The sequence below is a fragment of the Cherax quadricarinatus genome, chromosome 23 (assembly GCF_038502225.1).
Source record: "Cherax quadricarinatus isolate ZL_2023a chromosome 23, ASM3850222v1, whole genome shotgun sequence".
NCBI classification, from domain to species: Eukaryota; Metazoa; Arthropoda; class Malacostraca; order Decapoda; family Parastacidae; genus Cherax; species Cherax quadricarinatus.
The window spans coordinates 8,293,712-8,347,535 of NC_091314.1; the positions used below are offsets into that span (position 1 = coordinate 8,293,712).

The following is a 53,824-nucleotide window of genomic DNA, read 5'->3' on the forward strand; positions in this document are numbered from 1 at the left end:
TTAAACCAGCAAATAATAGAGCCTACTAGACTGGAGAATACACTAGACCTCATCTTCACTAACAATGATGATCTGATAAGAAATGTCACCATATCAAAAACAATATACTCAGATAACAACATAATTGAGGTTCAGACATGTATGCGTGGAGCCCCAGACCGACAAAATGAGACTAGTCACGAGGGAGCATTCACCAAATTCAACTTCAATAACAAAAACATAAAGTGGGACCAAGTAAACCAAGTCCTAACCGATATAAGCTGGGAAGATATACTAAGCAACACAGACCCAAACTTATGCCTAGAACAGATTAACTCGGTGGCACTCGATGTATGCACAAGGCTTATTCCTCTAAAAAAAAGGAGGAGTAGATGTAAAATAGAAAGAGACAGGCGCTCCCTTTACAGGCGACGGAAAAGAATAACAGAGCGGCTAAAAGAGGTCAATATATCTGAAATGCGCAGGGAGACACTGGTCAGAGAAATAGCAAGCATCGAACTTAAGCTAAAAGAATCCTTTAGGAGTCAGGAATCGCGGGAAGAACTAAAAGCCATAAATGAAATCGAAAGAAACCCAAAGTATTTCTTCTCCTATGCCAAATCAAAATCGAGAACAACGTCCAGTATTGGGCCCCTACTTAAACAAGATGGGTCCTACACAGATGACAGCAAGGAAATGAGTGAGCTACTCAAGTCCCAATATGACTCAGTTTTTAGCAAGCCGCTAACCAGACTGAGAGTCGAAGATCAAAATGAATTTTTTATGAGAGAGCCACAAAATTTGATTAACACAAGCCTATCCGATGTTATCCTGACGCCAAATGACTTCGAACAGGCGATAAATGACATGCCCATGCACTCTGCCCCAGGGCCAGACTCATGGAACTCTGTGTTCATCAAGAACTGCAAGAAGCCCCTATCACGAGCCTTTTCCATCCTATGGAGAGGGAGCATGGACACGGGGGTCGTCCCTCAGTTACTAAAAACAACAGACATAGCCCCACTCCACAAAGGGGGCAGTAAAGCAACAGCAAAGAACTACACACCAATAGCACTAACATCCCATATCATAAAAATCTTTGAAAGGGTCCTAAGAAGCAAGATCACCACCCATCTAGAAACCCATCAGTTACACAACCCAGGGCAACATGGGTTTAGAACAGGTCGCTCCTGTCTGTCTCAACTACTGGATCACTACGACAAGGTCCTAAATGCACTAGAAGACAAAAAGAATGCAGATGTAATATATACAGACTTTGCAAAAGCCTTCGACAAGTGTGACCATGGCGTAATAGCGCACAAAATGCGCGCTAAAGGAATAACAGGAAAAGTCGGTCGATGGATCTATAATTTCCTCACTAACAGAACACAGAGAGTAGTCGTCAACAGAGTAAAGTCCGAGGCAGCTACGGTGAAAAGCTCTGTTCCACAAGGCACAGTACTCGCTCCCATCTTGTTCCTCATCCTCATATCCGACATAGACAAGGATGTCAGCCACAGCACCGTGTCTTCCTTTGCAGATGACACCCGAATCTGCATGACAGTGTCTTCCATTGCAGACACTGCAAGGCTCCAGGCGGACATCAACCAAATCTTTCAGTGGGCTGCAGAAAACAATATGAAGTTCAACGATGAGAAATTTCAATTACTCAGATATGGTAAACATGAGGAAATTAAATCTTCATCAGAGTACAAAACGAATTCTGGCCACAAAATAGAGCGAAACACCAACGTCAAAGACCTGGGAGTGATTATGTCGGAGGATCTCACCTTCAAGGACCATAACATTGTATCAATCGCATCTGCTAGAAAAATGACAGGATGGATAATGAGAACCTTCAAAACTAGGGAGGCCAAGCCCATGATGACACTCTTCAGGTCACTTGTTCTATCTAGGCTGGAATATTGCTGCACTCTAACAGCACCTTTCAAGGCAGGTGAAATTGCCGACCTAGAAAATGTACAGAGAACTTTCACGGCGCGCATAACGGAGATAAAACACCTCAATTACTGGGAGCGCTTGAGGTTTCTAAACCTGTATTCCATGGAACGCAGGAGGGAGAGATACATGATTATATACACCTGGAAAATCCTAGAGGGACTAGTACCGAACTTGCACACGAAAATCACTCACTACGAAAGCAAAAGACTTGGCAGACGATGCACCATCCCCCCAATGAAAAGCAGGGGTGTCACTAGCACGTTAAGAGACCATAGAATAAGTGTCAGGGGCCCGAGACTGTTCAACTGCCTCCCAGCACACATAAGGGGGATTACCAACAGACCCCTGGCAGTCTTCAAGCTGGCACTGGACAAGCACCTAAAGTCAGTTCCTGATCAGCCGGGCTGTGGCTCGTACGTTGGTTTGCGTGCAGCCAGCAGCAACAGCCTGGTTGATCAGGCGCTGATCCACCAGGAGGCCTGGTCACAGACCGGGCCGCGGGGGCGTTGACCCCCGAAACTCTCTCCAGGTAAACTCCAGGTAACGTGAAGCAGGTGGAGGCGGATGGTACCACTATGACCCCGCCTCCACCTGCTTCACGTCACCTCACTACAGTATATAAGCCACGTCTACGGCCCTATGCTGTACATTCTACCAGATTGATGGACTGAACACATCGACTCCAGGTTGAGGGACTGATTACCTCATTCTCCTCCTCTCCTTACGCCTTCCTCTTTGTATTGGACTGATGAAGCCACTGTGTGGCGAAACGTTTCCTGAATAAAGTTTCCCATATGCTGCATAAGTGTCTCAATCTTCAACAACAGGCTATCTTATGTCTTGCTCTGGCATGAGAGAGTAACTCTATATACAACCAGAAATGAAAGACAAATACATCAAACTTGATGATTAACACAGACAAGTATGTGAAAAAGATACTGCGAATGTCAGGACATTTATCAAAGATACGTTTCGGCCACCAGTGGCTTCTTCAGTCCAGTGAGGTGGGGCGCACTAATGAAAACAATACACAGGAATTAAGGACTAGCAAGTCTATTGACCGAGGGTAGGCAGGTTGTAGGCAAGTTGTAGATGTCCTCTTTACTAAGATACCATGGTGATGCTGCGTCAGCAGACAGCTAGTGGATCAACTATGCGTGATCAGCTGTGTAGCTGATTACACGCCAAGGCTGAGGGACTGACCACCTCAGACTTCCTTGTCTTTTCTTAAAGGCTGAGGGATTGACCACCTCAAACTCCCTTGTTTTTTCTTAAAGGCTGAGAGACTGCTAACTTCATATCTGAATCTCCGCTACTTCAGTTGTCTCTGTATTTTTAACTGATGAAGCCTGCTGAGCAGGCGAAACGTCTCGTTAATAAAGATGCTAAATTGTTGCACACATGTCTTACTCATCTCAGTTAGATTATGTATATCGCCCAGACCAACCAACTAACCATGAAGGAAACATAGCAGGGCGATAAAAAAGGGAAACATCGTGACTGATGCTCAAGGCAGAGGTTGAGCGAGACGTGCACATTCCACCAGTGTCAATGCAGAAGTTTTTGCTATATAATATAATTCTTTATTTTAAATTACTCTACAAACAAATCGCACAATAATCTGAAGGTCTGTGGGACGCGCAGTACGTGAGTCAGGTAGACGCCGGCCGGTACACGAGCAGAATAAGACACCTGATTGCCTGAGTCAACAAGTCTTCACTCAGTTATCTTATTGTGCGACAGAATAAGAACAGAAGACAAAAAAAGCACAATACCGTGACTGGAACAATACACAAATAACCCACACATAGGAGATGGATTAGATTTTGCCACCAAAGTGGCTAGTTTATTGTGCACCGCATATCCATCCTGTGACCGGTAGCGCGAGAGCATGTGGATACACAAAAGGCCCAGGAACTAGGCCCCAAAGGGTTAACATGAATACATATGGATTATATCTACATATCTATAGTTCACTTATTTGTTACAAGCAAATTTAGGAAATTTGCTTAGTATATCTGGTATCTTATTTTCATTAATAAGATATCTTGACATTTCACATAGGTTATTATACTGTCTGTCTCTGTATTTCTCAATAAGTGGACAATTAAGCACATAGTGTTCAAGAGTGACCATATTAGCCTGATCACAATTTACATTTAGTTTGATCAACTGCCAGAAGTACTTGTAACCAAGCCTAAGCCTGGCCACTACAACATCAGTCAGTCTGTTCACATTGCAAGTTGCTCCATAAACATACTTATCTACGTTCATGTTATCATAGTGGGTTATAGATCTACTCAGGCTTCTAACTGCATTCCTATAACAATCATTTTCATTATCTACTTCTCTCCTAATATTATTCCTAATGCTAGACACAGTTATACCAAAGTTATATTCTACGTTCTCCTTCTGGGTACTTTTCTTGGCTAACATATCAACTTTATCATGAAGGAGTAATCCAATGTGTGATGGGATCCATAGTAATTGTACATTAATTCCTTTGTCCCTAATTTTTGAGTATCTATACCTGGCTTCCCCAATGAGCATGTTGTTGGAGTCATTATATGAGCCAAGAGCCTTCAATGATGACATAGAATCAGTAATGATAAAAGAGTGAAGCTCAGTGTCATAAATTAGACTTAGCGCCATTAGGATTGCAAAAAATTCAGTTTGCAATGTAGACGCCAAGTTGTTAATTCTTGTGCCTAGTTCAACAAGTTTATTATGGTTCTTAACTAGGGAGGTGGCAACAAGAGCAGATGCAGCCCTGCCAGAAGACTCCTGTTTAGATCCATCAGTGTACATTACTTGTGATAAATTATTAATACCAGCTAGGAGAGAAATTTCTTCTTGAGTATTTGCTTTAACAAGTGATTTAAGGAAGGGATTACTAGCAATGAGTTTCTTGGGAGGGACTTGCAGGTATGTGATATTAAATGAACACATCTTCCACGGAGGGGTGAAATGCTCTCGTTGCCTACAGTGATACAGTTCATGCAGGTTATAAAAGTTAATGCAATTGGACGTTTTCACACACATAGGAGAAGGAAGCTTATGACGACGTTTCGGTCCGGCTTAGACCAATGACTAGTCTTTCTATGCGTGAGTTACTTGTGTACAAGAAACAAGATTGCAGAGGTCACAGTGGGTCTGTATCAGAGTCCACGGGGTTTAGTTGAATTATAGAAAATATATTACAATCATTTCATATTTTACAATGTCTTCGAACACAATGCAATAAGGAGTTGTAATCGCAAAAATAAAATATAACATGTAACCCAGTGATCACGTCTTTGCTGGCGTCCAGGGTGTGGGTGGTGAGCAGGGCGCACCAACCACAATGTTACACCAGGGTGTTTATACTTGACTTTAGAGTAATATAAGAGGACTATGGTGTTCCGTTCAGTCATTTCTTTTCCATCGTAACGCTGGGTAATAGAGATATCAGCAGATTTCACCAGGTTGTGCCTGGTGTTACACTGCGTGTCCTGTCCTCTCTCACCAGGCACTGAGAATTATCATCACTTACTGAAATGTAGCGCCGAATTTACTATTACAAGGGAGTCTTGAGACTGTGTTCTCCTACAAGGGAGTCTTGAGATTGTTGTGTTCTCCTACAAGAGAGTCTTGAGATTGTGGTGTTCTCCTACAAGGGAGTCTTGAGATTGTTGTGTTCTCCTACAAGGGAGTCTTGAGATTGTTGTGTTCTCCTACAAGGGAGTCTTGAGATTGTTGTGTTCTCCTACAAGGGAGTCTTGAGACTGTTGTGTTCTTCTACAAGGGAGTCTTGAGACTGTTGTGTTCTTCTACAAGGGAGTCTTGAGACTGTTGTGTTCTCCTACAAGGGAGTCTTGAGACTGTTGTGTTCTCCTACAAGGGAGTCTTGAGACTGTTGTGTTCTCCTACAAGGGAGTCTTGAGATTGTTGTGTTCTCCTACAAGGGAGTATTGAGACTGTGTTCTCCTACAAGGGAGTCTTGAGATTGTTGTGTTCTCCTACAAGGGAGTCTTGAGACTGTTGTGTTCTCCTACAAGGGAGTCTTGAGACTGTTGTGTTCTCCTACAAGGGAGTCTTGAGACTGTTGTGTTCTCCTACAAGGGAGTCTTGAGACTTGTGTTCTCCTACAAGGGAGTCTTGAGACTTGTGTTCTCCTACAAGGGAGTCTTGAGACTGTTGTGTTCTCCTACAAGGGAGTCTTGAGACTGTTGTGTTCTCCTACAAGGAAGTCTTGGGACTGTTGTGTTCTAAGATGAGGTCGTACGACCACTCAACCAGCTGGTCTTACCAAGTGGGGCCATTTAAGCCATATACATTATCTTAATAGCAAACATCGAACTTAACCTAAAGGAATCTTATAGGAGTCAGGAATCGCGGGAAAAACTAAAAGCCATAAATGAAATCGAAAGAAACCCAAAGTATTTCTTCTCCTATGCCAAATCAAAGTCGAGAACTACGTCCAGTATTGGGCCCCTACTTAAACAAGATGGGTCCTACACAGATGACAGCAAGGAAATGAGTGAGCTACTCAAGTCCCAATATGACTCAGTTTTTAGCAAGCCGCTAACCAGACTGAGAGTCGAAGATCAAAATGAATTTTTTATGAGAGAGCAACAGAATTTGGTTAACACAAGCCTATCTGATGTTATCCTGACGCCAAATGACTTCGAACAGGCGATAAATGACATGCCCATGCACTCTGCCCCAGGGCCAGACTCATGGAACTCCGCGTTCATCAAGAACTGCAAGAAGCCCCTATCACGAGCCTTTACCATCCTATGGAGAGGGAGCATGGACACGGGGGTCGTCCCACAGTTACTAAAAACAACAGACATAGCCCTACTCCATAAAGGGGGCAGTAAAGCAATAGCAAAGAACTACAGACCGATAGCACTAACATCCCATATCATAAAAATCTTTGAAAGGGTCCTAAGAAGCAAGATCACCACCCATCTAGAAACCCATCAGTTACACAACCCAGGGCAACATGGGTTTAGAACAGGTCGCTCCTGCCTGTCTCAACTATTGGATCACTACGACAAGGTCCTAGATGCACTAGAAGACAAAAAGAATGCAGATGTAATATATACAGACTTTGCAAAAGCCTTCGACAAGTTTGACCATGGCGTAATAGCGCACAAAATGCGTGCTAAAGGAATAACAGGAAAAGTTGGTAGATGGATCTATAATTTCCTCACAAACAGAACACAAAGAGTAGTAGTCAACAGAGTAAAGTCCGAGGCAGCTACGGTGAAAAGCTCTGTTCCACAAGGCACAGTACTCGCTCCCATCTTGTTCCTCATCCTCATATCTGACATAGACAAGGATGTCAGCCACAGCACCACGTCTTCCTTTGCAGATGACACCCGAATCTGCATTACAGTATCTTCCATTGCAGACACTGCAAGGCTCCAGGCGAACATCAACCAAATCTTTCAGTGGGCTGCACAAAACAATATGAAGTTCAACAATGAGAAATTTCAATTACTCAGATATGGTAAACACGAGGAAATTAAAACTTCATCAGAGTACAAAACAAATTCTGGCCACAAAATAGAGCGAAACACCAACGTCAAAGACCTGGGAGTGATCATGTCGGAGGATCTCACCTTCAAGGACCATAACATTGTATCAATCGCAGCTGCTAGAAAAATGACAGGATGGATAATGAGAACCTTCAAAACTAGGGATGCCAAGCCCATGATGACACTCTTCAGGTCACTTGTTCTATCTAGGCTGGAATATTGCTGCACACTAACAGCACCTTTCAAGGCAGGTGAAATTGCTGACCTAGAAAATGTACAGAGAACCTTCACGGCGCGCATAACGGAGATAAAACACCTCAATTACTGGGAGCGCTTGAGGTTCCTAAACCTGTATTCCCTGGAACGCAGGAGGGAGAGATACATGATTATATACACCTGGAAAATCCTAGAGGGACTAGTACCGGACTTGCACACGAAAATCACTCACAACGAAAGCAAAAGACTTGGCAGACGATGCAACATCCCCCCAATGAAAAGCAGGGGTGTCACTAGCACGTTAAGAGACCATACAATAAGTGTCAGGGGCCCGAGACTGTTCAACTGCCTCCCAGCATACATAAGGGGGATTACCAACAGACCCCTGGCAGTCTTCAAGCTGGCACTGGACAAGCACCTAAAGTCGGTTCCTGACCAACCGGGCTGTGGCTCGTACGTTGGTTTGCGTGCAGCCAGCAGCAACAGCCTGGTTGATCAGGCTCTGATCCACCAGGAGGCCTGGTTACAGACCAGGCCGCGGGGGCGTTGACCCCCGGAACTCTCTCCAGGTAAACTCCAGGTAATATACTTAGGAATTTTATGCTTAGAATTACACACCTTTTTATGAATTTATGATCCAAATTCCTTACCATCTGAGAGGCGAGCGATAAAACTCACATTTGAGCGAAACAATGTGACGTAAAGGCTCGTATTACCCTGTGTTTCTTTATTACCATTATGTTTCGGCTCTGAGCGGTTGAGTTGGTTTGCAAACTCCACCTGCTAGTTCAGTCTATCTTGCAATGGGTGTTACTGCTATATCCATGCAATCGTTGCAACATGTGTTAATGATGATAGCTGTTGAGTTGAGTGTGCAACCACTCTACTTTACCAAGTGTAGATTCGTCGATTCAAGGGTGATAAGGCAGATAAGGTGAGTAATTTTTTCTGATAGTGTATCAGGGGCGTCGACACCAGGATCTACACCACTTCTCAGTAAGCAGTTTGTGTACCGTCTGTGATGCAACACCTCACATCTCCTCCACAGGTACCTTCATACTTACACAGGTGCCTTCATACCTACACAGGTATCTTCATTCCTGCACAGGTCCGTATTTGCACAGGCTTCTCCCTTCCTGCACGAGGTGTTGCCTCTTCCTCTGAAAACTGGTCCAACTGCTGTACTGATGGGACACTGGTCCAACTGCTGTATTGGTGGGACACTGGTCCAACTGCTGTACTGGTGGGACACTGGTCCAACTGCTGTATTGGTGGTACACTGGTCCAACTGCTGTACTGGTGGGACACTGGTCCAACTGTTGTACTGGTGGGACACTGGTCCAACTGCTGTACTGATGGGAAACTGGTCCAACTGCTGTATTGGTGGGACACTGGTCCAACTGCTGTACTGGTGGGACACTGGTCCAACTGCTGTACTGGTGGAATTTCCATCTTGGTGTGTCAACACAAGGTGTGGAGCAGTGTCTGGGCCCTCTGCAAGGACGGCGCATCCGTACTGATGTGAAGCCTGTGGATCCATGGTGTTTGGGTTTGCTGGGAGCAATCCATAGCCTGAACACTGGCCAGCCTCAGCTTGCGTAATTCTCGGTGTGGTTGAGGCGCCGTCTCGAGTTTGGTGTGTATGTGAAGTGGACAGGTGGGAGAGTTATCTGGATGACGGTGGTCTCTAGTACGTTATGTGTGTTTCATAAGTGCTCCACACTCACCATGAGTGATGATGCTAGTCTAATGTGCTTCATAAGTGCTCCACACTCACCATGAGTGATGTCGCTGGTCTAGAGTGCTTCATAAGTGCTCCACACTCACCATGGGTGATGATGCTAGTCTAATGTGCTTCATAAGTGCTCCACACTCACCATGGGTGATGATGCTAGTCTAATGTGCTTCATAAGTGCTCCACACTCACCATGAGTGATGTCGCTGGTCTAGAGTGCTTCATAAGTGCTCCACACTCACCATGGGTGATGATGCTAGTCTAATGTGCTTCATAAGTGCTCCACACTCACCATGAGTGATGTCGCTGGTCTAGAGTGCTTCATAAGTGCTCCACACTCACCATGGGTGATGATGCTAGTCTAATGTGCTTCATAAGTGCTCCACACTCACCATGGGTGATGATGCTAGTCTAATGTGCTTCATAAGTGCTCCACACTCACCATGGGTGATGATGCTAGTCTAATGTGCTTCATAAGTGCTCCACACTCACCATGAGTGATGATGCTAGTCTAATGTGCTTCATAAGTGCTCCACACTCACCATGAGTGATGATGCTAGTCTAATGTGCTTCATAAGTGCTCCACACTCACCATGGGTGATGTTGCTGGTCTAGAGTGCTTCTCGAGTGACAAAATTACGAAAAATTTATACACGAAAGTGGAATGTAAATATTTATATTTAAGTTGCGGTATTTATGAAATTGATTAAAAATTAGTTGATACGTTATGTGGGGAATTATCCAGATGTTGTGAACAATTACATTGTGATAGTGGGCGCTCAGGTACCGAGGTGGGTTGTACCTGCTGCCCACACGCACTCAGATATTGTGGTGGGTTGTACCTGCTGCCCACACGCACTCAGATATTGTGGTGGGTTGTACCTGCTGCACCCGCGCACGCACGGCTGCCCCGTGTACTTCTCGTGTGTGACAGTCCATGACTCGCACCACTGTACAACACACTTCTTTGATGGTAGGACTCGGTAACTGACTCACAGGAGTCCGTCAACTAGTTTACATTGACTGGTCGATTCAGTTTTCAAGGACTCTCGTATTTTCCTTCCTGGAGTATACCTGGAGAGGGTTCCGGGGGTCAACACCGCCACGGCCCGGTCTGTGACCAGGCCTCGTGGTGGATCAGGGCCTGATCAACCAGGCTGTTACTGTTGGCCGCACGCAACCACAGCCCGGCTGGTCCGGCACTGACTTTAGGCGCCTGTCCAGTGCTGCTTGCTTGAAGCAGTCAGAGATCTATTGGTAATCCCTCTTATGTATGCTGGGAGCAGGTGAAAAGTCTTGGGCCCCTGACACATATTGTGTTGTCTCTTATCGTGCTAATGGCACTCCTGCATTTCATTGGGGGGATGTTGCATCGTCTGCCGAGTCTTTTGCTTTCATAGGGAGTGATTTTCGTGTGTAAGTTTGGTACTAATCCCTCTAGGATTTTCCTAGTGTATATAATCATGTATCTTTCCCGCCTGCATTCTAGGGAGTACAGGTTGAGGAACTTCAAACGGTCCCAGTAATTGAGGTGCTTTATCTCCGTTATGCGCGCCGTGAAGGTTCTCTGTACATTTTCTAGATCGGCAATTTCACCTGCCTTGAAAGGTGCTGTTAGTGTGCAGCAATATTCCAGCCTAGATAGAACAAGTGACCTGAAGAGTGTCATCATGGGCTTGGCATCCCTAATTCTGAAGGTTCTCATTATCCATCCCGTCATTTTTCTAGCAGATGCGACTGATACAATGTTATGGTATTTGAAGGTGAGATCTTCTGATATGATCACTCTCAGGTCTTCCACTAACTTCTACAAATAAATAACAAACTATATTTTTCAGACTACAAATACCTCTTACAAAAATACCCAACATACATTTAAAAAAAAAAGTTGGTTGTGTAGAGCATTTCGGACTAAAACTAGAATTTATATAGCTTGGCGCTATGTGTAGTTGCATAACTGAAGTTAGATTACATAAATGCTAGTGTAAGGTGTCTGTAGATAAGATGTTGCAATGATGTCTTGACTTTAAATTTGTCATGGGCAACAGACAACCAGTTTAGTTCCTGGGGGAGCTTCATGTAGGTCATTGATGTAGATGAGAGATAACAGAGGTCCCAGGACTCTGCCCTCTGGCACTCCTCTCTTGATAAGTATTGTCATTAGTGTCCATCGTTGAGGTAGGACTTTACGTCAGTGAGAGGCCGGCCTCTCGTTCAACAAGGTTTTAGTTTCAGCAGCAGGATGTAGTGCTCTCCTATACCAAAAAAATTCTTGGATCAGTAAAGAGGCTCACTGGATATTCTTGATTTCCCATTCATGCATAGACTGACTTGATCATTTTTATGATTGCATCATTCGTACTTCATAGTGCCTTGGAGGACTAAAAAAATATTATGTTGAATTATGAAAGACTACATTTCTTTATGCATTGTGTTTCAAATTTCAGTGCTAATATTAGCACTGAAGACGAAACATTCTGCAAGAGTGCTAATATTAGCACTGAAGACGAAACATTCTGCAAGAGTGCTAATATTAGCAATGTAGACGAAACATTCTGCAATAGTGCTAATATTAGCACTGTAGACAAAACATTCTGCAAGAGTGCTAATATTAGCACTGTAGACGAAACATTCTGCAAGAGTGCTAATATTAGCACTGTAGACGAAACATTCTGCAAGAGCGCTAATATTAGCACTGTATACGAAACATTCTGCAAGAGTGCTAATATTAGCACTGTAGACGAAACATTCTGCAAGAGTGCTAATATTAGCACTGTAGACGAAACATTCTGCAAGAGTGCTAATATTAGCACTGTAGACAAAACATTCTGCAAGAGTGCTAATATTAGCACTGTAGACAAAACATTCTGCAAGAGTGCTAATATTAGCACTGTAGACGAAACATTCTGCAAGAGTGCTAATATTAGCACTGAAGACGAAACATTCTGCAAGAGTGCTAATATTAGCACTGAAGACGAAACGTTCCGGAAGAGTGCTAATATTAGCACTGAAGACGAAACGTTCCGGAAGAGTGCTAATATTAGCACTGAAGACGAAACGTTCCGGAAGAGTGCTAATATTAGCACTGAAGACGAAACGTTCTGGAAGAGTGCTAATATTAGCACTGTAGACGAAACGTTCTGGAAGAGTGCTAATATTAGCACTGTAGACGAAACGTTCTGGAAGAGTGCTAATATTAGCACTGTAGACGAAACATTCTGCAAGAGTGCTAATATTAGCACTGTAGACGAAACGTTCTGCAAGAGTGCTAATATTAGCACTGTAGACGAAACATTCTGCAAGAGTGCTAATATTAGCACTGTAGACGAAACATTCTGCAAGAGTGCTAATATTAGCACTGTAGACGAAACATTCTGCAAGAGTGCTAATATTAGCACTGTAGATGAAACGTTCTGCAAGAGTGCTAATATTAGCACTGTAGGCGAAACATTCTGCAAGAGTGCTAATATTAGCACTGTAGATGAAACGTTCTGCAAGAGTGCTAATATTAGCACTGTAGGCGAAACATTCTGCAAGAGTGCTAATATTAGCACTGTAGATGAAACATTCTGCAAGAGTGCTAATATTAGCAATGTAGACGAAACATTCTGCAAGAGCGCTAATATTAGCACTGTATACGAAACATTCTGCAAGAGTGCTAATATTAGCACTGTAGACGAAACATTCTGCAAGAGTGCTAATATTAGCACTGTAGACAAAACATTCTGCAAGAGTGCTAATATTAGCACTGTAGACGAAACATTCTGCAAGAGCGCTAATATTAGCACTGTATACGAAACATTCTGCAAGAGTGCTAATATTAGCACTGTAGACGAAACATTCTGCAAGAGTGCTAATATTAGCACTGTAGATAAAACGTTCTGCAAGAGTGCTAATATTAGCACTGTAGACGAAACATTCTGCAAGAGTGCTAATATTAGCACTGTAGACGAAACGTTCTGGAAGAGTGCTAATATTAGCACTGTAGACGAAACGTTCTGGAAGAGTGCTAATATTAGCACTGTAGACGAAACGTTCTGCAAGAGTGCTAATATTAGCACTGTAGACGAAACATTCTGCAAGAGTGCTAATATTAGCACTGTAGACGAAACATTATGCAAGAGTGCTAATATTAGCACTGTAGACGAAACATTCTGCAAGAGTGCTAATATTAGCACTGTAGACGAAACATTCTGCAAGAGTACTAATATTAGCACTGTAGACGAAACATTCTGCAAGAGTGCTAATATTAGCACTGTAGACGAAACATTCTGCAAGAGTGCTAATATTAGCACTGTAGATGAAACATTCTGCAAGAGTGCTAATATTAGCACTGTAGAAACATTCTGAAACGTGAAACATTCTGCAAGAGTGCTAATATTAGCACTGTAGACGAAACATTCTGCAAGAGTGCTAATATTAGCACTGTAGATGAAACATTCTGCAAGAGTGCTAATATTAGCACTGTAGATGAAACATTCTGCAGGAGTGCTAATATTAGCACTGTAGATGAAACATTCTGCAAGAGTGCTAATATTAGCACTGTAGACGAAACATTCTGCAAGAGTGCTAATATTAGCACTGTAGACGAAACATTCTGCAAGAGTGCTAATATTAGCACTGTAGACGAAACATTCTGCAAGAGTGCTAATATTAGCACTGTAGACAAAACATTCTGCAAGAGTGCTAATATTAGCACTGTAGACGAAACATTCTGCAAGAGTGCTAATATTAGCACTGTAGACGAAACATTCTGCAAGAGTGCTAATATTAGCACTTAGAGTTGTCTGATGCTTTACTTACAATACAAAATAATAATTATTAGATAATATTGTGATAGTAATTGTAATTATAAAAGGAATAAAAAAATTAAATATTATACTAGACAATACAGAAGAAAAATAGGAAGATACAAAATAAACAAGATAATTAACGCAAGAATGAGCGATCGATTGACTGAAATATACAAGTATACATACTGCTTGAAATATACAAGTACACATACTGCTTGAAATATACAAGTATACATACTGCTTGAAATATACAAGTACACATACTGCTTGAAATATACAAGTATACATACTGCTTGAAATATACAAGTATACATACTGCTTGAAATATACAAGTATACATACTGCTTGAAATATACAAGTACACATACTGCTTGAAATATACAAGTATACATACTGCTTGAAATATACAAGTATACATACTGCTTGAAATATACAAGTATACATACTGCTTGAAATATACAAGTACACATACTGCTTGAAAAATACAAGTATACATACTGCTTGAAATATACAAGTATACATACTGCTTGAAATATACAAGTATACATACTGCTTGAAATATACAAGTACACATACTGCTTGAAATATACAAGTATACATACTGCTTGAAATATACAAGTATACATACTGCTTGAAATATACAAGTATACATACTGCTTGAAATATACAAGTATACATACTGCTTGAAATATACAAGTATACATACTGCTTGAAATATACAAGTATACATACTGCTTGAAATATACAAGTATACATACCTCTTGATCTATACAAGCATACATACTGCTTGAAGTATACACTAGGAATTTTTATTGACCTAAGAAAAGCTTTTGACACAGTAGACCACGACATCCTACTCCACAAACTTGACCATTACGGTATAAGAGGCCATGCGCTTGCATATTTCAAATCTTACCTTACTAATAGGTATCAGTATGTCACCATTAAAGACACAGCATCAACAACACGGCCACTTGATACTGGAGTCCCGCAGGGAAGTGTCCTTGGTCCCCTGCTCTTCCTCATATACATCAATGACCTTCCAAACGTATCCCAACACCTGAAACCCATTCTCTTTGCTGACGACACGACTTATGTCATCTCTCACCCTAATCTTGCCACCCTCAACACCATTGTTAATGAGGAGCTGATCAAAATATCGACTTGGATGACAGCCAATGAACTTACGCTTAACACTGACAAAACCTACTATATTATGTTTGGTAGCAGAGCAGGACATGCACAAATTAACATTAAGATCGACAACACTCTAATAATGAGGGCAAATTCCTAGGCCTATACCTTGACAACAACCTGAATTTCAGCACCCATATCCAACACATAACCAAAAAAGTATCCAAAACGGCTGGGATCCTCTCCAAGATACGATACTACGTGCCGCAAACTGCCCTTCTCACACTATACCACTCACTTATTTATCCATTCCTCACCTATGCTATTTGTGCTTGGGGATCAACTGCAGCAACACACATAAAGCCAATAATAACCCAACAAAAAGCTGCAGTAAGAATAATCACTAAATCCCATCCCTGGCAACACATCCCCCCACTCTTCATAGATCTAAATCCCTGTTCAGTACATCCACACTTACTACTGTGCAATCTACATCTACAGGACCTTAAACTCCAATATCAACCTTGACCTAAAACGCTTTCTTGATAGTTGTGACAGAACCCACAGGCATAACACCAGACACAAACATCTCTACGACATTCCCCGTGTCTGACTAAACCTTTACAAAAATTCAATGTATGTCAAAGGCCCTAAAATCTGGAACACCCTACCTGAGAACTCTAGAACTGCAGACACATTCATCACCTTCAAAACTTCCATTAGAAAACATCTTATCTCCCTGATACACCCTGTCAACTAACTTCACGAATACCACCTGGTGGTTCACACTTACATTCACTCACCCATTTGACCATAAACAGAAATATTAATCTCAATCTTAAAATAATGAATCCTGTGATACTCCAATACTGAAACTATGTATTGTGCCAAAACAAAAGCATTCACATTGCTAAACTCACAAACTAGTATTTAGTCACTTAGCCATAATACCAACTTACCTCATAATTTGTAATATTTTAAAATTAAGAATTAAACTAAGTCTGCCCGAAATGCCTAGCCATGCTAGGTGTTCTAGTGGTACACTCTGTAATTATTATTTAACTACATGTAAACCACACAATAACCAAATTCTGTAAACTCAGCATTGTAATACTTATAGAGAATAAACTTTGAATTGAATTGAATTGAATTAAATTTAATTGAATATACAAGTATACATACTGCTAGAAATATACAAGTATACATACTGCTTGAAATATACAAGTATACATACTGCTTGAAATATACAAGTATACATACTGTTTGAAATATACAAGTATACATACTGCTTGAAATATACATGTATACACACTGCTTGAAATATACAAGTATACAAACTGCTTGAAATATACAAGTACACATACTGCTTGAAATATACAAGTGCACATACTGCTTGAAATATACAAGTATACATACTGCTTGAAATATACAAATATACATACTGCTTGAAATATACAAGTATACATACTGTTTGAAATATACAAGTATACATACTGCTTGAAATATACAAGTATACATACTGTTTGAAATATACAAGTATACATACTGCTTGAAATATACAAGTATACATACTGCTTGAAATATACAAGTATACATACTGTTTGAAATATACAAGTATACATACTGCTTGAAATATACAAGTATACATACTGCTTGAAATATACAAGTATACATACTGCTTGAAATATACATGTATACACACTGCTTGAAATATACAAGTATACAAACTGCTTGAAATATACAAGTACACATACTGCTTGAAATATACAAGTATACATACTGCTTGAAATATACATGTATACATACTGCTTGAAATATACAAGTATACATACTGCTTGAAATATACAAGTATACATACTGCTTGAAATATACAAGTACACATACTGCTTGAAATATACAAGTATACATACTGCTTGAAATATACAAGTACACATACTGCTTGAAATATACAAGTATACATACTGCTTGAAATATACATGTATACACACTGCTTGAAATATACAAGTACACATACTGCTTGAAATATACAAGTATACATACTGCTTGATATATACAAGTATACATACTGCTTGATATATACAAGTATACATACTGCTTGAAATATACAAGTATACATACGAAAAGTATTACCAAGGGAAATTTTTTTTAAGACGGACTCGCGTGAGGAAACAGACATGGTAATAGTAACAACAATAATAATAATGATAATAATAACAACAATAACAAGAACAAGAAGAAGAAGAAGAAGAAGAACAACAATAATAATAATAATAATAATAATAATAATAATAATAATAATAATAATAATAATAATAATAATAATAATAATAATAATAATAATAATTCTATCTCAGCATGATGCAATGTTGGTAAACAGATGAGTGATATTTTGCTGTACAGGCAGGAACCTCGTAGGCAGGAACCTCGTAGGCAGGAACCTCGTAGTTAGGAACCTCGTAGGCAGGAACCTCGTAGTTATGAACCTCGTAGTTAGGAACCTCGTAGGCAGGAACCTCGTAGGCAGCAACCTCGTAGGCAGCAACCTCGTAGTTAGGAACCTCGTAGGCAGGAACCTCGTAGGCAGGAACCTCGTAGGCAGCAACCTCGTAGTTAGGAACCTCGTAGGCAGGAACCTCGTAGTTAGGAACCTCGTAGGCAGGAACCTCGTAGTTAGGAACCTCGTAGGCAGGAACCTCGTAGTTAGGAACCTCGTAGGCAGGAACCTCGTAGGCAGGAACCTCGTAGTCAGGAACCTCGTAGTTAGGAACCTCGTAGGCAGGAACCTCGTAGTTAGGAACCTCGTAGGCAGGAACCTCGTAGGCAGGAACCTCGTAGTTAGGAACCTCGTAGGCAGGAACCTCGTAGTTAGGAACCTCGTAGTTAGGAACCTCGTAGTTAGGAACCTCGTAGTTAGGAACCTCGTAGTTAGGAACCTCGTAGGCAGGAACCTCGTAGTTAGGAACCTCGTAGGCAGGAACCTCGTAGGCAGGAACCTCGTAGGCAGGAACCTCGTAGTTAGGAACCTCGTAGGCAGGAACCTCGTAGTTAGGAACCTCGTAGGCAGGAACCTCGTAGGCAGGAACCTCGTAGTTAGGAACCTCGTAGGCAGGAACCTCGTAGTTAGGAACCTCGTAGTTAGGAACCTCGTAGTTAGGAACCTCGTAGTTAGGAACCTCGTAGGCAGGAACCTCGTAGTTAGGAACCTCGTAGGCAGGAACCTCGTAGGCAGGAACCTCGTAGTTAGGAACCTCGTAGGCAGGAACCTCGTAGTTAGGAACCTCGTAGGCAGGAACCTCGTAGTTAGGAACCTCGTAGGCAGGAACCTCGTAGGCAGGAACCTCGTAGGCAGGAACCTCGTAGGCAGGAACCTCGTAGTTAGGAACCTCGTAGGCAGGAACCTCGTAGTTAGGAACCTCGTAGGCAGGAACCTCGTAGTTAGGAACCTCGTAGGCAGGAACCTCGTAGTTAGGAACCTCATAGGCAGGAACCTCGTAGTTAGGAACCTCATAGGCAGGAACCTCGTAGTTAGGAACCTCGTAGGCAGGAACCTCGTAGTCAGGAACCTCGTAGGCAGGAACCTCGTAGTCAGGAACCTCGTAGTCAGGAACCTCGTAGTCAGGAACCTCGTAGTCAGGAACCTCGTAGTCAGGAACCTCGTAGTCAGGAACCTCGTAGTCAGGAACCTCGTAGTCAGGAACCTCGTAGTCAGGAACCTCGTAGGCAGGAACCTCGTAGGCAGGAACCTCGTAGGCAGGAACCTCGTAGGCAGTGTGGAAAATTGCATTTACTTGGACGTATCATTATATACATAACAGTAAATGATCAAAGATAATTATTATTTATCAGTTAGACAAGTAGGAATTTGGGACACCTAGGTCGCAAAAAATGTCCCCCCTCGATACCTACCACTGTCTTATCCACAAGTTGCTCTGGACCTATTGATTACAAATGAAAAATACATCACCAGGAATGCTGGTAAATATATAAATTTGTGGACTGTATATTAAAAATAATAAATGATTATAGATACACATATATACATATTTATACAACAGAAGGAGAATATATCTTAATCATAACACTCACCAATTTGACTGGAGATTAATGTGTCATGTACAGGACCTCCCCCTTTTGCCTACATTTATGAAGAATTTACTGGCCAGAAATTAAACATAATTTAGACAGCTTATCTGAGGTTCCTGGAGTTGTCCTGTCCTGTCGCCTGATTCTCAAATTATGCAGGAATGCACATCCAACAATTTCGCCTCCTATTTGAGAGATGTCAGCCAATTTTAACCTCTAGAGCACGAAAAATTCCTCCCATTATTCACAACGTGTTATTCAATTCAAACAAAATGGCGACTGACTCCCCCAGCCGCAGGTTTCCCATTTTCGATAACATACTTTTTTTAAAAATACAATATAAGGCATCTATTTACCTATAAATTACCATATTTCCGGAAAATATATACAGTATTTTCCACACTGCGGCCGGCCGGAGTTCGTTGCTAAATGACTCAAATTGCTCATTTGACAATGGTGGAGGACCTGGGTACATATAGGATCTGGCATCCACACGGCGACATATTACACAAGATTTAATCACCCTTTTTACACTTTGCCGTCCTTGTGGAATCCAGAAAGTTTCCCTAATACAATTTAAGGTATCTTGTACCCCACCATGCATTACATTTTTATGGGCATTTAGAACAATTAAATTTGTTAGATGATGAGTTTTGGGCAGTAAGATAGGGTGTTTAGCATAATCACCCAATTCAGCATTTTGTAACCTACCTCTGCACCTAATTACATTGTTCTCTAAATACAGCCCCAATTTCTCTATTATAGAACATTTCACAATTTTTCTTTCCATCATCAATTTAATCTCACTTCCATAGATTTCCTCCTGTACCCTCTTTATCCAATATTCAAGAGGATGTGAAAACTTATATGAGATATTCATCTTGTTTAGAAATTTAAACACCAACTTAGTTACATTGATTAGTTTGGGTAAAGAAGAATACCTATTTATATCAATGGCTAAGGAAGGACAAACTATTGGAGCGGTGGTCACAGTAATTTCAATAGGAGCAAAATACGCCTTTTGTACAGGCCAGTTAGCTTAATTTACCAACCAACTCGGTCCTTTAAACCATGATACAGCATTTACAAATTTAGCATAAGATAAACCTCGAGACAAGAAATCAGCTGGATTCTCCTCACCAGGTATATGATTAAATGTTAACATATGCTGACCCAAACTATTATACTTCTCTTGTATCTGATTAATTTCAGCGACTCTGTTTTGTACGTACACAATTTTACTGTTTCCATTATGAATCCATTGTAAGGATACCTCATTATCAGACCAAATTACAGAGTCGCTAATATTTATCTCCTGCAACTTATTTCTTATATAATTAGCTAATTTGACACCTACATAAATGGCTGTTAATTCCAACTGAGGCAAGGTGCGTGATTTAATTGGAGACACTTTAGCCTTAGTCAGGAACCTCGTAGTCAGGAACCTCGTAGTCATGGAGAACATTTACGATTTTACTGCAGCGAATCAAGTTAATCCTGCTACTTTGTGTGTGTGTTTTTAAAAGTACTTGTTTGTATATTTGTGTTTTTAATCATTGCTATAACAGTCTTGCTCAGAACTTCGTTTTTTATATAATGGCCACTCAAAAAATTCCATGACGGGCGACGAGGCTCCTCTTTTATGTTAATAGTTATCTTATCTGGTTATCTTGTGTGGCACGTGTCAGTAATAACTGGAGAATAACTGCTGAGAGATAAATCCGTAATCAATTTCAAGGGATCATCGGCTCCCTCCAGCCCCCCTGGTCTCTTCCCGAAATTTCCCTCCCCCCCCGACTCCACTCCCTTCATAACTCCACTGAAATTTGAATAGTGTTTCATGAGCTAAATGAAGTGACTTAAAATCATTTATTATAGACAAAAACTGTGTATAACTGGAGAATCAGGATGTTAGTTAGGGATCTGGTTAATAGATGGCGCTGACATACAAGCTGGTCCGTGATGTAAACACGACCACAAGAGTACAGTCCTGGACTCATTTTGCTCACCTCTGACCTTTTGACCTGCATCCACTGGATGGTTCTAGGACTGCTAGCAGCCACTGAATGGTTGTAAGGTGGCTACCACCCACTAGATGGTTGTTGGGTGACTACCACCCTCTGGATGGTTGTAGGGCGACTACCACAAACTGGATGGTTGTTGGGTGACTACCACAAACTGGATGGTTGTAGGGCGACTACCACCCTCTGGATGGTTGTAGGGCGATTACCACAAACTGGATGGTTGTAGGGCGACTACCACCCTCTGGATGGTTGTAGGGCGACTACCACAAACTGGATGGTTGTAGGGCGACTACCACCCTCTGGATGGTTGTAGGGCGACTACCACAAATTGGATAGTTGTAGCTGTACTCGCCTGTTTGTAGTTTCAGGGTCGAGTCATTACACAGATGCCACTACACACATAATGGCTACATTACTCCGGATAATACCACAACGACTTACCCACCTCACAGTTATTCGAACACCATCTATATACAATTCTTATAATGGATGAAATGTATAATTTCTTTTTAGCAATGTATTGTGTGAATTTTGTATTTTGAATAATGTATGTTAATTTTGTTTTGCAGCTGAGAATGTCAACATGAGAATACATTGTAGAGAGATGATGCGAGGATGAAGAAGCAAGTTACCTGGTGACGCTGTTGATTACAGGTGACACACAGGTGGTCTAGGTGACCCACAGGTGGTCCAGGTGGCACGCAGGTGAGGGCAGGTGTCGCACAGGTGGTCCGGGTGACACACAGGTGGTCCGGGTGACACACAGATAGTCTAGGTGACACACAGGTGGTCCGGGTGACACACAGGTGGTCCGGGTGACACACAGGTGAGGGCAGGTGGCACACAGATGGTCCGAGTAATACAGCAATCAGATATAAAGCAGTAGACACATTATAGAGACCTTTATAGCCCATCGCAGCGCAAAGTTACTGTCACATTGCAACTTAAAGTTACGTAAGAGTTACATTACTAACAAACATGATTAAGAGTTACCTCACGAAGTTACTCCATATTCAAAGTTACGTCACAAAGTTATCTCACTAAGTTATTTCACAAACAAAGTTACGCCAAAGTTACTAAGTCACTCCACAATCAAAGTTGCGTCACACGTTACCTCACTAAGTTACTCCACAATGAAAGTTGCGTCACAGTTACCTCACTAAGTTACTCCACAATCAAAGTTACGTCACAAAGTTACCTCATTAAGTTACTCCATAAACAAAGTTACGCCACAGTCACCTTACTAAGTTACCTCACAATCAAAGTTGCGTCACACAGTTACCTCACTAAGTTACCCCACAATCAAAGTTGCGTCACACAGTTACCTCACTAAGTTACCCCACAATCAAAGTTGCGTCACACAGTTACCTCACTAAGTTACCCCACAATCAAAGTTGCGTCACACAGTTACGTCACAGTTACAGCTGAGTCAGAAGCAACGCAGCTGGGTCCTCCGTCCGCTGGCTGTCTCTTGGAACAACTGTACTCTGCCGTGAGCGAAGATGGGCGGCAAAGGTAGCAAGAAACTAGTGCCTAACAGACCTCCAGCCCGGAGGGCCCCATCAGGGCCAACACCCACCAGGATGGTCCCTCAACCAGCCACCAGGATGGTCCCTCAACCAGCCACCAGGATGGTCCCTCAACCAGTCACCAAGAAGGTGCCTCAACAACCAGCCACCAGGATGGTCGCTCCTGACGGTGGCTGGGGCTGGATGGTCGTCTTTGGGTCCTGTCTCACTCTGGTCAGCATACCTCTCTTACCAGTATTCTATAATTACCGTTGAAACACCATTCTCAACGGATTACCTATATTATTCTACGGGGGGCGGACGAAGAGGCTCTTGATCCAATGAACGTAGCTCACCCTTCTTCGAGTCCGACCTGAATACCTCCCATTTCCGGAGATACTCCATAACACCTACGGGTTTAGCTTCCCTCCCTGATTAAAACACAATGAAATTATCTTTTGGTTGGAATTTAGGTCATCACCAGTTGACTGGATCAAGAGCCTTTCACGGGCATCAAGGTACTCCTTTCACCCCTCCCCCCCTTATGAAATAAATCACTTCTTTCCATAAAGCTAAAGTCTTCCTTTATGCAAAAATCCACAGGGGGAGTTGAATGATGGCTCTAGGCCTTTCGTGTTGCAATTAAACATCATCAGGAGCTTGCAATTTTGCAGAAATAGAGTAGGAAATCGAGGCAGATTTGTTCAGGGGAACGAAAGTTCCCCTGAACAAGTCTGTACGGTGCTCGTACGGTGCTCGTACGGTGCTCGTACAGTGCTCGAGATATCACCTGCACTTAATAATGTAATCCATGTGATCTATGTCGCTTATAGAGTATTGATGTCACTTTAACTGAGTCAACAGCATCACTCATGGTATCATAACATTTCTTTCCCTGATGTCAAAGTCCCTAGTCAAGCTCACAGTCTCCTGACATCTCGTTCATCACCGTGTGAAGTTCCTGGTTACATCTCCTCCTACAGTTTTTCTTCCCGGCCATGACGATGGCGTTCGGTGTGTTGTTCCGGGAGAGGCTGGAGCAGCTGGGGGCGCGAGCTACCGTCTTCACCGTTATTGGTAATGGTCTCAGCACCTTCTGGAGCTTCATGGGTAAGTTGCTGATCTCAGCACCTCCTGGAACTTCATGAGTAAGTTGCTGGTCTCAGCACCTCCTGGAGCTTCATGGGTAAGTTGCTGGTCTCAGCACCTCCTTGAGCCTCATGGGTAAGTTGCTGATCTGAGCGCCTCCTGGAGCCTCATGGATAAGTTGCTGGTCTCAGTACCTCCTGGAGCCTCATGGGTAAATTGCTGGTCTCAGCACCTCCTGGAGCCTCATGGGTAACTTGCTGGTCTCAGCACCTCCTGGAGCCTCATGGGTAAGTTGCTGGTCTCAGTACCTTTTGGAGCTTCATGGGTAAGTTGCTGGTCTCAGCACCTCCTGGAGCCTCATGGGTAAGTTGCTGGTCTCAGCACTTCCTGGAGCTTCATGGGAAAGTTGCTGGTCTCAGCACCTCCTGGAGCCTCATGGGTAAGGTGCTGGTCTCAGCATCTCCTGGAGCCTCATGGGTAAGTTGCTGGTCTCAGCATCTCCTGGAGCCTCATTGGTAAGTTGCTGGTCTCAGCACCTCCTGGAGCCTCATGGGTAAGTTGCTGGTCTCAGCATCGCCTGGAGCCTCATTGGTAAGTTGCTGGTCTCAGCATCTCTTGGAGATTCATGGGAAAGTTGCTGGTCTCAGCACCTCCTGGAGCCTCATGGGTAAGTTGCTGGTCTCAGCACCTCCTGGAGCCTCATGGGTAAGTTGCTGGTCTCAGCACCTCCTGAAGCCTCATGGGTAAGTTGCTGGTCTCAGCACCTCCTGTAGCTTCATGGGTAAGTTGCTGGTCTCAGCACCTCCTGGAGCTTCATGGGTCAGTTGCTGGTCTCAGCACCTCCTGAATCCTCATGAATAAGTTGCTGGTCTCAGCACCTCCTGGAGCCTCATGAGTAAGTTGCTGGTCTCAGCACCTCCTGGAGGTTCATGAGTAAGTTGCTGGTCTCAGCACCTCCTGGAGCTTCATGGGTAAGTTGCTGGTCTCATCACCTCCTGGAGCTTCATGAGTAAGTTGCTGGTCTCAGCACCTCCTGGAGCTTCATGAGTAAGTTGCTGGTATCAGCACCTCCTGGAGCTTCATAAGTAAGTTGCTGGTCTCAGCACCTCCTGGAGGTTCATGGGTAAGTTGCTGGTCTCAGCACCTCCTGGAGCTTCATGGGTAAGTTGCTGGTCTCAGCACCTCCTGGGGCTTCATAAGTAAGTTGCTGGTCTCAGCACCTCCTGGAGCTTCATGAGTAAGTTGCTGGTCTCAGCACCTCTTGGAGCTTCATGGGTAAGTTGCTGGTCTCAGCACCTCCAGGAGCTTCATGGGTAAGTTGCTGGTCTCAGTACCTCCTGGAGTTTCATGGGTAAGTTGCTGATCTCAGCACCTCCTGGAGCTTCATGGGTAAGTTGCTGGTCTCAGCACCTCCAGGAGCTTCATGGGTAAGTTGCTGGTCTCAGCACCTTCTTGGAGCTTCATGGGTAAGTTGCTGGTCTCAGCACCTTCTTGGAGCTTCATGGGTAAGTTGCTGGTCTCAGCACCTCCTGGAGCTTCATGGGTAAGTTGCTGGTCTCAGCACCTTCTTGGAGCTTCATGGGTAAGTTGCTGGTCTCAGCACCTCCTGGAGCTTCATGGGTAAATTGCTGGTCTCAGCACCTCCTGGAGCTTCATGGGTAAGTTGCTGGTCTCAGCACCTCCTGGAGCTTCATGAGTAAGTTGCTGGTCTCAGCACCTCCATTAGGTTCATGGGTAAGTTGCTGGTCTCAGCACCTCCTGGAGCTTCATGGGTAAGTTGCTGGTCTCAGCACCTCCTGGAGCTTCATGGGTAAGTTGCTGGTCTCAGCACCTCCTGGAGCTTCATGGGTAAGTTGCTGGTCTCAGCACCTCCAGGAGCTTCATGGGTAAGTTGCTGGTCTCAGCACGTCCTGGAGGTTCATGGGTAAGTTGCTGGTCTCAGCACCTCCTGGAGCTTCATGAGTAAGTTGCTGGTCTCAGCACCTCCTGGAGCTTCATGAGTAAGTTGCTGGTCTCAGCACCTCCAGGAGGTTCATGGGTAAGTTGCTGGTCTCAGCACCTCCTGGAGCTTCATGAGTAAGTTGCTGGTCTCAGCACCTCCAGGAGCTTCATGGGTAAGTTGCTGGTCTCGGCACCTTCTTGGAGCTTCGTGGGCAAGTTGCTGGTCTCAGCACCTCCTGGAGCTTCATGAGTAAGTTGCTGGTCTCAGCACCTCCAGGAGGTTCATGGGTAAGTTGCTGGTCTCAGCACCTCCAGGAACTTCATGGGTAAGTTGCTGGTCTCAGCACCTCCTGGAGTTTTATGGGTAAGTTGCTGGTCTCAGCACCTCCTGGAGCTTCATGAGTAAGTTGCTGGTCTCAGCACCTCCATTAGGTTCATGGGTAAGTTGCTGGTCTCAGCACCTCCTGGAGCTTCATGGGTAAGTTGCTGGTCTCAACACCTCCTGGAGCTTCATGAGTAAGTTGCTGGTCTCAGCACCTCCATTAGGTTCATGGGTAAGTTGCTGGTCTCAGCACCTCCTGGAGCTTCATGGGTAAGTTGCTGGTCTCAGCACCTCCTGGAGCTTCATGGGTAAGTTGCTGGTCTCAGCACCTCCTGGAGCTTCATGGGTAAGTTGCTGGTCTCAGCACCTCCTGGAGCTTCATGGGTAAGTTGCTGGTCTCAGCACCTCCTGGAGGTTCATGGGTAAGTTGCTGGTCTCAGCACCTCCTGGAGCTTCATGAGTAAGTTGCTGGTCTCAGCACCTCCTGGAGCTTCATGGGTAAGTTGCTGGTCTCAGCACCTCCTGGAGCTTCATGGGTAAGTTGCTGGTCTCAGCACCTCCTGGAGCTTCATGGGTAAGTTGCTGGTCTCAGCACCTCCAGGAGCTTCATGGGTAAGTTGCTGGTCTCAGCACGTCCTGGAGGTTCATGGGTAAGTTGCTGGTCTCAGCACCTCCTGGAGCTTCATGAGTAAGTTGCTGGTCTCAGCACCTCCTGGAGCTTCATGACTATCTAACAACTCAGGAAGTTCTGACATTACCACGTCTGTATCTTTGCTGACTAAGGCTCTGGCTTCAGCACGGGGAGAAACGCACGCTGCATGGTCCTGCAGTTGCATCTCCAAATGAACCTCTCTTCACCATGCTGATAATGGTCGTGTAATAAACAGAAACAAAGAGGCTCGGTCCTCCATAAGAGACTTAATCCTCTTATCTGTGAGACCAGACTGGAGGGCACAGCGACCCCGGCTCTACTGACCGCTACAGGAGAGATAACTCACGTAGAATGGTTCCTCTGTGGCAATTTCAGTACTGTATTTCACGAAGTGGTGAACCATGTCCTTGACCAGTCAAACTGTTAGTGTCCGCTGGAGACATCTTAAGAACATATGGTCACAGGAAACTGTCAGAGAACGCCCGAACTACTGTCTCTGAAGTCACTGATTACGTAGGTTCGGCTTACAAGCGAAGGAACTGGGATCGATCCTGAGGGGCGGGATGGAGACGTTTGGGCAGGTCTCCCCACACCTGCTGCGCCTTGTTCACCTACCAGTAGATGGGTACTGGAGTATAAGGTCGACTCTTGTGGGTAGCATCCTGGGGGAGGGTAGTATACCTTATTGGAATGGGTTTTGACATGAGTTGAATTAGTTTCAAATCTCTAAGACTGTAAATATACTGAGGTTGGATAACAGCTATTGGCCCGTATACAGCTGTGACTTGTCTCTGCTAAAGTATTGTAGATTAATGTGAATTGTTTTAGTCAATGTATTGTGGCCTAGTTTTGAATTGTTTTAACCACGGTTTTGTGGCTTAGCTGTGAAATGTTCCAGCCACAGTATTGTTCCAGCTACGGTATTGCTCCAGCCTCGGTATTGTTCCAGCCACGGTAATATTCCATCCACAGTATTGTGAACATTAATCCCCGCCACACACACACACACACGCACACACTCACTGATGGGGTCTTCCCCTTCTCTCCCTCTCGTTTACCAGCATTGATGATGGCCCCGTTAACGGAACTGTTCGGCTACCGTCGGGTAACAGTGGTGGGAGGCCTACTGGCCTTCCTCACACTCTTACTCTGCGCCTACACCGCCAACGTCATCACCTTCGCTCTGGCTTACTCGGTCCTGGGAGGTACGTCAAGCTCTTTAACTTATTCTTATAATGAATAATTAATGATTATGATAATTGTGTGAAGTGTAATAAGTGTAATAAGTAGTGGTGTAACTGCTGCAGGGATGGCGTGCGCTCTCTCCACCTTCAGCGGTCTCGTCATCATTACTCGGTACTTCGATCGCCGTAAGGGTCTCGCTAATGGAATAATCGCCTCCGTCTCTGCTCTAGGTAATTTATATGTACATTTATATGGTTGTCCCTCAGGAAGAGTTGGGGATCGAACCCGTGGCAGGCAAGTCCTGACAGCACACACTAGTCTAGGAGTTTTAAGCAGATATATGTATGCTGGGTATTATAATCTTCCATAACAGAAGCTTACGTGATTGTTTGGTTCTGAGTCTTTGAATCTGGCGATGGTAAATTAGTGAGTATGGACGCCTTAGGATGCTCTAGACCGTAGTTGAAATCCCTTCTTACTTTCACATCATGAGAAACTTCAGTTACATGAATTCAAAGCGAGTGTGCAGATTAGATGTGTCTCAGCGGAGGCTGACATACTGAACACATAGTGTAGGGGCCAACCTATTTAAGATACAAGGTTCGTTAATCAGAGGTTGGTTGGTCGAGTACTTGACCAAATTGAGCCTTTCAGTTCTGGTTGATAAAGAAGAATTATGAAATCAGGCTGACTGTGCTTGGTAACAACCACCAGCGCTGCTTTATCATCTCGGACCTTCATTCTTGCACATAATGACTCACACTTTCCCTAGTGTCTGGGAGTCGCACAATGCACCACTTAATCACCACATCACGAATCAATATAGAATGCATTTCAAAGATATTCGACTCTTTACTCGAATGTACTCAGACTCAGTTATACAAGTATTGTGTTAGTGTCCAGACTGTAAGGCATCACACTCTGCTAAACTCGACTTGTTCCCGAACTTTTCATTTGTTTACAACAAGTCGCACTTTGCCTGGTGTGGCATGCAAAGAGTATGTTACAATATAGGCTGCCTCCCAACCAGCGAACCGGGTGCTAAGGATTTAACGATTATTAGGGTACCCGTCGTTAAATCAGTACCTTGGTTCATTGATCAATCATAGGTAAGCCCGCCAAAACTGAGGCAATGTGGTTCACTTGCGGTCAGCATTGGCAGACTTGCCTAACTGCTGGCTGAGTACGGTGCACTCTCTCTGACTTTTGCTTTGCCATCTGTACATATTTGTGTACATATTTATATATAGTGGGTGAAAGTAAAATATACATTAAAGTCTATCTTCTGAGTTTTTTTTTTGCTCCAAACCCCATTACGACCAGGTCACAGACCATTCATTACCTGTCTTTGTAATACCTGGGAGAGAACGTATCACCTGGGTCACCTGCCATACAAGGTCTGGCTTCTTATAATATAGGAATGTGCGTGTTTGCATGCGTATTAAACAATACTTATTCACCTTGCACTCTCTTCTGATAGGAAAGATTGCAATGGCACCCTTGATGCGTTTCTTTCTGGACGAGTATGGGTACGTGTGGGCATGCCTACTGGCGGGGGCACTCTCTCTCAACGCCTGTGTAGCTGGGATGCTCTTCCAGCCTCCAGAGTGGCACCTGGTAAGTACTCTTGTATTTACTGCCCCGGTGAACAGAGTTCAGACCAGAATATGGCGTCAGGATGCAAGAAAGTTTGTTTACATAGAGGAAGAGTGTTGTAATGGCATCCAAGAGGACGTAGTGTGTGCTAATACTACTGGGAACTTACACAAAAAAATAATGTTAGTTTTTACACAGATCGTGTAAAAATGAACGCATCGCACTGTCTCTATAAGTCTGTTGAACATTATGTGTATGATGGAGACGCGAAGAATAGGCGGTGCTGAGGGATGAAGACCATAATTTTTAAGATTTTACATAAAATTGCAGTTACTGTTTTTAGATAACCTGAGACAGGCGACCGTAAACACCGCCTTTAATTGAAATAAGATGATCAAATGCCGTAGAGTAAATAGGTATAGTTTTGGTAGGGATAATGCGTTGAAAATTATTATTATTATTAATTATAGATACCAGAAAAGCTTAAGTTAGAGGAGGGATTAAAACTGGAGAGCTCCGTAGCGACCACACCAGTTGCCATCACAGAGAATGGTCTGGTGGAGAAGAAAGGAAGGAAGGATGGTGGTGAGGCTTCTGTGAAGAAGCCAGAAGAGGAAGAGGACGAGAACATTATCTTCGTCATGCCGACCACACCAACCAACATCCATCCTCCTCGCAGAGACGATGAAATAATCCTCTTCTCAAGAGCCTCCGAGGTGAAGGAGAGAGAACACAAGATCAGCAAACTATCACTGGCAGAGTCCAGGTCGTCCCTGGTGGGCTCCCTGCCCTTGCTAACACCCGTGGAGCAGAGAGTGTATTGGGACGCCAGCGACCAACCCACCAGCTGCTGCAGCGACTGTCTGATTGTCAAGGTCTTGTACATTAATTCATTTTCTCCTGTATACATTATTGAATATGAATAACTAAAGTGTAATGAGCATCACTGAATATCTTGAAGTACAAATATATTTTGATAAATCTCTTTGACTGGCTAGATAAAAATATTTTTAAGATTTCCGTCATTAATCACGATAAGTTTGTCATCAACTGTAATTAATGTTCTGAAATCTGAAAGAATATTCTAACAGTTCTACACAGTTCCCAGCTCTAAAATAGTTGCTCTAAGAAAACATTTTACACATCATATATTTTGGAATGGATTTAGGCACAGGTACACATAAGTACAATTATCATATATAGTGTAAATTTCCTAGGATAACCCAAGAAAGTCACACAACGTGATTTATTTCCATTGGTGCCCTTGTAGTGTTATTTCATTCGGAAGATCGCCTTTTTTACTCCCTTATTTATTTGTCCACAATGTTGTAATTGCAGGTTTTCCGCATGTTGGACTACGAGATGCTCAGACAGCCTTACTTCCACCTGATAGCCTGGCCTAATGCCTTCGGTATCTTCGGCTACGTGAACATCATGTATGCTCTTCCTGGCTACGTCGCTGCCAGCGGCTACACTCCCTACCAGAGTGCTTTTGTTATCTCCTTATTCAGTGCCTCGGAGGTGAGGACTTCCCCCAACATCAAGTATTGTAACCAGGTAGCTTCAGGTAGCTCATGGGGATGGTCGTGCGACTGGCTGGATGGTTAACACTAGAGTAGCAGAATTTACCTGGTTAACACTAGAGTAGCAGAATTTACCTGGTTAACACTAGGGTAGCAGAATTTACCTGGTTAACACTAGGGTAGCAGAATTTACCTGGTTAACACTAGGGTAGCAGAATTTACCTGGTTAACACTAGGGTAGCAGAATTTACCTGGTTAACACTAGAGTAGCAGAATTTACCTGGTTAACACTAGGGTAGCAGAATTTACCTGGTTAACACTAGGGTAGCAGAGTTTACCCACATGACCACCTCCCTGATCTTCAGGACCACTTTCACTGTTTACCATGTTTCCATTCACTGGTAGATATTTACTAGTGAGTTACGTACCGTTTCTTCTTCTTCTTCTTCTTCTTCTTCTTCTTCTTCTTCTTCTTCTTCTTCTTCTTCTTCTTCTTCTTCTTCTTCTTCTTCTTCTTCTTCTTCTTCTTCTTCTTCTTCTTCTGGTAGACTCATGACTGGACTCTGCCAGGGTCTGCGTCATCCGGTGCGCCCAACTTAGTAACCTCTCGGCTTCCCACATCTTTGTGTGGATGCTTCCTGGTTACCATTAATCTAAACTTTTATCTTCTCTTCCTCGTGTTGTTGTCATGATTAATATTAGAACCGAAACAAAACTATTTTTGTTCGTTATGTCAGTTTGTTTCTTACTGTGTTGTTGTTTTATCTGTAGTTACGCTGAGCTGAGAACACAGGCTCCCTTAATATATGTAATTATTCATAACTGAAAGAATGAGACGCTAGTACAACATTTGGGAATCTTTATTACGGACACGTTTCGACAGCCAGTGTTTTTTTTTTCAGTCCATTAGAGGAAGCGGTGGAAGATGAGGTATTTGAGGTAATTATTCCCTCAGCCTGGAGTCGATGTTTTCAGTCCATCAATTGTCGCACAAATGTCTCATTTCCCTTCCCCTTCAGTACCTCCATCACCAGTACCTCTACCTCCAGTACCTCCATCACCAGTACCTCTACCTCCAGTACCTCCATCACCAGTACCTCTACCTCCAGTACCTCCATCACCAGCACCTCTACCTCCAGTACCTCCACCAAGAGTACCTCCATCACCAGCACCTCCACTCATCAAATTTCCATCATAATCGCATCTAACCTACAAACTGAAAATGGAAACGATACGGCGTGATGGTGGACCATGAACTACCATAAAATCGCCAGTGGTCTTGTGGCGACGAATAGTAACATGTATTATTTACCCCTGACAGGCTGTGTTCCGGCTGGTGTTCGCTGGTCTCTCCGACTACCCCTGGTTCCCCTTAGAGTGGTCTTATACTACTGGCTTCCTTATCTCCGCACTTGCCGCAACAGGTACGTCATCTCTCACAGCTTCCTAAGAGTAACAGATGCTCGACATGCCTCTTAACCTCCTAGAACAAAAAGGCACAATACCGTGAGTGGAACAATACACAGATAACCCGCACATAGAGACAAGAGGTTACGACGGCGTTGGAACATTTACAAAGTCACACCTCAATTCACAACATTCACGGAATTCACATAAATATTTTTCTTCTTGAAAATCTCATAAAATTGGTCGTCACATGTGAGATAATAATGTTGATTGTAAATGTGAATTAACGTTGGTTCAGAAGCAACATATTCAACATTATAATGAAGGAATCTAACCCCAGGATGTGGATTAATGAGCCAGAGAGCAGCGTAATGAAGTGTTTAAACCCATGTTTAGGAAAAAATTAAAGAGTATTAAATTAATATATATATATATATATATATATATATATATATATATATATATATATATATATATATATATATATATATATATATATATATATATATATATATATATATATATATATATATATATATATATATATATATATATATATATATGTATATAATATGTATGTATATATAATTTCTAAGGAAGGCAAGTGCAACGGCAGGTCATCAATGTGGCTGTTTCAGCTTGACGTCGGTCTGATCCAGGAGGGATGAAGGGAGGGAGGGATGAACTGAGGGAGGGATGAAGGAAGGGAGGGATGGAGGGAGGGAGGGATGAAGGGAGGGAGGGATTGCCCCCACTTATCCTGACTCTTCCACACTGAACAATGATGATCAGAGATCCTGGCAGTAGCCACAGCACTGACAGATCACCTCCACGGACACTGCTGCGCCGCGCTTACTAATGTTCACAGTAACACACACACATAAGTGGGAGGAGGAGGAGGAAAGACAGAGGGGAGAGAGAGAGAGAAAGAGAGAGAGAGAGAGAGAGAGAGAGAGAGAGAGAGGAGGGAGGTTGGTTCTGAGTCCTCGGAGAAAATTAATGAACGGTTTACACTCGTGTCTACAAAGATCCAAGCAGCACAAAAAAATCTATTTTATCATTTCTGCTGATGTCTTTCTGTTGTATTTTATTTATTTTTTTTCAAACTGAATCATCAAATTTGAAGCATCAGCTCATTGTTACCAGATCCCGTTGAAAATTTCAGCTGGTCCATTTGACCGCTGAAAATTGACTTTGTTGACTTTAAACTGAGTGAAATGTTGATGTACAACTTGAGATTATTCTGAGAGATCGAATTCAAACTTTAGCTTCATTTATAATACCTGGCTGGAGAGTAAACCTCTACCATCACAGTCTGGTTGATCCCATCTAGTATCCTAGTACACTACCAGCCTCAGTGGGTTTCCGTATCCATTTCTCTCAAGTTGTCGCCACTCCTCTGCCTCACACCCTGCTTTACACCCTGCCCCACACCTTGCCTTACACTCTGACTCACACCTTGCCTCACCCTGCCTCACACCTTGACTTACACCCCTGCCTCACACCTTGCCTCACACCCCGCCTCACACCTTGACTTACACCCTGCCTCACACCTTGCCTCACACCCTGCCTCACACCCTGCTTCATACCTTGCCTCACTCTCTGCCTCTCCTCCAGCACTAGCAATGTGGGACTCCTACGAGTGGATAATCTTCTGCGTGCTGCTGAACGGGGCATCCATGAGTCTGACCAACGTTCTCCTTCTGCACGTAGCGGCGGAGTACCTTGGACTGGAAAAGTATGCTCAGGCTATTGGATTCTTCTCTGTCATCAATGGCGTCATCATTGTTCTTGGTGGCTCCATTACCGGTGAGTGTGTGAGGCAGTACGTGGGTAGTGAGTGTCTGTGGCAGTACATGGGTGGTGAGTGTACATAGCAGTACATGAGTAGTGAGTGTACGTGGCAGTACATGACAGTGGGTAAGACAGGTATCTGCAACTATCTTAAGACGCTAGTACACAGTGTTCCTCTCTTATGTACTAAGCGGGACGTAAGCTTTAGCTAGCTACTTAACAGCTTGTCTGGTCATCATCTGATACCCGTCTCAGGGGATACAATCCTTTTCCTGACAAAGAAAAGGATTATATCCCACTGTAGCCTACTGAAGGCAGATGGCGGAGAGGTTTTCACTCTGCACTGAGGACAAAGGAAAAAGTACGAGAGGTGTGCAAATGAGAGTGAAATAACACAGGAGAGTGCGACTTGAGTGAGGTCACTCAGTACAAGGAGGGGGTAGAAGTTCCAGCCTCTGTAAGGCATCATTCATGCAGTTTAAAAATATCTTCCTTCCTCAGGTATGGTGAGGGACTTCTCCGGTAGTTACAAAGCCACTTTCTTCTGGATTTCCTCCGTCATCGCTATTGGAGCCGCCGTCTGGATAACCAAGTGCTGCTACAAGATAATCAAGGCCAAATACAAAAAAGTTCCCGTCCAAACACAGTAGCTGAAAATGAAGCCAAATGAAGCGGACAGAAGTCTAACTGTTAGCCTCTAGTTTAGAAGCATTGGTTGAAGCTGGGAGTGTCCAAGCGTTGTTAGTATGTGTTCACCAGCGGTGGTAAAGGCTAAGGCAGTCTAGATGTAGTAATTTCCTTGTCTAGGTGGAGTAGGAGAGTCAAAAATTCTTCAGGTATAACCTAATCCTCTCTAGAAAGAGTAACCGAGGCTAGGTGATGCTAGAAGTAGCACGGTTCTCGTCCAGGAACAGTAGATAAGGTCAAGCAAATTCGTATTCACTTCATCTCCAAGTTCACACACAATTTACGAACGTGGGAGAAGCCCAGCTGAGTAACATTTTTTCCCCAAGTTATCCCCAGGACTTGGAGCATAATTAGGTACGTCTCCCAGTGTAGGAGGTGAATCTTTCCTCGTTTGTCTAGGCTGCTGGCAAAATGTAATTACCATTTCCTGATTAACTTGATTTTTCCGTACAAAATCATTACTGTTTTTTTCCTCTCTAATGAGAAAGAATGATGAGAGTGCCAGCAGTGATCTTGAGAGTGCCAACAGTGCCTATGAGAGTGCCAACAGCGCTTGTGAGAGTGCCAACAGTGACCATAAGAGTGCCAGCAGACAGTGGGGGAAGGGGGGGGGGGTGACGTGTGAGAGTGAGCATCATGGGAAGGGGAAGGGACGAGGTGAAGGAGGAAGTTCCAACAACACACAGTAGTCTCAGGAGTGAAGGACAGGACAGTGGACAACAAGGTGCAACACACAGAGCTACACGAGACCTGCTGCCTTGTATCCCAGTGTTGTTTTAACTCGATTTTTCTTGTCCTCTGAGATATTAAAAGTTTTATTTGATTTACAAGACATGAGTATTACTATTGTTATAATTATTATTACTCTTATTATTGTATTATCCTTTTATTCCCTTTCTTTCATTATTATTATTATTATTATTATTATTATTATTATTATTATTATTATTATTATTATTATTATTATTATTATTACTAATATTATTATTATTATTACTATTATTAACAATTATTATTATTTTATTCAATGATGATAATTTTGGATGAGTTGAAAAAGTTTGTATATATATCTTACAGGCAAAATAAATTGTATTCAATACAAAGAGTTTGGTATAAGAGATTTTATAACACTTTCTATTAATGGTTTCCATAAGTCACAGTCTTCTGAAAAAAATTATTTTTGATTCTCGAAGCCAAAATTAAAAATTCAGGTATCTAGCTATAATTGTTATTAAAGAAAGAACTGGCGGTGATTGTGAAGGTGGAAGTGAATGTGAAGGTGGAAGTGATTGAGAAGGTGGAAGTGAATGTGAAGGTGGAAGTGATTGTGAAGGTGGAAGTGAATGTGAAGGTGGAAGTGAATGTGAAAGTGGAAGTGATTGTGAAGGTGGAAGTGAATGTGAAGGTGGAAGTGAATGTGAAGGTGGAAGTGATTGTGAAGGTGGAAGTGAATGTGAAGGTGGAAGTGAATGTGAAGGTGGAAGTGATTGTGAAGGTGGAAGTGAATGTGAAGGTGGAAGTGAATGTGAAGGTGGAAGTGATTGTGAAGGTGGCAGTGATTGTGAAGGTGGCAGTGATTGTGAAGGTGGAAGTGATTGTGAAGGTGGAAGTGAATGTGAAGGTGGAAGTGAATGTGAAGGTGGAAGTGATTGTGAAGGTGGCAGTGATTGTGAAGGTGGCAGTGATTGTGAAGGTGGAAGTGAATGTGAAGGTGGAAGTGATTGTGAAGGTGGAAGTGATTGTGAAGGTGGAAGTGATTGTGAAGGTGGAAGTGATTGTGAAGGTGGAAGTGATTGTGAAGGTGGCAGTGATTGTGAAGGTGGCAGTGATTGTGAAGGTGGAAGTGATTGTGAAGGTGGAAGTGAATGTGAAGGTGGAAGTGAATGTGAAGGTGGAAGTGATTGTGAAGGTGGAAGTGAATGTGAAGGTGGAAGTGATTGTGAAGGTGGAAGTGAATGTGAAGGTGGAAGTGAATGTGAAGGTGGAAGTGATTGTGAAGGTGGCAGTGATTGTGAAGGTGGCAGTGATTGTGAAGGTGGAAGTGATTGTGAAGGTGGAAGTGACTGTGAAGGTGGAAGTGATTGTGAAGGTGGCAGTGATTGTGAAGGTGGAAGTGAATGTGAAGGTGGAAGTGATTGTGAAGGTGGAAGTGATTGTGAAGGTGGAAGTGATTGTGAAGGTGGAAGTGAATGTGAAGGTGGAAGTGAATGTGAAGGTGGAAGTGATTGTGAAGGTGGAAGTGAATGTGAAGGTGGAAGTGAATGTGAAGGTGGAAGTGATTGTGAGGGTGGCAGTGATTGTGAAGGTGGAAGTGATTGTGAAGGTGGAAGTGAATGTGAAGGTGGAAGTGATTGTGAGGGTGGCAGTGATTGTGAAGGTGGAAGTGAATGTGAAGGTGGAAGTGATTGTGAAGGTGGAAGTGATTGTGAAGGTGGAAGTGATTGTGAAGGTGGAAGTGATTGTGAAGGTGGCAGTGATTGTGAAGGTGGCAGTGATTGTGAAGGTGGAAGTGATTGTGAAGGTGGAAGTGAATGTGAAGGTGGAAGTGAATGTGAAGGTGGAAGTGATTGTGAAGGTGGAAGTGAATGTGAAGGTGGAAGTGATTGTGAAGGTGGAAGTGAATGTGAAGGTGGAAGTGAATGTGAAGGTGGAAGTGATTGTGAAGGTGGCAGTGATTGTGAAGGTGGCAGTGATTGTGAAGGTGGAAGTGATTGTGAAGGTGGAAGTGACTGTGAAGGTGGAAGTGATTGTGAAGGTGGCAGTGATTGTGAAGGTGGAAGTGATTGTGAAGGTGGAAGTGATTGTGAGGGTGGCAGTGATTGTGAAGGTGGAAGTGATTGTGAAGGTGGCAGTGATTGTGAGAGTGGCAGTGATTGTGAAGGTGGAAGTGATTGTGAAGGTGGAAGTGATTGTGAGGGTGGCAGTGATTGTGAGGGTGGCAGTGATTATGAAGGTGGAAGTGATTGTGAGGGTGGCAGTGATTGTGAAGGTGGAAGTGATTGTGAAGGTGGCAGTGATTGTGAGAGTGGCAGTGATTGTGAAGGTGGAAGTGATTGTGAAGGTGGAAGTGATTGTGAGGGTGGCAGTGATTGTGAGGGTGGCAGTGATTATGAAGGTGGAAGTGATTGTGAGGGTGGCAGTGATTGTGAAGGTGGAAGTGATTGTGAAGGTGGAAGTGACTGTGAAGGTGGAAGTGATTGTGAAGGTGGCAGTGATTGTGAAGGTGGAAGTGATTGTGAAGGTGGAAGTGATTGTGAGGGTGGCAGTGATTGTGAAGGTGGAAGTGATTGTGAAGGTGGCAGTGATTGTGAGAGTGGCAGTGATTGTGAAGGTGGAAGTGATTGTGAAGGTGGAAGTGATTGTGAGGGTGGCAGTGATTGTGAGGGTGGTAGTGATTATGAAGGTGGAAGTGATTATGAGGGTGGCAGTGATTGTGAAGGTGGAAGTGATTGTGAGGGTGGCAGTGATTGTGAAAATGGAAGTGATTGTGAGGGTGGAAGTGATTGTGAAGGTGGAAGTGATTATGAGGGTGGCAGTGATTGTGAGGGTGGCAGTGATTGTGAAAGTGGAAGTGATTGTGAGGGTGGAAGTGATTGTGAAGGTGGAAGTGATTGTGAAGGGTGGCAGTGATTGTGAGGGTGGCAGTGATTTTGAAAGTGGAAGTGATTGTGAGGGCGGAAGTGATTGTGAAGGTGGAAGTGATTGTGAGGGTGGCAGTGATTGTGAGGGTGGCAGTGATTGTGAGGGTGGCAGTGATTGTGAAAATGGAAGTGATTGTGAGGGCGGAAGTGATTGTGAAAGTGGAAGTGATTGTGAGGGTGGCAGTGATTGTGAGGGTGGCAGTGATTGTGAAGGTGGAAGTGATTGTGAGGGTGGAAGTGATTGTGAAGGTCGAAGTGACTGTGCAGGTTGCAGTGATTGTGAAAGTGGAAGTGATTGTGAAGGTGGAAGTGATTGTGAGGGTGGAATTGATTGTGAAGGTGGAAGTGATTGTGAAAGTGGAAGTGATTGTGAGGGTGGAAGTGATTGTGAGGGTGGCAGTGATTGTGAGGGTGGAAATGATTGTGAAGGTGGAAGTGATTGCGAGGGTGGCAGTGATTATGAGGGTCTCAGTGATTGTGAAGGTGGCAGTGATTGTGAAAGTGGAAGTGATTGTGAGGGTGGCAGTGACTGTGAAGGTGGCAATGACTGTGAAGGTGGCAGTGACTGTGAAGGTGGCAGTGACTGTGAAGGTGGAAGTGATTGTAAGGGTGGCAGTGACTGTGAAGGTGGCAGTGATTATGAAGGTGACAGTTGTTGTGAAGATGGAAGTGATTGTGAGGGTGACAGTGATTGTGAAGGTGGCAGTGATTGAGAAGGTGGCATTGATTGTGAAGATGACATTGATTGTGAAGGTGGTAGTGATTGTGAAGGTGGCAGTGATTGTGAAGGTGGTAGTGATTGTGAAGTTGATAGTGATTGTGAAGGTGGTAGTGATTGTGAAGGTGGTAGTGATTGTGAAGATGATAGTGATTGTGAAGGTGGTAGTGATTGTGAAGTTGGCAGTGATTGTGAGGGTGGCAGTGATGGTGAAGGTGGCAGTGATTGTGAAGGTGGCAGTGATTGTGAAGGTGGCAGTGACTGTGAAGGTGACAGTGATTGTGAAGGTGACAGTGATTTTGAAGGTGGTAGTGAATGTGAAGGTGGAAGTGATCGTGAAGGTGGCAGTGACTGTGAAGGTGGCAGTGATTGTGAAGGTGGCAGTGATTGTGAATGTGGCGGTGATTGCGAAGGTCGTAGTGATTGTTAGTTGTCAATTGTTCCAGCCACGGTGTTGTAGGCTGTGAATTGTTCTAGCCACTGTATTATTGCCTGTGAATTGCTCCAGCCACTGTATTATAGGCTGTGAATTGTTCCAGTCACTGCATTATAGGCTGTGAATTGTTCCAGCCACTGTATTATAGGCAGTGAATTGTTCCAATCACTGCATTTTAGGCTGTGAGTTGTTCCAGCCACTGTATTATAGGCTGTGAATTGTTCCAGTCACTGCATTATAGGCTGTGAATTGCTCCAGCCACTGTATTATAGGCTGTGAATTGTTCCAGTCACTGCATTATAGGCTGTGAATTGTTCCAGCCACTGTATTATAGGCAGTAAATTGTTCCAACCAAGGTATAATAGTCTGTGAATTGTTCCAGTCACGGTATCATAGGTTATAAATTGTTTCAGCCACTCTGTTATAGGCTGTGAATTGTTCCAGCCACAGTATTGTATGCTGTGAATTGTTTCAGTCACGGCATTGTAAGCTGTGAATTGTTCCATTCACGGTATTTTAGGCTGTGAATTGCTCCAGCCACGGTATTGTAGGCTGTGAATTGTTCCAGCCATTGTATTATAGGTTGTGAATTGTTCCAGCCACTGTATTATAGTTTGTGAATTGTTCCATTCACTGTATTGTAGGCTGTGAATTGTTCCAGTCACGGTGTTGTAGGTTGTGAATTGTTCCAGCCACTGCATTATATGTTGTTAATTGTTCCAGTCACGGTATTGAAGGCTGTGAATTGTTCCAGCCACTTTATTATAGGCTGTGAGTTGTTCCATTCACGGTGTTGTATGCTGAGAATTGTTTCAGCCACGGCATTGTAGGCTGTGAATTGTTCCAGCCACTGTATTGTAGGCTGTGAATTGCTCCAGCCACTGTATTGTAGGCTGTGAATTGTTCCAGCCACTGTATTATAGGCTGTGAATTGTTCCATTCACGTTGTAGGCTGTGAATTGTTCCAGCCACTGTATTGTAGGCTGTGAATTGTTCCAGCCACTGTATTATAGGCTGTGAATTGTTCCAGCCACTGTATTATAGGCTGTGAATTGTTCCATTCACGTTGTAGGCTGTGAATTGTTCCAGCCACTGTATTATAGGCTGTGAATTGTTCCAGCCACTGTATTGTAGGCTGTGAATTGTTCCAGCCACTGTATTGTAAGCTGTGAATTGTTCCAACCACGGTATTGTAGGTTGTGAATTGTTCCAGCCACTGCATTATAGGCTGTGAATTGTTCCAGTCACTGTATTATAGGCTGTGAATTGTTCCAGTCACGGTATTGTGGGCTGTGAATTGTTTCAACCAGTTACTGTAGGCTGTGAATTGTTCCAGCCACTGTATTGTAGGCTGTGAATTGTTTCAACCAGTTACTGTAGGCTGTGAATTATTCCAGTCACTGTATTATGGGCTGTGAATTGTTCCCTTCACGGTATTGTAGGCTGTGAATTGTTCTAACCACGGTATTGTAGGTTGTGAATTGTTCCAGCAACTGTATTATAGTTTGTGAACTGTTCCAGCCACTGTATTATAGGCTGTGAATTGTTCCATTCACGGTATTGTAGGCTCTGAATTGTTCTAACCACGGTATTTTAGGCTGTGAATTGTTCCAGCCACTGCATTGTAAGCTGTGAATTGTTCCAGCCACTGTATTATAGTTTGTGAATTGTTCCAGCCACTGTATTATAGTTTGCGAATTGTTCCAGCCACTGTATTATAGGCAGTGAATTGTTCCAGTCATGGTATTGTAGGCTGTGAACTGTTCCAGCCACGGTACTGTAGTTGTGAATTATTCCAGCCACTGTATTAGAGGCTGTGAATTGTTCCAGCCACTGTATTAGAGGCTGTGAATTGTTCCAGCCACTTTATTATAGGCAGTGAATAGTTCCAGTCACGGTATTGTAGTTGTGAATTGTTCCAGCCACTGTATTGTAGGCTGTGAATTGTTCCAGCCACTTTATTATAGGCAGTGAATTGTTCCTGTCACGGTATTGTAGTTGTGAATTGTTCCAGCCACTGTATTGTAGGCTGTGAATTGTTCCAGCCACTTTATTATAGGCAGTGAATTGTTCCTGTCACGGTATTGTAGTTGTGAATTGTTCCAGCCACTGTATTGTAGTTGTGAATTGTTCCAGCCACTTTATTATAGGCAGTGAATTGTTCCTGTCACGGTATTGTAGTTGTGAATTGTTCCAGCCACTGTACTGTGAGTGTTACTCTTCAGAGTTCAAGGAACAGGGGTAAAGTACCCCAGAATGGGGTAAAGTACCCCAGAATGGGGTAAAGTAACCCCAGAATCGGGTAAAGTACCCCAGAATGGGGTAAAGTACCCCAGAATGGGGTACAAAATGAAAATCTCAATAAACACCTAACTAAAACTGCACAAATATTTATCATTTAATAAGCGAGACAAATTATCAGTCATATTTGAGTTGTGATGACCTGGGGGAGGGGAGGTTGTATGGTGCTGGGGGAGGGGAAGGTTGTATGGTGCTGGGGGAGGGGAAGGTTGTGTGGTGCTGAGGGAGGGGAAGGTTGTATGGTGCTGGGGGAGGGGAAGGTTGTGTGGTGCTGGGGGAGGGGAAGGTTGTTTGGTGCTGGGGGAGGGGAAGGTTGTATGGTGCTGAGGGAGGGGAAGGTTGTATGGTGCGGGGGAGGGGAGGTTGTATGGTGCTGGGGGAGGGGAAGGTTGTATGGTGATGGAGGAGGGGAAGGTTGTGTGGTGCTGGGGGAGGGGAAGGTTGTATTGTGCTGGGGGAGGGGAAGGTTGTATGGTGCTGGGGGAGGGGAAGGTTGTATGGTGCTGGAGGAGGGGAAGGTTGTGTGGTGCTGGGGGAGGGGAAGGTTATATGGTGCTGGGGGAGGGGAAGGTTGTATGGTGCTGGGGGAGGGGAAGGTTGTATGGTGCTGGGGGAGGGGAAGGTTGTGTGGTGCTGGGGGAGGGGAAGGTTATATGGTGCTGGGGGAGGGGAAGGTTGTATGGTGCTGAGGGAGGGGAAGGTTGTTTGGTGCTGGGGGAGGGGAAGGTTGTGTGGTGCTGGGGGAGGGGAAGGTTGTATGGTGCTGGGGGAGGGGAAGGTTGTATGGTGCTAGGGGAGGGGAAGGTTGTATGGTGCTGGGGGAGGGGAAGGTTGTATGGTGCTGAGGGAGGGGAAGGTTGTATGGTGCTGGGGGAGGGGAAGGTTGTATGGTGTTGGGGGAGGGGAAGGTTGTATGGTGCTGGGGGAGGGGAAGGTTGTATGGTGCTGGGGGAGGGGAAGGTTGTATGGTGCTGGGGAAGGGGAAGGTTGTATGGTGCTGAGGGAGGGGAAGGTTGTATGGTGCTGGGGGAGGGGAAGGTTGTATGGTGCTGGGGTAGGGGAAGGTTGTATGGTGATGTGGAGGGGAAGGTTGTATGGTGCTGAGGGAGGGGAAGGTTGTATGGGGCTGGGGAAGGGGAAGGTTGTATGGTGATGAGGAAGGGGAAGGTTGTATGGTGCTGGGGGAGGGGAAGGTTGTATGGTGCTAGGGGAGGGGAAGGTTGTATTGTGCAGGGGAGGGGAAGGTTGTATGGTGCTGAGGGAAGGGAAGGTTGTATGGTGCTGGGGAAGGGGAAGGTTGTATGGTGCTGAGGGAGGGGAAGGTTGTATGGTGCTGGGGGAGGGGAAGGTTGTATGGTGCTGGGGGAGGGGAAGGTTGTATGGTGCTGGGGGAGGGGAAGGTTGTATGGTGCTGGGGAAGGGGAAGGTTGTATGGTGCTGGAAGAGGGGAAGGTTGTATGGTGCTGGGGGAGGGGAAGGTTGTATGGTGCTGGGGGAGGGGAAGGTTGTATGGTGCTGGGGGAGGGGAAGGTTGTATGGTGCTGGGGGAGGGGAAGGTTGTATGGTGCTGGGGGAGGGGAAGGTTGTATGGTGCTGGGGGAGGGGAAGGTTGTATGGTGCTGGGGGAGGGGAAGGTTGTATGGTGCTGGGGGAGGGGAAGGTTGTATGGTGCTGGGGGAGGGGAAGGTTGTATGGTGCTGGGGGAGGGGAAGGTTGTATGGTGCTGGGGAGGGGAAGGTTGTATGGTGCGGGGGGAGGGGAAGGTTGTATGGTGCTGGGGAGGGGACGGTTGTATGGTGCTGGGGGAGGGGAAGGTTGTATGGTGCTAGGGGAGGGGAAGGTTGTATTGTGCAGGGGAGGGGAAGGTTGTATGGTGCTGAGGGAAGGGAAGGTTGTATGGTGCTGGGGAAGGGGAAGGTTGTATGGTGCTGAGGGAGGGGAAGGTTTTATGGTGCTGGGGGAGGGGAAGGTTGTATGGTGCTGGGGGAGGGGAAGGTTGTATGGTGCTGTGGGAGGGGAAGGTTGTATGGTGCTGGGGGAGGGGAAGGTTGTATGGTGCTGAGGGAGGGGAAGGTTGTATGGTGCTTTAGGAGGGGAAGGTTGTATGGTGCTGAGGGAAGGGAAGGTTGTATGGTGCTGGGGAAGGGGAAGGTTGTATGGTGCTGAGGGAGGGGTAGGTTGTATGGTGCTGGCGGAGGGGAAGGGTGTATGGTGCGGGGGGAGGGGAAGGTTGTATGGTGCTGGGGAGGGGAAGGTTGTATGGTGCTGGGGGAGGGGAAGGTTGTATGGTGCTGAGGGAAGGGAAGGTTGTATGGTGCTGAGGGAGGGGAAGGTTGTATGGTGCTGAGGGAGGGGAAGGTTGTATGGTGCTGGAAGAGGGGAAGGGTATGGTGCTGGGGGAGGTTGTATGGTGCTGGGGGAGGGGAAGGTTGTATGGTGCTGGGGGAGGGGAAGGTTGTATGGTGCTGGAAGAGGGGAAGGTTGTATGGTGCTGGAAGAGGGGAAGGTTGTATGGTGCTGGGGGAGGGGAAGGTTGTATGGTGCTGGGGGAGGGGAAGGTTGTATGGTGCTGGAAGAGGGGAAGGTTGTATGGTGCTGGAGGGGAAGGTTGTATGGTGCTGGTTGAGGGGAAGGTTGTATGGTGCTGGGGGAGGGGAAGGTTGTATGGTGCTGGAAGAGGGGAAGGTTGTATGGTGCTGGGGGAGGGGAAGGTTGTATGGTGCTGGAAGAGGGGAAGGTTGTATGGTGCTGGGGGAGGGGAAGGTTGTATGGTGCTGGAAGAAGGGTATGGTGCTGGGGAAGGTTGTTTGGTGCTGGGGGAGGGGAAGGTTGTATGGTGCTGGGGGAAGGGAAGGTTGGAGGGTGCTGGGGGAGGGGAAGGTTGTATGGTGCTGGAAGAGGGGAAGGTTGTATGGTGCTGGTGGAGGGGAAGGTTGTATGGTGCTGGTGGAGGGGAAGGTTGTATGGTGCTGGGGGAGGGGAAGGTTGTATGGTGCTGGAAGAGGGGAAGGTTGTATGGTGCTGGGGGAGGGGAAGGTTGTATGGTGCTGGGAGAGGGGAAGGTTGTATGGTGCTGGGGGAGGGGAAGGATGTATGGTGCTGGAAGAGGGGAAGGTTGTATGGTGCTGGTGGAGGGGAAGGTTGTATGGTGCTGGGGGAGGGGAAGGTTGTATGGTGCTGGAAGAAGGGAAGGTTGTATGGTGCTGGAAGAAGGTAAGGTTGTATGGTGCTGGGGAGGGGAAGGTTGTATGGTGCTGGAAGAAGGGAAGGTTGTATGGTGCTGGGGGAGGGGAAGGTTGTATGGTGCTGGAAGAGAGGAAGGTTGTATGGTGCTGGGGGAGGGGAAGGTTGTATGGTGCTGGGGGAGGGGAAGGTTGTATGGTGCTGGGGGTGGGGAAGGTTGTAGGGTGCTGGGGGAGGAGAAGGTTGTATGGTGCTGGGGGAGGGGAAGGTTGTATGGTGCTGGAAGAAGGGAAGGTTGTATGGTGCTGGAAGAAGGGAAGGTTGTATGGTGCTGGAAGAGGGGAAGGTTGTATGGTGCTGGGAGAGGGGAAGGTTGTATGGTGCTGGGGGAGGGGAAGGTTGTATGGTGCTGGGGGAGGGGAAGGTTGTATGGTGCTGGGCGAGGGGAAGGTTGTATGGTGCTGGGGGAGGGGAAGGTTGTATGGGTGCTGGGGGAGGGGAAGGTTGTATGGTGCTGGGGGAGGGGAAGGTTGTATGGTGCGGGGGGAGGGGAAGGTTGTATGGTGCTGAGGGAGGGGAAGGTTGTATGGTGCTGGAGGAGGGGAAGGTTGTATGGTGCTGGGGGTGGGGAAGGTTGTATGGTGCTGGGGGAGGGGAAGGTTGTATGGTGCTGGGGGAGGGGAAGGTTGTATGGTGCTGGGGAGGGGAAGGTTGTATGGTGCTGGGGGAAGGGAAGGTTGTAAGAGTTGTATGGTGCTGGGGGAGGGGAAGGTTGTATGGTGCTGGAAGAGGGGAAGGTTGTATGGTGCTGGGAGAGGGGAAGGTTGTATGGTGCTGGGGGAGGGGAAGGTTGTATGGTGCTGGAAGAGGGGAAGGTTGTATGGTGCTGGGGGAGGGGAAGGTTGTATGGTGCTGGGGAAGGGAAGGTTGTTTGGTGCTGTTGGAGGGGAAGGTTGTATGGTGCTGGGGGAGGGGAAGGTTGTATGGTGCTGGAGGAGGGGAAGGTTGTATGGTGCTGGAAGGGGAAGGTTGTATGGTGCTGGAGGAGGTTGTATGGTGCTGGAAGAAGGGTATGGTGCTGAAGGGGTTGTATGGTGCTGGGGGAGGGGAAGAGGTGCTGGGGGAGGGGAAGGTTGTATGGTGCTGGAGGTTGTATGGTGCTGGGGGAGGGGAAGGTTGTATGGTGCTGGGGAGGGGAAGGTTGTATGGTGCTGGGGAAGGGAGGGGAAGGGGAAGGTTGTATGGTGCTGGAGGAGGGGAAGGTTGTATGGTGCTGGGGGAGGGGAAGGTTGTATGGTGCTGTGGGAGGGGAAGGTTGTATGGTGCTGGGGGAGGGGAAGGTTGTATGGTGCTGGGGGAGGGTATGGTGCTGGGGAAGGTTGTATGGTGCTGGGGGAGGGGAAGGTTGTATGGTGCTGGGGAGGGGAAGGTTGTATGGTGCTGGGGGAGGGGAAGGTTGTATGGTGCTGGGGGAGGGGAAGGTTGTATGGTGCTGGGGGAGGGGAAGGTTGTATGGTGCTGGGGGAGGGGAAGGTTGTATGGTGCTGGGGGAGGGGAAGGTTGTATGGTGCTGGGGGAGGGGAAGGTTGTATGGTGCTGGGGGAGGGGAAGGTTGTATGGTGCTGGGGGAGGGGAAGGTTGTATGGTGCTGGGGGAAGGGGAAGGTTGTATGGTGCTGGGGGAGGGGAAGGTTGTATGGTGCTGGAGGAGAGGGGAAGGTTGTATGGTGCTGGGGGAGGGGAAGGTTGTATGGTGCTGGGGGAGGGGAAGGTTGCATGGTGCTGGGGGAGGGGAAGGTTGTATGGTGCTGGGGGAGGGGAAGGTTGTATGGTGATGAGGGAGGGGAAGGTTGTATGGTGCTGGGGGCGGGGAAGGTTTTATGGTGCTGGGGGAGGGGAAGGTTGTATGGTGCTGGGGAGGGGAAGGTTGTATGGTGCTGGGGGAGGGGAAGGGTGTATGGTGCTGGGGGAGGGGAAGGTTGTATGGTGCTGGGGGAGGGGAAGGTTGTTTGGTGCTGGGGAGGGGAAGGTTGTATGGTGCTGGGGGAGGGGAAGGTTGTATGGTGCTGGGGGAAGGGTATGGTGCTGAAGGGGAAGGTTGTATGGGGCTGGGGAAGGGGAAGGTTGTATGGTGCTGAGGGAGGGGAAGGTTGTATGGTGCTGGGGGAGGGGAAGGTTGTATGGTGCTGGGGGAGGGGAAGGTTGTATGGTGCTGGGGAGGGGAAGGTTGTATGGTGCTGAGGGAGGGGAAGGTTGTATGGTGCTGGGGAAGGGGAAGGTTGTATGGTGCTGGGGAGGGGAAGGTTGTATGGTGCTGGGGGAGGGGAAGGTTGTATGGTGCTGGGGGAGGGGAAGGCTGTATGGTGCTGGGGGAGGGGAAGGTTGTATGGTGCTGGGGAGGGGAAGGTTGTATGGTGCTGAGGGAGGGGAAGGTTGTATGGTGCTGGGGGAGGGGAAGGTTGTATGGTGCTGGGGGAGGGGAAGGTTGTATGGTGCTGGGGGAGGGGAAGGTTGTATGGTGCTGTGGGAGGGGAAGGTTGTATGGTGCTGGGGGAGGGGAAGGTTGTATGGTGCTGGGGGAGGGGAAGGTTGTATGGTGCTGGGGGAGGGGAAGGTTGTATGGTGCTGGGGGAGGGGAAGGTTGTATGGTGCTGGGGGAGGGGAAGGTTGTATGGTGCTGGGGGAGGGGAAGGTTGTATGGTGCTGGGGAGGGGAGGGTATGGGGCTGGGGAAGGGGAAGGTTGTATGGTGCTGGGGGGGAAGGTTGTATGGTGCTGGGGGAGGGGAAGGTTGTATGGTGCTGTTGGAGGGGAAGGTTGTATGGTGCTGGGGAGGGGAAGGTTGTATGGTGCTGAGGGAGGGGAAGGTTGTATGGTGCTGGGGGAGGGGAAGGTTGTATGGTGCTGGGGGAGGTTTTATGGTGAAGGGGAAGGTTGTATGGTGCTGGGGGAGGGGAAGGTTGTATGGTGCTGCGGGAGGGGAAGGTTGTATGGTGCTGGGGGAGGGGAAGGTTGGATGGTGCTGGGGGAGGGGAAGGTTGTATGGTGCTCTTGGAGGGGAAGGGGAAGGGGAAGGTTGTATGGTGCTGGGGAGGGGACGGTTGTATGGTGCTGAGGGAGGGGAAGGTTGTATGGTGCTGGGGGAGGGGAAGGTTGTATGGTGCTGGGGGAGGGGAAGGTTGTATGGTGCTGGGGAGGGGAAGGTTGTATGGTGCTGGGGGAGGGGAAGGTTGTATGGTGCTGGGGAGGGGAGGGGAAGGTTGTATGGTGCTGAGGGAGGGGAAGGTTGTATGGTGCTGGGGGGGGAGGGGAAGGTTGTATGGTGCTGGGGGAGGGGAAGGTTGTATGGTGCTGGGGGAGGGGAAGGTTGTATGGTGCTGGCAGAGGGGAAGGTTGTATGGTGCTGGGGGGAAGGGCATGAAGGTTGTATGGTGCTGAGGGAGGGGTGCTGGAAGGTTGTATGGTGCTGGGGGAGGGGAAGGTTGTATGGTGCTGGAGGAGGGGAAGGTTGTATGGTGCTGGGGAGGGGAAGGTTGTATGGTGCTGGGGGAGGGGAAGGTTGTATGGTGCTGGGGAAGGGAAGGTTGTATGGTGCTGAGGGAGGGGAAGGTTGTATGGTGCTGGGGGAGGGGAAGGTTGTATGGTGCTGGGGGAGGGGAAGGTTGTATGGTGCTGGGGGAAGGGAAGGTTGTATGGTGCTGAGGGAAGGGTATGGTGAGGGAAGGTTGTATGGTGCTGGGGAGGGGAAGGTTGTATGGTGCTGAGGGAGGGGAAGGTTGTATGGTGCTGGGGGAGGGGAAGGTTGTATGGTGCTGAAGAGGGGACGGTGGTATGGTGCTGCGGGAGGGGAAGGTTGTATGGTGCTGGGAGAGGGGAAGGTTGTATGGTGCTGGAAGAAGGGAAGGTTGTATGGTGCTGGAAGAAGGTAAGGTTGTATGGTGCTGGAGGAGAGGAAGGTTGTATGGTGCTGGAAGAAGGGAAGGTTGTATGGTGCTGGGGGAGGGGAAGGTTGTATGGTGCTGGATGAGGGGAAGGTTGTATGGTGCTGGGGGAGGGGAAGGTTGTATGGTGCTGAGGGAGGGGAAGGTTGTATGGTGCTGGGGGTGGGGAAGGTTGTATGGTGCTGGGGGAGGAGAAGGTTGTATGGTGCTGGGGGAGGGGAAGGTTGTATGGTGCTGGAAGAGGGGAAGGTTGTATGGTGCTGGAAGAAGGGAAGGTTGTATGGTGCTGGAAGAGGGGAAGGTTGTATGGTGCTGGGGGAGGGGAAGGTTGTATGGTGCTGGGGGAGGGGAAGGTTGTATGGTGCTGGGGGAGGGGAAGGTTGTATGGTGCTGGGGGAGGGGGAGGTTGTATGGTGCTGGGGGAGGGGAAGGTTGTAGGGTGCTGGCCGAGGGGAAGGTTGTATGGTGCTGGGGGAGGGGAAGGTTGTATGGTGCTGGAGGAGGGGAAGGTTGTATGGTGCTGAGGGAGGGGAAGGTTGTATGGTGCTGGAGGAGGGGAAGGTTGTATGGTGCTGGGGGTGGGGAAGGTTGTATGGTGCTGGGGGAGGGGTAGGTTGTATGGTGCTGGGGGAGGGGAAGGTTGTATGGTGCTGGAGGAGGGGAAGGTTGTATGGTGCTGGAAGAGGGGAAGGTTGTATGGTGCTGGGGGAGTGGAAGGTTGTATGGTGCTGGAAGAGGGGAAGGTTGTATGGTGCTGGAAGAGGGGAAGGTTGTATGGTGCTGGGGGAGGGGAAGGTTGTATGGTGCTGGAGGAGGGGAAGGTTGTATGGTGCTGGAAGAAGGGAAGGTTGTATGGTGCTGGGGGAGGGGAAGGTTGTATGGTGCTGGAAGAAGGGAAGGTTGTATGGTGCTGGGGGAGGGGAAGGTTGTATGGTGCTGGAGGAGGGAAGGTTGTATGGTGCTGGAGGAGAGGAAGGTTGTATGGTGCTGGAAGAAGGGAAGGTTGTATGGTGCTGGAGGAGAGGAAGGTTGTATGGTGCTGGAAGAAGGGAAGGTTGTATGGTGCTGAGGGAGGGGAAGGTTGTATGGTGCTGGGGGAGGGGAAGGTTGTATGGTGCTGGGGGAGGGGAAGGTTGTATGGTGCTGGAAGAGTGGAAGGTTGTATGGTGCTGGGGGAGGGGAAGGTTGTATGGTGCTGGGAGAGGGGAAGGTTGTATGGTGCTGGAAGAAGGGAAGGTTGTATGGTGCTGGAAGAAGGGAAGGTTGTATGGTGCTGGAGGAGAGGAAGGTTGTATGGTGCTGGAAGAAGGGAAGGTTGTATGGTGCTGGGGGAGGGGAAGGTTGTATGGTGCTGGAAGAGGGGAAGGTTGTATGGTGGTGGGGGAGGGGAAGGTTGTATGGTGCTGGGGGAGGGGAAGGTTGTATGGTGCTGGGGGTGGGGAAGGTTGTATGGTGCTGGGAGAGGGGAAGGTTGTATGGTGCTGGGGAGGGGAAGGTTGTATGGTGCTGGAAGAGGGGAAGGTTGTATGGTGCTGGAAGAAGGGAAGGTTGTATGGTGCTGGAAGAGGGGAAGGTTGTATGGTGCTGGGGGAGGGGAAGGTTGTATGGTGCTGGTGGAGGGGAAGGTTGTATGGTGCTGGGGGAGGGGAAGGTTGTATGGTGCTGGAAGAGGGGAAGGTTGTATGGTGCTGGAGGAGGGGAAGGTTGTATGGTGCTGGAAGAGGGGAAGGTTGTATGGTGCTGGGGGAGGGGAAGGTTGTATGGTGCTGGGGAAGGGGAAGGTTGTATGGTGCTGGAAGAGGGGAAGGTTGTATGGTGCTGGGGGAGGGGAAGGTTGTATGGTGCTGGGGAAGGGAAGGTTGTATGGTGCTGGAGGAGGGGAAGGTTGTATGGTGCTGGAAGAGGGGAAGGTTGTATGGTGCTGAGGGAGGGGAAGGTTGTATGGTGCTTTAGGAGGGGAAGGTTGTATGGTGCTGAGGGAGGGGAAGGTTGTATGGTGCTGGGGAAGGGGAAGGTTGTATGGTGCTGAGGGAGGGGTAGGTTGTATGGTGCTGGCGGAGGGGAAGGTTGTATGGTGCTGGGGGAGGGGAAGGTTGTATGGTGCTGGGGAGGGGAAGGTTGTATGGTGCTGGGGGAGGGGAAGGTTGTATGGTGCTGAGGGAGGGGAAGGTTGTATGGTGCTGGAGGAGGGGAAGGTTGTATGGTGCTGAGGGAGGGGAAGGTTGTATGGTGCTGGAAGAGGGGAAGGTTGTATGGTGCTGGGGGTGGGGAAGGTTGTATGGTGCTGGGGGAGGGGAAGGTTGTATGGTGCTGGGGGAGGGGAAGGTTGTATGGTGCTGGAAGAGGGGAAGGTTGTATGGTGCTGGAAGAAGGGAAGGTTGCATGGTGCTGGGGGAGGGGAAGGTTGTATGGTGCTGGAAGAAGGGAAGGTTGTATGGTGCTGGAAGAGAGGAAGGTTGTATGGTGCTGGGGGAGGGGAAGGTTGTATGGTGCTGGAGGAGGGGAAGGTTGTATGGTGCTGGAAGAAGGGAAGGTTGTATGGTGCTGGGGGAGGGGAAGGTTGTATGGTGCTGGAAGAAGGGAAGGTTGTATGGTGCTGGGGGAGGGGAAGGTTGTATGGTGCTGGAGGAGGGGAAGGTTGTATGGTGCTGGAGGAGAGGAAGGTTGTATGGTGCTGGAAGAAGGGAAGGTTGTATGGTGCTGGAGGAGAGGAAGGTTGTATGGTGCTGGAAGAAGGGAAGGTTGTATGGTGCTGAGGGAGGGGAAGGTTGTATGGTGCTGGGGGAGGGGAAGGTTGTATGGTGCTGGGGGAGGGGAAGGTTGTATGGTGCTGGAAGAGGGGAAGGTTGTATGGTGCTGGGGGAGGGGAAGGTTGTATGGTGCTGGGAGAGGGGAAGGTTGTATGGTGCTGGAAGAAGGGAAGGTTGTATGGTGCTGGAAGAAGGTAAGGTTGTATGGTGCTGGAGGAGAGGAAGGTTGTATGGTGCTGGAAGAAGGGAAGGTTGTATGGTGCTGGGGGAGGGGAAGGTTGTATGGTGCTGGAAGAGAGGAAGGTTGTATGGTGCTGGGGGAGGGGAAGGTTGTATGGTGCTGGGGGAGGGGAAGGTTGTATGGTGCTGGGGGTGGGGAAGGTTGTATGGTGCTGGGGGAGGAGAAGGTTGTATGGTGCTGGGGGAGGGGAAGGTTGTATGGTGCTGGAAGAGGGGAAGGTTGTATGGTGCTGGAAGAAGGGAAGGTTGTATGGTGCTGGAAGAGGGGAAGGTTGTATGGTGCTGGGGGAGGGGAAGGTTGTATGGTGCTGGGGGAGGGGAAGGTTGTATGGTGCTGGGGGAGGGGAAGGTTGTATGGTGCTGGGGGAGGGGAAGGTTGTATGGTGCTGGGGGAGGGGAAGGTTGTAGGGTGCTGGGGGAGGGGAAGGTTGTATGGTGCTGGGGGAGGGGAAGGTTGTATGGTGCTGGGGGAGGGGAAGGTTGTATGGTGCTGAGGGAGGGGAAGGTTGTATGGTGCTGGAGGAGGGGAAGGTTGTATGGTGCTGGGGGAGGGGAAGGTTGTATGGTGCTGGGGGAGGGGAAGGTTGTATGGTGCTGGGGGAGGGGAAGGTTGTATGGTGCTGGAAGAGGGGAAGGTTGTATGGTGCTGGAAGAAGGGAAGGTTGTATGGTGCTGGGGGAGGGGAAGGTTGTATGGTGCTGGAAGAAGGGAAGGTTGTATGGTGCTGGAAGAGGGGAAGGTTGTATGGTGCTGGGGGAGGGGAAGGTTGTATGGTGCTGGAGGAGGGGAAGGTTGTATGGTGCTGGAAGAAGGGAAGGTTGTATGGTGCTGGTGGAGGGGAAGGTTGTATGGTGCTGGAAGAAGGGAAGGTTGTATGGTGCTGGGGGAGGGGAAGGTTGTATGGTGCTGGAGGAGGGGAAGGTTGTATGGTGCTGGAGGAGAGGAAGGTTGTATGGTGCTGGAAGAAGGGAAGGTTGTATGGTGCTGGAGGAGAGGAAGGTTGTATGGTGCTGGAAGAAGGGAAGGTTGTATGGTGCTGAGGGAGGGGAAGGTTGTATGGTGCTGGGGGAGGGGAAGGTTGTATGGTGCTTGGGGGAGGGGAAGGTTGTATGGTGCTGGAAGAGTGGAAGGTTGTATGGTGCTGGGGGAGGGGAAGGTTGTATGGTGCTGGGAGAGGGGAAGGTTGTATGGTGCTGGAAGAAGGGAAGGTTGTATGGTGCTGGAAGAAGGGAAGGTTGTATGGTGCTGGAGGAGAGGAAGGTTGTATGGTGCTGGAAGAAGGGAAGGTTGTATGGTGCTGGGGGAGGGGAAGGTTGTATGGTGCTGGAAGAGGGGAAGGTTGTATGGTGGTGGGGGAGGGGAAGGTTGTATGGTGCTGGGGGAGGGGAAGGTTGTATGGTGCTGGGGGTGGGGAAGGTTGTATGGTGCTGGGGGAGGGGAAGGTTGTATGGTGCTGGGGGA

General features: G+C 46.6%; 1 protein-coding gene across 4 annotated transcripts; it reads left to right on the top strand.

The window, feature by feature from the left end:
• The first annotated feature begins 8,647 nt into the window (after positions 1 to 8,647).
• LOC128685784 (monocarboxylate transporter 9) lies at positions 8,648 to 36,421 on the top strand. 4 transcript variants are annotated; one of them, XM_070087855.1, is made up of 11 exons: positions 8,648 to 8,730; positions 22,021 to 23,193; positions 23,943 to 24,069; positions 28,025 to 28,168; positions 28,271 to 28,378; positions 29,629 to 29,765; positions 30,215 to 30,619; positions 31,083 to 31,265; positions 32,589 to 32,691; positions 34,292 to 34,483; positions 34,970 to 36,415. In XM_070087855.1, the coding sequence occupies exons 2-11, from the start codon at positions 22,954 to 22,956 to the stop codon at positions 35,116 to 35,118; spliced, it is 1,788 nt and encodes a 595-aa protein (XP_069943956.1). In that variant the 5' UTR covers positions 8,648 to 8,730; positions 22,021 to 22,953; the 3' UTR covers positions 35,119 to 36,415. The 4 variants fall into 4 exon arrangements, with proteins under 4 accessions (XP_069943956.1, XP_069943958.1, XP_053628412.2 ...); XM_070087856.1 differs by having other exon boundaries at positions 8,712 to 8,750; XM_070087857.1 differs by lacking the exon at positions 28,271 to 28,378 and having other exon boundaries at positions 34,970 to 36,421.
• Positions 36,422 to 53,824: the final 17,403 nt, after the last annotated feature.

What these genes read in the sequence shown, in the direction of transcription:
- LOC128685784 (XM_070087855.1), top strand. Translation starts at nt 22,954, where the DNA reads ATGGGCGGCAAAGGTAGCAAGAAACTAGTGCCTAACAGACCTCCAGCC. An exon ending in CGCCTCCGTCTCTGCTCTAG is followed by an intron (nt 28,379 to 29,628) that starts GTAATTTATATG and finishes CTCTTCTGATAG; the next exon opens with GAAAGATTGCAATGGCACCC. An exon ending in GCGACTGTCTGATTGTCAAG is followed by an intron (nt 30,620 to 31,082) that starts GTCTTGTACATT and finishes TTGTAATTGCAG; the next exon opens with GTTTTCCGCATGTTGGACTA.